Source organism: Oryctolagus cuniculus, chromosome X, assembly GCF_051225735.1.
Source record: "Oryctolagus cuniculus isolate XC-2025 breed Fujian yellow rabbit chromosome X, ASM5122573v1, whole genome shotgun sequence".
In the NCBI taxonomy this organism is placed as follows: domain Eukaryota; kingdom Metazoa; phylum Chordata; class Mammalia; order Lagomorpha; family Leporidae; genus Oryctolagus; species Oryctolagus cuniculus.
This window is the reverse complement of record NC_142888.1, coordinates 80,848,091-80,920,179: the sequence shown is the minus strand read 5'-3', so window position 1 is coordinate 80,920,179 and position 72,089 is coordinate 80,848,091. Positions and strand designations below refer to the sequence as shown.

The 72,089-nt window shown below is 39.1% G+C and overlaps 2 pseudogenes across 1 annotated transcript; one reads left to right on the top strand and one right to left on the bottom strand.

Moving 5' to 3' along the window:
- Positions 1 to 22,513: 22,513 nt before the first annotated feature.
- On the bottom strand, positions 22,514 to 23,535 carry LOC100352039 (ribosome biogenesis protein NSA2 homolog pseudogene; annotated as a pseudogene). The gene has a single exon (XR_016228244.1). The product of XR_016228244.1 is annotated as a ribosome biogenesis protein NSA2 homolog pseudogene (transcript).
- Positions 23,536 to 26,148: 2,613 nt separating this feature from the next.
- LOC100343249 (ATM interactor pseudogene) lies at positions 26,149 to 53,156 on the top strand (annotated as a pseudogene).
- Positions 53,157 to 72,089: the final 18,933 nt, after the last annotated feature.

Sequence of the window (72,089 nt, the reverse complement as noted above, 5' to 3'; positions counted from 1 at the left end):
ATGAGGAGTAGTAAGAACATTCTTAACTTGTTTTTGATCTTAGAGGAGAAGATTACAACTTTCCCTCATTCAGTATGATACTAGTTGTATATTTGTATTGTGGTAATTCCTTCTATTCCTTGTTGAGAGTTTTAATCTTAAAGGATAATGAATTTTGTTAGTTTTTCTCCATCTGTTGAAATGATTATACATTTTTGGCTTTTATTCTGTTAATATGGTATATCACTTTTGTATACTGTTTGAAGACAAGTTTTACAGTTAATTCTCATAGTACAACTCATTAAGGACAGAAGTCCCACATGGGGAGTAAGTGCACAGTGACTTCTGTTGTTCATTTAACAATCAACACTCTTATTTTTGACGTCAGTGATCACCTGAGACACTTGCCATGAACTGCCAAGGCTATAGAAGCCTTTTATGACCACAGACTCCATCAGTATTTGGACATGGCATAAACAAAGTGGAAGTGCCTAGGAAATCAAGTACTTGGGCCCCTGCCACACATGTGGGAGATCAGACATGCCACCCATGTGGGAGACCTGGATGGAGTTTCTGGCTCCTGGCTTCAGTCAGGCTCAGCTCTTGCTGTTGTGATCATTCAGGGAGTGAACCAGCAGATAGAAGGTCTCTCTGTCTCAGTCTCTCTCTTTTTTTTCTCTCTTTCTCTCAGCTTTCAAATAAATAAAGTAAATCTTAAAAAATAATGTTAAGGCAGAAAATTTGATGGAGTTAACACTTAGTGGTCCCCCTTTTGCCACTGATAATGGAAGAAATGTGTTCTGCTGATTTTAGTTGTTGTGGAGGAAATGGCTTAGAAAGGGTCCTGCAAGCTTAAAACATCTATTGTTGGAATTGGGAAAGAGCACCATCCAGGGAAAGGATTTTGTTAAAAACTTGGGAGCGCAGATGATAGTGTTTGTGGTCTCTTGGATCATCTTTAAACCGAAGGAACAGCATTACCAACTCTAATGTGTAATAAGGCTCATCTGTTGATCATTAAAATGCTTGCTGCCTTTCAAATTATTGGCAAACCTCTGGGGTGGCTTTATATCTCTTTAAAATGATGATGAGTTAATGCAAAAATGTTTTCACAATATTTCTTCTTACTGATTGCTAAATTGGCTTAAATTATTTTTATAGAAAATCCATGATGCAGCTAACTTCAGTTTTAGGATAGCAGTTATCAGTCCTCACTTGGGACTAAACCAAAAGCAAAATTTTGGCCTTTTTTCCAAATGGTCTTTGGTGAAGGATCTTTGCAAGGTTTTTATGCAATGTAAATTATTTTTATATAGAGAAGACTTTATTATGTTGGTAAATACTTTGTAGGTAGGCCCATGCAGCTTAGGGTTTTAGCACTCAGAAGCCATCAAACCCAGCAATTTCCCTTTTCTTGCCAAAAACACCAACAATCTAACCTTACCAGAGAACACAAAAAAGACTCCATATCTTAGCACAGCTGCTGAACAGCACATTACAAGGGCTTTTTAATAAGTTTAAACATAACTCATTTCCTCCTGCATAAAGTCAGGGAATTTGACATACACTACAAATTCTATATCCTTATTCTGGTCCATATGCAAAACGTATTGACTGATGCCTAGGGCACACTAAATATTTGAAGCTCATGTGTATTTTACTATTAAGCCAGGATATCAGTTGGGAGTCAAGAGACAGTTGGATTTGTCCCCAAATATATTTAAGTCTATTGAACTTGCTTTTGTAATTCTATAGGTTAATATTTGTGTTATGACATTCAATGAAATATCATTGTCAAAATAGAGTTGTTTCTTTGAAAACTAAGTTTAATGAACACTTTACAAAGAACAAAAAGGCTTAAATAAAGATACAGCAGAGATTAACAAGAGAATATTATGAAGCACAACATGCTAATACATTGAAAAATGAGCTGCAACGAATAATTTCCAGAAAAGTATAAATTGCCAAAAGAAATACTTTCATTAACTGTAACATTCAAGGAACTTTTTCACTAGTTGAAAATCTTCCCATAGGGAAAAGAGCAGACCCAAATAAGTTTATAGTCATATATATTTTAGATGAGGAAATGAAAAAGGCAACACCCCCTGATCATTTTATGAGGTGAGTATATAACCGAGATACCAAATCAGAGAATGATTATATATGGAAAAAGTATTACAGGTCAAATTCATTCATTAATATAGATACCATATTTTAAAATATTAATGAATTTATTCCAGCAATTTTTAAAAAGATGATTCATTGATATCTTGATGGTTATTTCAGACATATGAGAATTTGTTTCACAAATTCTAGGAAAAGAAATGTTAGGTTCCTATATGAAATAATTTTGTAAAGACTTATTTATTCATTTGAGAGGCAGAGATACAAATAGACAGCTTCCATGAATTGGTTCACTCTGCAACTACCTGCAATAGCCAGGGCTGGACCAGGCCAAAGCTGGGATCAGAGAACTCAGCCCAGGTCTCCTATGTTGGTGGCAGGGCCTGAACTACTTGAGACATTATCTTCTTTGTGCATTATCAGGATGCAAGAATTGGAATTGCAGCCAGAACTAGAATCCAGGCACTCTGATTAGAATGTGAGTATCTTAATTGGCATTTGAACCACTAGGCCAAATGTGCGCCTGTCTATTAAAATTCTTGACCTAGGTGTTTAATGTATTAGAAAATATGTTGATATAAATCACAAAATTAGCATATCATCTGCATAAGTACAATAAAAGCGTTTGATGAAATTTAACATATATTAACTAGGTGTATCTATGAGAACTTCAAAAAGTTCAAGGGAAATTGAATTAAAAGATCAGTTGGGGCCTGCTCCATGGCTCACTTCGTTAATCTGCCTGCGGCACCCGCATCCCATATGGGTGGCTCTCTGCTGTGGCCCGGGAGGGCAGTGGAGGATGGCCCAAGTGCTTGGGCCCTGCACCCGCATGGGAGACCAGGGTTGGGGGGAGCACCTGGCTCCTGGCTTTGGATCAGCGCAGCTCCGGCCGTAGTGGCCATTTGGGGGGTGAACCAAAGGAAGGAAGATCTTTCTCTCTGTCTCTGTCTCTCTCTCACTGTCTATAACACTACCTGTCAAGTTAAAAAAAAAAAGATCAGTTGATTTTGGTGTAAAAACATATTGTATACCAAACTAAACCTTTTGCATGCAAAATTTTTGAAGTGCTGTCATATATTACAAGGCCAAAATCTAAGATGACACTGGAAAGGGGAGCTATAAGTTTAGTTCCAAAATCATTTTGAAGTAGGCAGGCACACAGGCTAAAATTGATTAGATCTGTGAACTGGAAGACCACGCCTTCGCCATGCCCCTGTGTGACTTCACGCCCCACCTGATACCTTCACCATGCCCCTGTGTGACCTCATGCCCCTACCTGGCCATATCTGGGTGCCCACCAGCCAATCAGGTTAATTAACCACTCCCCTTTGGAGGTGGGTTAAAAGCTGGGACACGGTGTAGCCTGGCCCTTCTCTTTTCCCTGGCTTCTTGCCTGGAGGAGGCTTGCTGCGGCCCTGCACCTCCAGGGTCCCCTTGGGCCACGCGCCCTAGGCTTCCTGGCCTAGATACTCTTCCACGTGGCTGGTTCCTGGTGCTCGGTATGAACCCAGATTTACCTCTCTCTTGGTCTCTGCATTGCTGCCGGTGATAAGCAGTGGATAGCAGCTCTAGGTGCTTGCTGCATGTGGCTTTGGCCTGCTCCCTGAGTGGTATGGATGCTCCCCTAGTTCCCAGACTTTCCCCTCTCTCTTACCTGAACTAAAGCCTTCACTTTCCTAGATACCTTTTGCACTAAATAAGAGCCTAAAACGTACCATGCTGCTTCGTTTATCTGTGCCGATATTTAGAATTCTTCTCTAAATATTAGGCAAGAACCCTCTCGGGCTAATTAATATTGGGGATTTAGTAATAAGCACATGGTGAAATCATATGGCACCCCAAATTCCAGTAGCACATGTGGCACCCCAGATAGCACTTCTGGGGAACTTTAAAGGGCCACATTTCAGTGTATATTTTAGGGGGTCTTGTCCAATTTCAGTTTTGTACCTAAAGGATTTGTCAAAACAGGTGACAGTAGCTTTTGTTTTTGATAGTCTCAAGATGGCAGGTGGGACAGAAGTTATTATCCAGGGCCAGCCTAAGGTTCGGAGTCCAAAAGGAGGCTTTTCAGGGGTTGCAACCTTGAGGAAGGATGAATCAGAACTAAATCCATCCCAGTAATTCCACTTCCTCTGAAGACCACATGAAAAATTGCTTTGGCACAGAATAAAATATGAGACAATGACTAGTCACTAATGAGCTGTTAACAGAAGCTGGTACTCATACATACTTGCAGTCAGAACTTCTTCAATAAATGAATTTTAAAATTAAAAGATAATTTTTTTCCCAGAAACCTTTTATTTAAAGTATACAAACTTCATGCATTTTATAACTACAAATTTAGGGACATAGTGATTCTTCCCACCCTTCCACTTACTCACACCCTTCTTCCTCCTCCCTCTCATATTCCCATTATTTTTTACTAAGATCTATTTTCAATTAATTTTATATGCATCAGATTAACCCTATACCAAACAAAGAGTACTACAAATAGTATGAAAAAAAACTATTCCTCAACAGTTGAGACAATAATGTAGTTTAAAGTGGTTCTTACTGGTATTTGGTACTGGTACTGGTACTTTTGTGCATAGTAGAACAAACACAAACATACTGTGGAGGAAAGTACCTTCATGCTAACACTCCAAAAATGCCTACAAAGAGAAAACAACACACTGAAACTTATGGGATGTAGAAAAAGAGTCCTCCGAGGAAAATTTATAGCTACAAATGTCTGCATTAGAATGAAGAAAGGACTCAAATACATAACCTGACTTTACACAGCAAAGAACTAAAAAAAGAAGAGCAAACTAAACCCAAGGATAGCAAAAAGAAAGAAATAAAATAGCTATTAGAGTAGAGATAAAAGAAATACAGAATGGAACAAAATTGACTTCAGTGAAGCCAAAAGTCAGTTGTTTGAAAGATCAATATTGAAAAACATTTAAGTAGCCTAGAAAAAGAGAAGATACAGATATCTAAAATCATAAATAAAAATGAAGGGAATACTACTGCTCTTAACGACATAAAAATTGCAAGATAACACTGCAAAAATTGTATACCAACAAATTAGTTAATATAGATGAGATGGACAATTCCTAGAAACATACAAACTGCCAATCCTGCCTTAAAAAAATGGAAATTCTGAATAGGCCTATAAAAAGTTTTTTTAAATCTATAAAAAGACTGAAACAGTAATCAAAAATATTCCCTCTAAAAAGAAAAGTCCAGGAACAGATGGCTTCACTGCTGAATTCTACAAAACATTTAAAGAAGAATTAACACCAATCCTTGTTAAGCTCACCCAAAAAATAGAAGAGGAGGAAACATTTTTAATTCATTCTGTGATACCAACATTACTGTTACTAAAGCCAAATATATAATGAGGAAAGAAAATTATAGAGCAATATACTCAGTAAAATAATAGCAAACTAAATCTAACAGCATATTTAAAAATTATATGTCACAACTAAATGGTGTTTATCCCAGGAATGTTAGGGTGATTCACTGTAGGAAAATCAACGTGTCTACAGCAAATTAATAGAATATGGAGGATAAAAAAATTTCGTGATCATCTCAATTGATGCAGGATAAGAATTTATAAAAATCCAATACCTATTCATGATTAAAAAAAAAAAAAACTGGTAAGAGAGGAGAATTTCCTCAACAGGATAAAGGGTGTGTGCGAAAACACATAACTCACTTCATATTCAGTGGTGAAAGAATGAAAGCTTTCTTCCTATGATCAGGAACAAGACAAGGATGTCTCCTTTCACCATTGTTATTTAACATTGTACTAGAACTTCTAGCTCTTGCCTAAAACAAATAGGCAAGATGAAGAAAGGCACCCAAATTAGAAAGGAAGAAGTTAAACTATCTCTATTTGCAGATTCCCAAGAGATCCCCAAAGATCCTCCATCCCCCTCACACATAACCTACTAGAGCTAATAAATAAATTCAACAAAGTTATAGTATACAAGGTGAAAACACAAAGAGCAGATTGTAAGCCTGTAATGTTTCTGTAAGTCTGCAATGAGCAACATGAAATGTAATGTAAGAACCTGATTCAATTTATGTCATCTACAAGGGTAAAATATGAATGAATAAATGTTAACCAAGGAACATGAAAAATACATACATTGAACACTAGAAAACATTGCTTAGGAAATTAATTCAATTGGTCTGTTATTGCAGAAACAGAAAAACTAACCTTCAACTTCTTAAGGACTTACAAGTGGCCTTGATTAGTGTAGACCTTCTTTGAAAATAAGAAAAATGTTAGAAGGTTCACACTTCAAAATTTCAAAATTTTCAACAGAGCTACTATAATCAAAACAGTGTGGTACTGGCCTACAGATAACTTTATAGATTAGTGTACTAGCACTGAGAGTCCAGAACTAAACCCATATATTTAGGGCCAATTAATTTTTTACAAGAGTGCCAAGGCCTTTCAATAGAAGAGAATATTCTATTTTATAAGTAATGCAGGCACAACTAGATAGATATCCACATGCAAATGAATGAAGTTGGACTCCTACCTCACAACATATACGAAATGTCTATTAATGGGTAATGTATAAATAAATTATGATACTTTCACACAGTTGAATGTCATTCAGCCATAAAAATGAAAGAAAAATTGCTGCAAGGTGAATGAACCTTGCAAGTATTACATAATATGAAAGAATCTAGACATAAAAATTCATATATCGTAAAAGTCCCTTTATACAAAGTATCCATAACAGGTCAATTCATAAGTATTGAAATCAGATTGGCTTTTGGCAGGGAATTAATTTTTTTTGACAGCGTGGACAGTGAGAGAGAGAGACAGAGAGAAAGGTCTTCCTTTTCCATTGGTTCACCCTCCAATGGCCGCTGCGGCTGGTGTGCTGAGGCCAGCCAACACGCTGATCTGAAGCCAGGGGCCAGGTGCTTCTCCTGGTCTCCCATGCGGGTGCAGGGCCCAAGGACTTGGGCCATTCTCCACTGCACTCCCGGGCCACAGCAGAGAGCTGGACTGGAAGAGGAACAATCAGGAGAGAATCTGGTGCCCCGACTGGGACTAGAACCCCGGGGTCCTGGAGCCGCAGGCAAAGGATTAGCCTATTGAGCTGTGGTGCCAGCCAGGGAATTAATTTCTTAATGGACATAGTATTTAATTTTGGGTTTATGAGCATTAGTTTAGGACCTATATAGATGTGATTATTGGATAACATTGTGAATGTGCTATCATGGAATTGTTCACTTTGAAATGGTTAAAATCTCTTTAGGGAACAGGAATTATACAAGATAGCAGATTTGAATTGCAATTAAATATAATTCCTAGAAATAAAATATCTGAAATTTGAAATTCAGTGGATGAAGACTGACTACAGAAGAAATAGAAAATCCAAGTATCTCTATATGTATTAAAGAAATTTAATAAATAATTTAAAAATTTGTACAAAGAAACCATGAATCACAAGTAGCTTGATGGGTAATTCTGCCAAAATTTTGAGAAAGAAATTATGTTAATCTTATACAAAATCATTCAGAAAATAGAGTAGAATGGGGTATTTCATAATACATTTTGTGATGCCAGAATTTCTCTGACATGAAGGCCAAACACACACACACACACACACACACACACACACAGAAACACACGACAAGGAAACTATAGCCCAATATCTTCATGAACACAGATAGAAAAATCCATAATATTCTGAGTCCATGGAACAGAGAAGGGCACCCAAATGAAGTCTTGTATATGCTGTAAGTTGAGAGGATGATGCTGAGAGAATCCAGGGAGGCAAGGGTATTTACAATTACAAGGCAGGGTATCAGAGTGGAGACAGCTAGATAGGGAGTGAACTCTGTATATTTGCAGAGGATCATCCCCCAGTACTCATACTCATGGAAATATTGGTAAAAACATGAATTTGAAGAAGTTACCTAAGGCAGAGTAAAGAAAAATTTGGTAGGATTAAACAGAATGATTCCTGAAACTCTCACAGGACAGAAATTGTTATTCCTACTATCAGGGTTGGAAACTTCATTATTAGTGAATATTTGGGTAGTCTCGGAAGGTTTTGCTTCAGAAGTGGAATAAACAGATCTGGCCCTACCTAAGAAAGCAAAAAAGAAAGACCCAAAAGGATCCATTTCTTTCCACTTAACTGTTAGAACAAAGTTCAAGACTATTTATAAGTGTTCAGAAATGCCCAGCACTCAAGAAGGTAAAATCCATTGTATCTGGCATCCAACCCAAAATTATCAATTTTATCTGCAAAAGGAGGGCTATGCAACTTGTAATAAGATGAAAAGCTAAGCAATTTAAATTATCCAGAAGTGACATAAATGATAGTAGAAAGATATATTAAAGCAGTTATCATGACTACATTCCATATGTTTTGGAAGCTAGAATGATAGAAGCTGGTAAGTAGAGATTAGGAAATATATTAATGTGTACATAGACACATACACCCAAGGTGCCCAAGTCAGACTTATACAGAAGAAAGCCAAAATGTCTAGCTTTAAAATAGACTATATGGAATTAATGTTAGATTAGATATTACTGAAGAAAATACTGTGAACTTGAAACCATACCAAAAGAAATTATCCACATGAAACATATAGAAGTAAAACACCAAAAGGAAAAATGAGGAGTGAGCTGTTGAAAGAAACTTATGTGTAATTGCAGTTCTCAAAAGAAATAAGGAGGGAGCAGAAAAATATTTGAAGAAATAATGGCTCAAAGTTTTCCAGATTTGAAGGAGCTTATAAAAGAAGCTCCACACAACTCAAGTACAACGAATATGAAGATAACTATAGCCCATCTCCTGGTTATCCGTGGCCTTCTGAGTGTGGGATGGACCTAATGAATAGAATACAGAAAAAGGGGTGGTATGTAATTTCTGGGATTTCTTTACAAAAGACTGTGCCTTCTGTCTTGCTGGTACTCTCTTTTTTTTTTTAACTTTTATTTAATGAATATAAATTTCCAAAGTACGATTTATGGATTACAATGGCTTCCCCCACATACCGTCCCTCCCATCCACTACCCTCCCCTTTCCCACTCCCTCTCCCCTTCCATTCACATCAAGATTCATTTTCGATTCTCTTAATATACAGAAGATCAGCTTAGTATACATTAAGTAAGGATTTCAACAGTTTGCTCCCACACAGAAACATAAAGTGAAAAATAATAGATGATTTTTTTTAAATGATGATGAAATCAGATCAGACCTATTGTCATGTTTAATCCCAGTGAGAGTCTCTCTTGATCTCATTGATGAAACCATCTGCAATGTTTTGAACTGCCCTATGGAGAAGCCCCCATGTCATAAAACTGAGGCGGTCCTTTAACTAGTAGCTAGTGAGGAACTGAAGCCATCAGCTCAACAACTCAAAAGTATGTTAACTCTGCCAAGGATTAATAAGTGATGTTGGAATCAGACCCTAGACCAATGGAACCTTGAGATGATTACAGTCTCAGTCAATAAATTGACTGCAACTTGGAGAGATACCCTGAACCACAGATGCAGGCAAGCTCCACGCAGACCTGAATACAAATATAGTGAAATAACAAATACTTCTTCATTAAGCCACTGAGTTTTGGGAATAATTTGTGTGGTAATAAAAAATCAATACACAAAGATGTATTATAATGAATTGTTTAAACCGATGATAAAGGGAAAATCTTAAAAGTAGCCACAGATGTTATAAATAAGAGTCTCAATTGTTAAATCAACAACAGGAGTCACTGTGCACTTACTCCCCATGTAGGACCTCTGTGTTGTACTATGAGAACTAACGGTCAAACTAGTCTTCAAACAGTACTTTATACTTCCTGTGTCTGTGTGGGTGCAAACTCTTCAAATCTTAGTATATACTAAGTTGATCTTCTATATATAAAGATAATTAAAAATGAATCTTTTTTTGACAGGCAGAGTTAGACAGTGAGAGAGAGAGAGAGAGACAGAGAGAAAGGTCTTCCTTTTCCGTTGGTTCACCCCTCAATGGCCACTGTGGCTGGCGCACTGCGACTGCGACCAGCACACTGCGCTGATCCGAAGCCAGGAGCCAGGTGCTTCTCCTGGTATCTCATGCGGGTGCAGGGCCCAAGGACATGGGCCATCCTCACTGCACTCCTAGGCCACAGCAGAGAGCTGGCCTGGAAAAGGGGCAACAGGGACAGAATCCGGAGCCCTGACCGGGACTAGAACTCAGGGTGCTGGCGCCGCAGGCAGAGGATTAGCCTAGTGAGCCACGGCGCCAGCCTTTAAAAATGAATCTTAATGAAGAATGGGATGGGAGAGGGAGTAGTAGATAGAATGGTTTGTGGGTGAGAGGGTGGTTATGGGAGGAAAAACCGCTATAATCCAAAAGTTGTACTTTTGAAATTTATATTTATTAAATAAAAGTTTTCTAAAAAACAGTTGCCACAGGAAAAAAAGACTCATTATTTACACAAGAAACAATCACTGTAAATTTCTGAAGACACAATACAAACTGTGAAATAGCACAGAAAAATTCTTAAAGCACAGAAAGTGAAAAGAAATGAAAAGATTAAGGACCTAGATTGGCCAACACAACTTCAAAAATGAACAAAGTTGGTGAAGTTGCACTAGCTGATTTTCAAATTTCATTTTAATTTCTCAGTAATCAAGACAATGTGTTATTTAGCATCAAGACAGAAAATTTAGATCGATATTTGCTAGCATCTGTACCATTGCAGCAGGCCAACTTGTCAGCTTGCAAGTGGCATAAAGTCTTAGTTTTTTTTTTTTTTTTTTTTTTTTTTTTACAGTTCCTGACACAAAGGCCCTCAAAGTTATTTGAAATTACATATTTCTTGAACTGGGTATGACTACACTGATGGTCATTTAACATTTATTCTTTATGACCAACATATAGATTTGGTTTATTATTATGTATCATATATTTAAAAATAAAAATAAAAATACTAAGTAAAATTATTTGGAAAAACTAGGTAAATTCATGTCACTTAGAAACATTACTCTTCAAGGTTCAGCATTGTGGTGTAGTAGGTTAAGCCACCACCTGCAATGCTAGCATCCCATATGGGTGCCAGTTCGTTTCCCAGCTGCTCCACTTCCATTCCAGCTCCATGCTAATATGCCTGGGAAAGCAATGGAAGATGGCCCAAGTACTTGCAGCCCTGTCCCCATGTGGCAGATCATAAAGAAACTCCTGGCTCCTGGCTCCTGAATTCAGCCGCCCTTGCCCCAGCCACTGGGGCAATTTGGAGCATGAACTAGCAGATGGAAGATTTTTCTCTCTCTCTGTAATTCTGCCTTTCAAATAAATAAATCTTAAAAAATAAATATCACTGTCCAATGAAATTGATGTATGAAAGATATAAATTTGAAACTAGATCATGCAATTCAGAAGCATTCTTCATTCAGCATGCTTCACAAGGGTCTACAGGTTCTTACCCCATGTTTAAAGAATCAAAACTAGAAATCGTTGATGACACTTTTGAGTGAGTTTTCTTGAAGGAAAATGCTGGTGTAGTCCTTGATTCTATGTTAAAATATTGTGAAATGAATGTACATTTATGTTTTAAATTAGAATAAAACATGTAAAATCTAAAATATGTAAACATCCCTTTTCTTCTGCTTTCTGCTTTAAAGTGTACTTAAATTAGTCAATCTATCTGTCTCATTTCCATTGATAATGGCACTTGTATTTCATTTTGACTAATGTAGCAAAAAAAAAAAAATCCTTCAGTAAATAATGCTTGAATGTTTGGCTTTTCATTTAAGTAAAAACTCCAGGGCTCTGAGGGAACGTCAAATCTCTGTGGCATCCAGGGATTCATTTTTCAGCTTTGAATACAACAGAAAATCTGACATGGATTTTGGCTGAAGTTGAGCCATTCAAGGGGACAGGATAAATTTTGAGGTAATTGCATATTTGTCTGTGAGATTTCAGGTAAAGATTCAGTGCTTCAGTAATGAGATTTGCTATTCTTAAAATATGACTTAACAAATGTTTTTTTCTTTTTCTGGACCATTCTTGGGGGAAGATTTATTTATTTATTTGAAAGTCAGAGTTACAGAGAGAGAGAGAGAGGCCTTCCATCTGGTGGTTCACTCCCCAGTTGGCTGCAATGGCTGGAGCTGTGCCGATCCGAAGCCAGGAGCCAGGAGCTTCTTCCAGGTCTCCCACAATGGTGCAGGGGCCCAAGGACATGGGCCATTTTCCACTGCTTTCCCAGGTCATAGCAGAGAGCGGGATCAGAAGTGGACCAGCCAGGTCTCGAACTGGCGTCCATATGGGATGGCATCACTTCAGGCCAGCCTGTTGTGCCACAGCACCGGCACTGCCTTAGAATATTTCAAGTTGCTTCATGTCTCCTTCTTTCCTGGCAGATGATAGTAGGGAGAGGTAGAGGGGATCGATTATGTGAGGGAAGGACAGAGATTAAAGACTAGAAAAGAAAGAGGGAGGAGTAAAGAAGAGGAAAGGAAGGGACCAAACAGTAAAATAAATAGAGATAGCAGGACAAAGAAAAATAAGCAGAGGGGGAAAAGGAAACCGGAACAGGAAAATTGTAACAATGATGATAATATTGAATTCTAATAAGAGTTTCTAGCATTTATTATGTTCCTCCTATTTACCAGGCAATATGAATGATTTTTATTAATGATAATTTATAAATTTATATAAATCAATATAATTTATAAATTTTATAAATGATATTTCAAAATATCATTTGTTCTGTACAGTATCACGAAGTAATACCTATTATTTTTATTTTATAAATAAAGAAATAAACCTGAATGTATTAAGTAACTTGCTCCTGGGTGACAGAGTCTGGATTTGAATCCAGGTCTGGTTGTCTCTAGAGCCCACACTTTTTCCATTGTATTAGGCTACCTCTATAAGGGACAAAAACGACAGATTGAAAGATGAAACCTTTAGTTAAATAGGTTATTTGGCATCATATAAACAGAATACACAACACAAAATAACTTATCATTATCCTTAGCTTTTCTTTCCCTTCATATCTCTCCTCATGCTCCCCACCACTTAAAATGATTCCATTTGGTTACAATGGTTTGTGAAGAAGATAAGCGGGCAGGCAGTTTTCATTTTTCTTGGAGTTTTCAGGTCAAGCAGACAACTTACATCCTCTGATTTCACAAAGGACTTAATGCCCAGTTAACTCATAAGAGCTATGTCAAAACCAACATTTTCTACACTTTTTTGAGGTTATGGATCCTTTTGAGATTCTGAAGAAAGCTAAAGATACTCTTTCCAGAAATAAGGACATGCATGCAAATTTTGCATAAAAATTCAGAAGTTTCATAGAGCACCTTTAAGATCCTAGGTTTTGCATCTGAGATGAAAGTTTTATTGCATCTGAGAAGTTTTAGAGTCCAGAGATACAAAGAAAGTGACAATGAATTCTGACAGTGAGGATGAGCGCCAAACCTGGCACCCTGGCTCTAACAGGACTTTCATGAATCCTTTTCAAATATAAGATTGGATATGTTTGTCTTCTCACCTATTTCAAGACACATCCTTATGAACAGTTGTATGCAAGAGGCTTAAGTTTAAATTGCTCCCTTGACTCAAATTTTATAATTGATTTGCACTAAGAAAGATAAGTTCCCTTACAGCATTAAATTTTGTGTACATTACAGTGTTCACTGGTGCTCAATGAAACATCTTTTGCTTTGACTTTTTTGATGTTAGAGATGGTTACTACTTCCTGGAGAGTGAATCTTCTATCTAGAAGTGGCTTGCATGCAATTTTTGTTTTTTAAATTCATATATTCCATGCAAATTTTGATGAGGCCCTGTTGGGGTTCAGGGTGAAAGAGTGGCATATAGGAAAAAATACTGAACAGAGTCAAGACTGCTTTTAATTTGATTTATTTTTAATGATGGTAAAAGACATAGCCTTTGTGCAGAAAGCATTGCCACCTGTAACATAAGGTAATGTAGTATTATTGTGATTTTCAAACCTCTTAAGCAGTGAAAACGTTTGTTCCAATGGAAATTTTGTGCATTCCATTATGTAAAGAAATTACAGAGCTTTTACAATGGAAAAAGTGATGCAGTGGTGGTAAGAATTCAGATTCTTTCCTTTGTTCTATCCCTCTTTCCCCTCCACTCGCTCAAGAAGAACATTCGTGGAGTATGGTTTGAAAAGAGTTGATCTAGAAAGCAACAGTGTGGAATGATCAAGAGCATGTGTTCTGGAGTCAAGCATATCTGGGTTCTAGTCTTGGCTTGAATATTCAATAGCTCTGTGCTCACAGCAAACTTCTTAATCTCTCTATGCCTCAGTTTCCAAGTCTGACAAGTAAGGATAGTAAACACCTCTTATCACATGAAGTGCTTATGGAGCTTTAATTAGTTAATAAAACATGTAAAGTGATTAATCAAGTGCCTGGCACATGGCAAGTGTTTAATCAATGTTTGCTTTATCATTGTTATTGATTATAGTTTCGGATAAGGGCTTAGCTCTCACATGCAAAAAAGATCATACAGTTTTTCCATTCTGCTCTCTTGCAAAGTAACTTCTTCAATCTTATTCCATGCTAGAGCAGATGTAACTGGGATACTAAGCAGGGCCTCCAAATCTCTCTACTGTTTTAGCTACACTATAATAAATGAATATAATAAAAAATTAGTCACATAGCAGATTGTTTCAGCTATACCTGTGATTTTCAAATCTTTCTTTTTAGTTATGGAGTTCTTTTATTTTCAAATAAAATATTGTCCAGAAATTAAGTGCATAAAGCAGATAAGAGTGGAGATGCTCGATCGATGCAGGATGGAAAGGGAGCATTACCTTCTCTACCTTTAGTACTCTTCTTGTCCCTGACCCACATGATACATTCTATAGAACAGAGGAACTCCTGTGCTCTGTGGAACAATGTTTGAAAGCTACTGGACCATTAAGTTCCTTCCCAATATTAGGGTTTTTGGGACAAGTACACTTTAGACTTGCTCATATCCCATGATTGAAAGCATCTCAAATCTATTTCCTATGAAATCCATCTGTATTTTTTTAAATAGCTTTATGGGATGTCTCCATCTCATATCAAAGTGCCTGGGTACATGTCCCAATTCTGCTTCTAATTCTGACTGTCTGCTAATGTGCACACTGGGAAGCAGCAGATAATGGCTCAGGTACATATGTCCCCGCCACATGTGGGGTTTTGGGGAGTGGACCTGATGATGGAAGATCTTTCTCTGTTTGTCTCTGTCTCTCAGCTTTTCAAAGACAATGAAAATAAATAATAAATTTAAAATATTTATTAGAATTGTATACATCTAAAATCTATAATTTAACAGGTTTTCACATACGTACACACACTGAAACAATTATACCAGACTATGGACATATGCCATTAATCGCTAAAGTTTCAACAGATCCCTTTGGAATCACCTCTCAGAATCAGGAAACTATTGAACTGCTTTTGATTATTATGCACTAGTGTTTACATTTCCTGGATTTTTGTATAAATGGACTCATATGATATGTACTGTTTTGGTCTGGCTTCTTTAACTCAATATAGTTAAAAATTTTTAAGATTTATTTGAAAGGCAGTGTCAGAGAAAGAGAGAGAGAGAAACAGATAGAGAGAAGCGGATGAGGGAAGGAGAGGGAAGAAGAGGAAAAGCAAGATGAGGAGGGGAAAGGCAAGATGAGGAAGGAGGGGAGGGGAGGAGGGGGAGGAGGGAGAGGAGAGGAGAGGAGAGGAGAGGAGAGGAGAGGAGAGGAGAGGAGATATGTTTTTCATTGAAATGAGGGCAATAGCCAAATACTGGGCCAGGCTGGAGCCAGGAGCTAAGAATTCCATCTGAATCTCCTATATGGGGGCAGGGGCCCAAGTATTTTGGCCATCATCACTGTCTTCTTATGCGCATTAGCCTGAAACTGGATCAGAAGCAGAGCAGCTAAGTGTTCATCCCTCATAAGGGATGCTGCTGTCATAAGTGGCAGATAAACCCACTGTGCCACAATGCCAGCCCCTCAATGTAATTGTTTTTAAGTACGTCCATGCTGTACTGTATATAAACAATTCATTCATTTATATTGATGAGCAAAATTTCATTATATGAGCATACTGCAATTAGTTCATCTATTAGCATAAGAATAGACAGTAAGTTGTTTCCAGCATTTAACTCTTACAGATAAAGTTACTAGGAACGTTTGTATGCAAGTGTTTGTAAGGACACATGCTCTTGTTCCTCTTGTATAGATACCTAGGAGTAGAATGACTGAATTATTTCACATGTGTAAGTTTAACTTTTACATTTTAAGAAATTGTCAAACTATTTTCCAAAGTGGTTGCACTGCTTTAAATTTCCAACAACATTGTATGAGAGTTCCAATTGCTTTACATCTTTCCAACACTTAATAAGATAAATCTGTTTTGAATTTACGCAATATAATAGGCGTATAATGGTGTTTAATTACAGTTTTAATCTACATTTCCCTAATGACCAAAGATACTGAACATTTTTTCATCTGCTTGTTGGTTATCTCCATGTTTTTGTTGTTGTTGAAATGTGTATTCACATTTGTTCATCTAAAAATTGGGCCAATGTTTTTATTACTGTGTTGTAAGGTTATTTAGCACATGTGTTTTGTAATTTTTTTATTTCCAGTCTGTAGCTTGTCATTTCATTCTGTTACTAGTGTGTTTTAATAGTACAAAGTTATACTTTTGATGAAGTGCAATTTGTTAGTTGTTTTATTTGAAATATGCTATTTATGCAGTTTCCAAGAAATCTTTGTCTAACAATATTCTCCTATGTTTTCTTTTAATGGTTTTTAAGTTTTAGGTTTCACATTTAAGATATAGTTCATTTTGAGATAATTTTTATATGGTGTGAGAGATAGATTGAAATTCACTTTATTTTTGCATGTGGATATCCAATTTTTCAAGCAAAAAACTATTATTACTCCACTATTTTTTTGACAGGCAGAGTTAGACAGTGAGAGAGAGAGAGAGAGAGAGAGAGACAGAGAAAGGTCTTTCTTTTTCCGTTGTTTCACCCCCCAAGTGGCCACTATGGCTGGCGCGCTGCGGCCAGCGCACTACACTGATCTGAAGCCAGGAGCCAGGTGCTTCCTCCTGGTCTCCCATGTGGGTGCAGGGCCCAAGCACTTGGGCCATCTTCCACTGCACTCCCGGGCCACAGCAGAGAGCTGGACTGGAAGAGGAGCAACTGAGACAGAATCCGGCGCCCAGACCAGGACTAGAACCCGGGGTGCCAGCTCCGCAGGCCGAAGATTAGCCTAGTGAGCCGCGGCGCTGGCCCACAAAATTTCTTTTGAATATTTGTCTAAAATCAATGGATTATATATATGTCAATCTATTTATTGGTGCTCTTTTTTGCTATATTGACCCATGTTTCCATTCTTACATGAATACTGAATTTTCTTGATTATTTTAGCTTTATAAACGCTAAAATTTGTGTGTTCTATAATTTTCAGTGTACAACACTTTCCTCTCCTTTGTTAAGTCTGTTCCTAAGTATTTATTTTCTTTTGATGCTACTGAAATGTCCTTTGTGAACAACTTGTTTTTAGTGTATAGAAACACAATGGATTTTTGTTGATTTTACATTCTTCAGTATTAATGAATTTCCTTGTTATAAATATTTCTTGGTGGGATCCTTCGGCTTTTCTACATATAAGATCATATTATCTACAAACAGATAAGTGTACTTATTCCTTTGCAATTTGTATGCCTTTCACTTCTCTTCTTGTCTAAAGGACTTCTGTTACTATGTTCAATGGCAGTTGCGAATGGTGGGTATCTTTGCCTTGTTCCATATCTTACAGGAAAAGCTTTCAATTTTTCACCATTAATTATGATGTTAGCAATGGAATTTTCAGGAAGTTGACCAAGGATGTTGTCTTGATTTGCTTTTTGTTGCTAATAATACAATATCACAATATCACAGACTGGGAAAGTTAAAAAGAAAAGGTGTTCATTTCACTCATGGTTCTGGTCTACGGTTGAGGGGCATATCTGGTGATGACTTTTGCTGGCAAAGTTCCAAGGGGGCTCAGGGCATTACATGACAACATACCGCAATAACATACATATATGTATATCTTCTGGCATCTTTTCTCTCCTTCTAAAGCCACCTGTATTCAATCATGGAAATGGGAACGTAACGACTTTATCTTATCCCAATCACTTCCAAAGGTCCCATCTCTAAACAACACAGTTGGATTAAGTTTCCCCCACAGTGGGGACTAAACTCCCACACATGAATCCTTGGGGGACACATTCAAATGATATCCAAACCATAGCAGAAGTGAAAGGCTTGTACATTGGAAATTATAAAACACTGAAAAAAAAAACAAAAGCGCACAAATTCATGGATTGGAAAATTAATACAGATTGAATATTTCTAATCCAGAAATTCAATATCCAAAATCATCAAAATCCATAACTTCTTGAGTTACAATATGATTTCATAAGTGGAAAACTCCACACCTGATCTCATGTGATGTAAAATTCCATATCTGAATTTATGTGATACATAACAGTCAAAATGCAGGGACACTCAAACTATTGTATAAAATTATCTTCAGGCTGGAGTATACGAAATATAAATGAATTTCATGTTTAGACTTAGATTCTGTCCCCCAGGATATCCCAATATCTATATGAAAATATTCCAAAATCTCTGAAATATTAAATACTTCTTTTTTAAAAAATTATTGATTGATTTTGATGGTCAGAGTTACAAAGAGAGAGAGAGGGAGGGAGGGAAAGAGAGAGATTGAGATTGAGATTGAGATTTCTGTCTGCTGGTTCACTTCCCAGATAGCTGCAATGGCCAGCGCTGGGCAAAGCCAAAACCAGGAGCCAAGAGCTTCTTCCGGGTCTCCTACATCGGTGGTAGGGACCCAAACATTTGGGCCATCTGCTGCTTTTCCCTGGACATTAGCAGCGAGCTGGATTGGAAGTGGAGCAGCCGGGATACAAACCTGGCACCCATATGGGATGCTGGCATAAACAAATAAATTTCTGCGAAATAAATAATCTTAGAGATCAACTGTACAATATTTAATCTATATTTAACATCACTGTACTGCAGTGACATACTTAAATTTTTGCAAAGATGTGTTCTTATCAATAATGATGATGATGATGATGGAGGAAATTTTTGGATGTGATAGATGTGGTTATGGTACAGACTGTGGTGATGGTTTCACGGGTGTACTTATGCCCAAACTCAAGTTGCATACATTAAACATATACAGTTTTTTTGTATTTCAATAATAATAAAGTGGTTTTTAAAAGGAGTCTTAAAATTGCATAGTGTCTTTAGTCCAACTATGTTCTCTTCCAAAGTTGCTTTGTTTGTTCTAGGTCATTTGCGTTTGCGAATCAGCTTGTCAAATTTTAGAATTGGCTTTGTCGAGGCCAGCACTGGGGCATAGCAGGTAAAGCCACTGCCAACAGTTCCGGCATCCCATATGGGCACTGGTTCAAGTCCTGGCGCTCCACTTCCAATCCAGCTCTCTGTTATGTCCCGAGAAAGCAGTGGAAGATGACCCAAGTCCTTAGGCCCCTTCACCTGTGTGGGACGCCCAGAAGAAGCTCATGGCTCCTGGCTTTGGATCAGTGCAGCTTTCGGATTGATGCATCTCTGGCCATTGCGACCATCTGGGGAGTGAACCAGTGGATGGAAGACCTCTCTCTCTCTCTCTCTCTGCTTCTGCCTCTTTGTAGCTCTGCCTTTCAAATAAATAAATCTTAAAAAAAATTGGTTTTGTCTACACCAAATCTTGTAAGATTTTCAATTTTTAAAAAAAAAATAAGTTTAGAGTTACTGAAGAGTTGCAAATATAGTATATACTATTCCTAGCTATATTTTGCTCAGGTTCTCATAATGTTAATATCCTATATCACCATAGCACAAAAATCAAAACTAAGAAATAAACATACAATACTGTTATTTTAAGAATTTATTCAGATTTTACCTATTTTCTACTATTGTCTATTTACAATTTGAAGGTTCAAAAAGTAGTTCACATTATTCTTAGTGGTCATTTCAGTCTGTGGGATTTCCTCAGTTTTTCATGTCCCTAGAACCTTGAAACTTTTGAAGCATACTGGTCAAGTATTTTGTAGACTTTCTTCAATTTGAATTAGTCTGATACTTTCTCATTATTAGATTGACACTATGGATTTGGGGAAAGAATACTATAGAAGTAAAGTGTCCTTCTCCTCTCATAATATGACAGATTGCGTGATATAAAAATGATTAATCACAGATGATATTAACCTTGGCCATTTAGTTAATATATTGGATTTCTCTGATGTAAAGTTGCTGTTTTTCTGTTTCCATACTCTGTTTTTAAAGAAGAAAGTCACTAAATCCAGCCAATAACCTGGGGAAGAGGGATTTTATTCTTTCCATCTCCAGGAGGGAAGAGTACTTAAAAATACTGTAGGCATATGTTAAAATCACCACAGTAATTAATAAATATTTTGGAAAATACACTTGGAGGCTTTGTAAATATACTGTTTCTCCATAAAATTTAACACACTGTTTTTAGCGTTTACCAATCCATTCTGCTTGCAGAAAATGTCATTTTGATGTTGTAAGAGTTGCTTTCTATTTTCCCCATTCTTTCTGCATTTATTAATTGAATTATTCACTAAGAAGAGTTCTCTCCCACTTATTTATTCATTGAATCATTTTTTATCTTAGTATGGACTCACAGGTATTTCACTCTTTGGATTTTAATTCTGTAATATTAACTATATTAATGCTCAGATTGTTCAAGTTTTGTCCATTAGGAGCTCTCTCAGGTTGGCTTATTTATCCCTATGAAATATCCTAATTTTTTTAAATACTTTACTTTTTGGCTCTACAAGCTGTTCCATTTCCATCTTGTGTTGTCTCTGTTCCTGGCCTAAAACCAGACACTTGTCCAAGTAGCCCTTGTTCCTTTGATTGGAGGAATAGTATTGGAAATAGGTATCTGAGTTCTAAGTGTACTCATTGCTCCTTGGTTGCAATTGCTTTTAGTTACTCACATTATACATAGCTAGGAAATGTGTGTACTTAGTACATTTGGGGCTGCTATAACAAAATATTTTAATTTGGGTAATTTATAAATAACAGAAATGGATTACTTATTATTATGGAAGCTGAGAAGTCCAAGTTCAAGTTGTCAGCAGGATCAATGTCTGGCAGGCACTTGTTTCTGGCTTCAAAGATGGTGCTTTCTTGCTTTTTCTTCATATGCTGGAAAAGGCAGAAAGGAACCCTCAAGCTTCTCTTATAAAAGTATGGTTCTACTTGTGAAGGCTTTGCCCTCATGACCTAATCACCTCTTAATGCTCCACTTTTTAATACTATTAATTTGGGGATTGATTTCCAGCATATGAATTTGAGAGGAACACCAACATGCAGACAACAGAAGTATATCTCTGTACTAACCCATTTTGAAAAAATTCATGTGACAAAATCCACTGTTTGTGATACTACTCTATGACTTTTGACAATGCATAGACATGTATCCACTGCCACAGTACAATACAGAACAATTATAGCACAGTGCTGTACCTTTGCAATAAGATAATTCTCTACAACTGCAATTTCATGCTGGAATTGTTATTGTGATCAATTTGGGAAGATCTGATGTTTTTTTTTTTAACAATATTGACTCTTCTATTCCACAAACATAGTGTATGTTTCTATTTATTTAAGTCTTTAATGTCTCTCAGAAATGTTTGTAGTTTTCAGTACAGAGTTCTTGTACATCTTTAGTTCAGATCTATCCCTAAATATTTGATGAATTTTATGCTTATATAAATGGTTTTCTATTTTTATTTCAACTTATGACTGTCCATTGTTAATCTATATAATTATAATTAATTTTTATCTTCAATCTAACTAAACCCACTCATTAATTCTCAATTCCTTTCTTAGATTACATTGAATTTTCTACATAGATATTTTCTACATGTCATCCATAAGTAAAAGATAGTTTAACATCTTTCTTTCTAATATCAATATTGAATTTCCAATATCCTTATCAATTTGGGTCCCTGACACCCACTTCAGAGATCCAGATTGAGTTCCAAGCTCCTAGCTTTGGCCTGTCTCAGCCCTACCTATTGCAGGTATTTGGGGAGTGACTCAGTGGATGGGAGATCTCTCTCTCTGTCTTTCTCTATTTCTGCCTTTCAAATAAAATTAAAATAAATGAGAAAAAATAAATTTTCCTTTTTCTAGTTGTTTTTCATTGGTCATGTGCATTCTTTGTTCTTTTTCTTGTCTTTTTCTTTCTTTTAATTGAATTTTCATTACGTTTAATCTCCTTTATTGGCTTACTAAGCTTTATTTTTTTTCTTTTTGCTTTAATTATTCACATTTTATTAACGTGTAAACCTTAAGCAGACTCCAATAAAGAACAGTCAGTAAAAGTGCATCTTTTTAATGTTTTTTACACCTTAAAATAATTATCTTGCTGACTGCTGACATGAAGGCTGTTTGGCATTATTCAGAAAAATCGTAGTACAGACAGTTTTCCCACTTAGTTTGTAGTCTTCAATAATGATTAGAAGTTACTGTTATCAAACAAGTAAGACTGCATTTATGCATCCATCATTTTCAGGATTGTTGGTAACCTGGGCATATTTCCCCCAAATAACCTTGCCTCCTTGCGTCACAAGGCCCAGCTCACTCACATTCACCTCAATGACAGTACCTTTAGTAATTACACCCAAAGTTGTGTATAATGGGGATGATGGATTCTTTTTTACACCAAGTATTGGCAGACAGAAGGTGGCTTTCAGTTCTGGATGTGTTACATGGGCCTTCTTAAAACGTAAGCCCATTGGTCTAATGAATCTTTCATATTTAGGTGGTTTTCTTGTAAAGCCGTCTCCAACAAAGCAGACTTTGGTAACCATCCTCTTCCATGCCTTCTTTTTTCTTTTCCCTGTCCGAATAACTTTTAATACTTCTGTTTCTCCCTGGGCATTAATTTTAGGCAGAGGGACTTCCCATTTTCCCGCCTTCTCTTTTCGTTTTTGTTTAATCATGTTGGAAAGTACTTTAGCTCGGGACTGTCCTTCTCTGTCTAGCAGATAGGCAGGCACTGCTCCCTTGGGAGTCTTTTCATCATTCTTTTGTTTGGTGTTTCTCTTCTCATGCATCTTGATAGTCTTTTTCATCTGTATTTTCTCAGCATGGCGCTGCTTATGGTAGAGCTTGGCCTTCAGACCAATCATCTTTTTTGCTTTCTTTGAACATTCATGAGCCTCCCGACTTTCCTTTTTTCTCTTTTTCTCATGGTAATCCAAACTGCACCCATAGCGTTTACGGTGTAATTCAATATATTCATTTTGTGGCATGGTGACGGCCTTAGAACCGCCAGGTGCAGCCTCCTGGGTGCGAAGAAGTTCCCAACTTTTTCCAGCTTTATTTATTTTTAAATATTTTATTTATTTGAAAGGCAAAATGAGAAAGCTGGAGATACAGAATGAGGTCTTTTATCTGCTGGTTTACTCCCCTAAATGGCCACAATGCCTAGGACTAAGCCAGACTGAAGCCAGGAACCAAGGTCTCCAACCAGATCACCCCATGGATGGCAAGGACCTGAGCACTTGAGCCATCTTCTGCTGCCTTTCCAATCAAGGGATTGGATAGGCAGTAAAGTATCTGGGACTTGGACTGGCACATGGATATGGGATAGGGGCATCACAAGTGCTGGCTTAACCTGCTGTGCTACAATGCCAGCCCCAGCTCATTAACTTTAACTGTTTGTTTTTTTATTTTATTAGTTCCTTTGGAGTTTATAAGATACATTTTTAATTAATTATAGTCTCACTTCAAATAATATTCTAGTACTTCCCATATAAGAGCCTATCAGCAGTATACTTCTACTTCTCCAAGCCTTTGTGCTATTGTCAGACATTTTACTTTTACACATCTATCAAATCTCACAATAACATTTTATTATTTTTTGTTTAAATAATCAATTACTTTTTAAAATATTTAATAAAATATTTATTTTATATTCATGTATATACCATTTAAATTTTAAAATTTATTTATTTGAAAGGCAGAGAGAGAGAGAGAGAGAAGCAGACAGAAACAGACAGAAGAAAGCTCCCATCCACTGGGTTCATCCCCCAAATGCCTGCAGTAGTCAAGGCTGAAACAGGCTGTAGCCAGGAACAGGGAACTCAATCTGGGCCTCCCAACATAGTTGACAAGGACCCAAATACTTTAACTATCACCACTGTCTCCCAGGGTCTCAATTAGCAGGAAGCTGGAATTGGTAGCCAGAGCTGGGACTCAAACCCAGGCATTCAAATAAGGGATGTGGGTGTGCCAAGTGGCAGTTTAGCCACTGCACCAAATGCCAGCCATTACACCATTTTCTTGGTATTCTTAACTCTTTTGTGTAGATTCAAATATCCATCTGGTATGATTTCTCATCTGCCTAACAGACTTTAACATTTCTTGCAAGATGGATCTGCTGGTGATGAGTTTTGTCAGCTTTTGTGTGTTTGAAAATGTCTTTATGTCCCCTTCGACTTTTACAGATTTTAAAAATTATTGTAAATATATTTATTTTATTTTATTTATTTATTTTTTTGACAGGCAGAGTGGACAGTGAGAGAGAGAGAGAGACAGAGAGAAAGGTCTTCCTTTTGCCGTTGGTTCACCCTCCAATGGCCTCTGCGGCCAGTGCACCGCGCTGATCCGATGGCAGGAGCCAGGTGCTTATCCTAGTCTCCCATGTGGTGCAGGGCCCAAGCACTTGGGCCATCCTCCACTGCCTTCCCGGGCCACAGCAGAGAGCTGGCCTGGAAGAAGGGCAACCGGGACAGAATCTGGTGCCCCAACCGGGACTAGAACTCGGTGTGCCGGCGCCGCAAGGCGGAGGATTAGCCTAGTGAGCCACGGCGCCGGCCGTAAATATATTTATAAACATAAAATTTAACAACTTAATCATTTGCTGGCACTGAGTACATTCCTTTTGTGTAACAATAACTATCACCCATTTTCAGAAATTGCTCATCTTCAACTGAAACTCTGTGTCCATTAAACCCTAAATTCCTATTCTGTTTTCCCTGTAACACCTGAAGATCACAATTTTACTTTGTCTTTATGATTTTGATGGCTTTAGATACTTTTTTTAAAGATTTATTTATTTATTTATTTGAAAGTCAGAGTTACACAGCGAGGAGAGACAGAGAAAGAGAGATCTTCCATCCGCTGGTTCACTCCCCAATTGGCCACAATGGCCGGAGCCGCGCCGATCTGAAGCCAGGAGCCAGGAGTTTCTTCCGGGTCTTCCAGGTGGATGCAGAGGCCCAAGGACCTGGGCCATCTTGTACTGCTATCCCAGGCCATAACATAGAGCTGAATCGAAAGTGGAGCAGCCAGGTCTCGAACCTGCGCCCAAATGGGATGCCAGCACTGCAGGCGGCGGCCTTACCCACTATGCCACAGCACCGGCCCCACCTCTAGATACTTAAAGTAAGTAGAATCATAAAGTATTTGTGTTTTTTGTTGGATTATTTCATGTAGCATAGTGACCTCAAGGTTCTTCCATGTTGGAACATGTGTCAGAATTGTATTCCTTTCAAAGAAAGAATGATATTCTGTTGTATAGCACATTTTGTATAACCATTTGTTAATAAATAGATATTTGGGTTGTTTCCACTTTTTGATTATGAATACTGCTGCTATGAAAGTGAGTATATAAATACCCGTTTGAGCCCTTGCTCTAAATTAAGTACTGACTTACCTAGTTATTTTACTGTGTCCTATATGTCTTCTCTTGCTACTCAGACTGCAACTTTTCCTATATAATAGGGGCCCGTTTTCCTACTTTTCATATATCCACCCCTCAGCTGGGCAAATACTAATTGGTTTGTCCATTGGGATGTAACACCTTACTTTGTAGAATACCACAAGCACAAGATATCTATATCTATATATATATAGATATAGATATAGATATATGCCTATGTGATATATATATATATATATCACATAGGCATCAAGAATATGGGGATCTGTTTCTATGTGAATTTTGCATGGTTTCATTTCATCCATGAAACATTGGAGCATTGGTGAGTATCCTATTAGGTGTGCTGCACACACAGGTGACCTTACAGGTAGGCAAAGTAGGCCACACTTACAGTATGAGTAAGCTGCCAGTCCTTTGCTCCCAAACATGTACTCTTTCTCCTGTCACTGCATTGTTAGAGCCCCATTTCTGATTGAAGGCTGTTTTTGGCCCAGAGAATTCTTTCTTAAATACTACTGTGTTTCAGAGGGTTCATTTTTTATTTGAAGATTTATTTGGTTTTTGAAAGGCAGAGTTGCAGAGAGAAAAGAAGAGATGGGACAGAGAGAAAGAGATAGAGAGAATCATTTTTCAAATAAAGATTTATTTGAAAGTCAGAGTTACACAGATAGGGAAACGTCTTCTATCCATTACTTCACTCCCCAGGTGGCTGCAAGGGCTGGAGCTGTGCTGGGACTTGAACCATATGGGATTCCGGCACTGCCAGTGGTGGCTTTACCCGCTACGCCACAGCACCGTCCCTGAGAGAGAGAATCTTCCATCCACTGGTTCACTCCTCAAATGGCTGCAATGGCTAGGTTCATCCAGGCTGAAGCCTAGAGCCTGGAACTCCATCGGGGTCTCACACGTGGGTAGCAGGTACTCAAACACTTTGGCTATCTTCCACTGCTTTCCCAGGCACATTAACAGGGAACTGGGATAGGAAGTAGAACATCAAGGACTCAATGAAGGTTCATGTTTAAATATCTTATGAAGTAATACCTTATCAAGTAATACCTTATCTAGGACACTATGAGGGTGCCTTGGAGAGTTGGGGGAAAGAACTGGGAGAAAAAAATGTTGCTGGAAATGTGAGGAGAATCACATTAATAAATTTCATAACTTTGGAGTTTGGTAATTGATGTATAATAACTTTAAAGTTCAGTACCTAAGGGCTTTGGAATATTTATTCCCAGTGATGTTTAGAAAGAAAAGTGATACTATTTATTTCTGAGGGTCTCTATACTTATACCTTTTAAGAAATCTGCAACTGGGAATATGACCTCTTGCTTTCTCTTCTGGTATAACAGTGTTGTTATTTGTACTTGCCAACACTAAACAAGGAAGCCGAAAGAAGCTAATGATCAGGTAGCCAAATTAGGGAAGATAGCAACTTTATCTTTTGTACAAAGTAATAAAATCACCACTGAGAACAAATTCACAACACCTTTGAAGTCAAGAAAACAGCACCACTATTACTAGCTTCTCTACTATAGCTGTCTCTGGGTTGTCTCTGTAGGGTGATGGATGCAAGCAAGATAGGGAAAATTACATTACTTGACAGATTTCTGCTTTTGATGTGTCTGTCTCTGTGAACTCAAAATCTCAAGTTCTACTACAAGAGGGGGAGAAGTCGCAAAAAATAATCCAAGGGAATGGTAGTCTCTCTATCCTGAGAGGTGGAAGACCTTAATGGGTTCACTGCTTTACTCTATCACAGATCTCTTATTAGTATGAATCTCTAGAACCATCTCCTGCCTTTCCAGTAATTTTTCTCTGATTCACTGTACCAGATGAAGTAAAGATCAGCATCTTGGTGATCGCCTGAACTGGTGATATACCCAAGGCAGGATTCTGAGAGACAAAGCAATGGTCCTAGTCTAAGGCAATAACTGAGATAGTTGTCCTTTTTCTGATAAGTTCTACCAGACTTTAGAATAAGAGAAAACAAAGCTACATGGAGTTTGAAAATCCTATAATTTGTGCCTTTTTAAAAAAGATTTATTTATTTGAAAACCAGAGTTACTGAGAGAGACAGAGGGAGAGACAGAGAGAAAGAGAAAAATCTTCCATCCACTAGTTCACTCCCCAAATGGCCACAGCAGCCAAAGCTGGGCTAATCCGAAGCTGGGAGCCAGGAGCTTTTTTCGGGTCTCCCACGTGAGTGGAGGGGCCAAAGGACTTGGGCCATCTTCCACTGCTTTCCCAGATGCATTAGCAGGGAGCTGGATCAGAAGTGGTGCAACTGGGACTTGAACTGGTGCCCATATGGAATGCTGGCACTGCAGACAACGGCTTTACCTGCTGTGCCACGGAGCAGGCCCCAGTGCCTATTTATATGTGTATGGGCCTATGTAATTGGCATGTAAGCGGTATGTCTTAAGCTGAATGTCAGACTATGTCATCTTCTATTTATGGCTTATGTTAACATATACAAAGACATATTTTGATAACAGAGAAGAAAGTTTTTGATATCATTACCATTATTGAATATGTATTTAGTGATTATATATGGTATAGAATAAATCAGTCAGAAAGCTCTCTATGTCTTTACCTGCCAAGATGACTATTCAAAATCATCTCATAATTACTCCTTGAGGAACTTAGCCAATTTGTCCATAGTTTTTTCAGATAAGTAAGTCTCAAATAAGAATTAAGTAGAAAATATAAAGCAAGCTGTAGATAGCTTCCACATATTCACTTTGTGGAACCTACTTTTGACATTGTTGTAACACTATAATTCTGAGTATGTGGATTTAGCATTCATGAGGCTGTTGTTTTCTTTCAATTTGATTGTTCCCAACTAGGATGCAGCCACACAAAAGATGCCAGCAATGTCTTTATTTGTGAAGTCACATGATTAAATGTACAATGCACATATCTCATCTGTGATCTAGATCGCAGACATTAGGTTTTTTTTTTTAAAGATTTACTTTATTTATTTGAAAGACAAAGTTACATGGAGAGGTAGAGACAGAGAGAGAGGTATTCCATCCGCTGGTTCACTCTCCAGATGGCTGCAACGGCCAGAGCTGCGCGGATCTGAAGCCAGGAGCCAGGAGCTTCTTCTGGGTCTCCCACGTGGGTGCAGGGGTCCAAGGACCTGGGCCATCTTCCATTGCTTTCCCAGGCCATAGCAGAGAGCTGGATCAGAAGAGGAGCAGCCAGGACTAGAACCGGCCCCCATATGGGATGCTGGCACTGTAGGCCAGGGCTTTAACCCGTTGCACCACAATGCCATCCCCAGACATTAGGTTTTAATTAGAATGTTTTTGATAAGTCCATACATATTACAGATAAACTTCATATAGAACAGTATTTATTGGTAAGAGGATCGCCTACCGCAGAATCACCAAAAAAAAAAAAAAAAAAAGCTTACTTTCCAAGATTCCCCATTGGACTGTGTTGTACATTAATATTTTTTAAAATTTTCACTGCCTGCACCATGGCATAGTAGGTTAAGCCTCTGCCTGTGGCACTGGCACTTCATATGGGTGCCGGTTGAGTCTAGGCTGCTCCACTTTTGATCCAGCTCCCTGCCAATGGCCTGGAAAAATAGCAGAGGATGGTTCAAGTGCTTGGGCCTCTGCCCCTACATGGGAGGCCTGGAAGAAGCTCCTGGCTCCCAGCTTCAGATCTGCTCAGCTCTGGCTGTTACAGCCATTTGTGGAGTGGACCAGAAGGTGGATGACCTTTCTCTCTCTGTCTTCCTCTCTCTATCTGTAACTCTGCCTCTCAAATAAATAAATCAATCTTAAGAAAATATTTTCCCCAGCTTTTTTAAAGCACAATTGATAAATAAAAACCATATATATATATTTACAGTTTATAACACATTTTGATCCACACGTTTTGAAATGACTAAATCAAGTTAATTAACATATCTGATCACCTCATATAGAACTACTTTTTCTTTAAAGGAAAGAATCCTCTGTACAAATCAGTCCCTTCTTAAATATTTCCAAATATAATATCTTCTACCATTTTATTTAATCTTACAGTGATATTTCAGCAGCTATCCTTTTTTAAATGTTTATTTATTTTCATTTATTTGAAAGGCAGAGAGACAGAGACAAATCTTTCATCTGCTGATTCACCCCCTAAATGTCTGCTTTAGCCTGGGCTGGGCCAGGACAAACCCAGGAGCCTGACTCTCCATGCAGGTCTCCCATGTGGGTGACAGGGTCCCAAACAATTGGGCCATCATCTGCTGCCTCCAAGGATATACTAGCAGGAAGCTGAATCAGAACGGAAGTGCTGGGACCCGAACTGGCACCCTGATATGAGATGCAGGTGTCCCAAGTGGCAGCTAACCCCTTGTGCCACAATGCCCACCTCTCAATGTTCATTCTTAACTCATTAACAATATTTTCTCTTTGGGTGAGTTCCATTTGTGGTGTTTAGGCTATGTTTGGGTCAAGAGGCCTCTAGTGGCTTCTCTTAGCTCCAGCTGTTTAACTCCATTACAAAGTGGATATATTCAAGTAATTCATTATGTGGTTTAAGCATGATTCGACTCCTCAACTTATATAGACATTTAATGGTACAAAGAGAGTGAAAACAATTCAATTATGAGGCTTAGAAGGTGGGTTTAGAGGGAGGTGCTTAGGTCATCTGAGGTCATTGGAGGCATGCCTTGGAAGGTAGTTCCTGCAAGAAGATTGTTATAAAAACGTGAGTTTGCGCCCAGCTACTCTCTCTGCTTCTTGGCTCACCATGTGATTGTCTGCATTCACTCTGCCACTGTCACCTCTGTCCTCCCCTGACAGCTGAACCAATAGGGTCTGCCGCATCTTATCCTGTGAATCTGCAAAACTGTGAGCTAAACTATCCAGTTTTTTTCCTCTATGAACTTAGTTGCTTCAGTCATTTAGTTATGGCACTGAAAAAGTTGACTAATACAATGTTACTGTTGCTTAAAGCAGTGGTTTTCTCTCTTTAGGGTGCATCATTATGACTTGGAGGGCTTGCTAAACCCATGGATTCCTGAGCCCCATTCCTGGAGTTTCTGAATCAGTAGATATGAGTGAGACTGAACCCATAATCTGCATTTCTAACAATTTCCTGGGTGATGTTGCTGCAGGCTTCCAGGCCATACTTTGAAACCCATTGATTTAAAAGAACAAATGTCAGCTGCTGCTCTCCTGTGATTTGAATCAGGTACACATGGTTCTTATGTCTGAGTACATGTTGGAATCACATGGGAAGCCTAAACAACATACTACTGCCTGAGACTTGTTCAAAATGGATTAGGTCAGAATCCCTGGTAGTGAAGCCTAGGCATGCATATCCTTTAGTATTTCCAGGTGATTCTAATGCGAATTCAAGGGTACAAACCACTTTGTTACAAGCTGAAGGACAAAATTCTCACTATTATCCCATATCTTCTCTCCTGCGTAACTTAATATTAAATGGAAAAGGGGAAATCTCCCTGCCCTTATTTCTCCACTGAACAAATTATCTCAGTGTACTATGTTGTATAGAGCTAATCTTGTTTTTTTGATCCCAACTTTAACTTATTATCCTGATGCTGGCTTGGAGAGATTTTGAAAGTCAACTTGCTCTTTCCTTCCTCTCCTGTTATCTATGGTTCTACAAGTCAATTTTTGTCCATAGCAATAAGCCATTAGTCATCATAACTAATATCTTGAATGATTCTGTACAGGATATCTTTTCCTATATAATGTAACAGATGATTTTTAAACCTCTTTATTTATAGAATCATCCTAAATTGAAGTGTGCCAACCAAGTGATGCTGGTTGGAATACCTTAATTGCTGCACATTCATCATGATGATAATTCAAAACAATACTTTTGATCACAACAGATCCTTTTTCATTATCATCTTTTGTGCATGGGGAAATCATAGTTTTGCCATTAAAAGAATGCTTTAAGAAATCTCTATTGATGCTTACTTCCCTTGTCAGGGTGTTGAACAAAGTCCCATTGAAACTCTAGTAAAATTTATTTCTCATTCATGTATACAAATATTTGCTGAGGACCGGGTACTGTTCTAGGTCTTAGGGATATAGCAGTGAGCTAGGTAAAATTCCTGCCTTCAGGGCAATGACATTCTACTGGCTAGTGTGTGTTAGGGGAGGCATTAAAAATATGAATAAGTAAAATATTATGTATATGTACATACAATTTAAAATTGTAATAAGTGTTGGAATAAAATTAGAGTTGGATACAGGGTGCATTGGCAGTGGGGCAGAGTTATGCTGCTTTACCTAGGTTGTTAAAAGAGTCTTTTAGGAAGTGAAATCTGAATGGGGACCTGAATGATGATAAAGTAGAACTGCAAGGAAAGTTTGTGAGAAGCACATCTCTAGTAAGAGAAACAAGTGTAAATTCAAGTGGCTGATGAAGAAAAGCCAGTGAATAAATGGGGGATAGACTCAGGCCAAATCATGTGTTGGTTTGTAGGCTATGGTAAGGAGTTTGAATTTTATTTCAAATCCAATGAGAAGTAAGTGCAGGGATTTTTTAGCAGAGAAATCGCATTACCTGATTAATGATTTTTAAAATCATCACTATGGATGCTGACTGGATGATGGTCCATAAGAAGTGTGAAAAAAGTGAATGCAGGAATATCTGGCTGTATATTGCTGAAGTAATCCAGGTCAAAGATAATGATGGCTTAGCTTGAGATTTTAGCAATGCAAGGGAGTTGCAAATGGGTGAATTTATGAATATCATGAATTTTAGAGGCATAGCCAATAAGACTTGCTCATGGATTGGAAATGGGTTAGGGAAAAAGAAAGAGGAGGTACCTGGTTTTTTGGTTTGAAGAACTGGGAGGATGATTGGGGCATATAGTGAAATGGGATACAGCAGAGGGAAGAGCCACATTTTGGAGGAAAATCAGGAATTCTGTTATGTTTGTTTACTCTGAGATGTCTTTGTCAAAGAGGTTGGCATCATGAATCTACAACGCTGAAGAGATAGATATGGGCTGAAGATAGACATTTATGAGACATCAATATGTTAATGGAACTTAGATGGTGAATGTAAAAAAGAGAGCTGAATATTAAGCCCTGAGGAAATCTGAAGGCTAATGGTCAAAGAAATGAGGAGGGAGCATCAGAGGAGACTAAGGAGAAGCCAGTGAAGTGGAAAGACAAGCCCAGCTAGTGTTTACCCAAAACCCAAATGAATCAAGTGCATCTAGGAGGAGGGATGTTTAACTGTGTTAAGTCACACTGACTAGTTCTGCTGAACAGTTGATGCTGAGCCAGTACCATGTAGGGAGCAGTATACTGATTTGTAAAGCAGGAAACTTGAGCTTAAAGGACCAATTGGAACTAAATGCATCACCACCACCATTATAGTAGTAGAAATCAATGTTTTTGGATCTAGTCTATTTAAGGCACTGTGCTAAGTATTCGTATGGTTTATTCCAACGAATCCTCACAACAACCATACATTAGTATTCCACTTAACAGGTAGAGAAATTGAGGCCCATAGGGGTAAATTCACTTGTTCAACTGTCACACAGTGTAATCTGGAGCAAGTGATTTCCCTTCCTTGAGTCGAAGTTTCTCTCATCTCTAAAATGAATGAGGGGATTACATGCTTTTAAGCAACAGGACCTTCTCATATCATACAAAAGCAGGTACATACTGTATGTAACATCAGAGTTGCACTGTTTCAAGCCTCAGTGTAGGCTCTGTAGTCTCATATACTGAACTGCCCACCCCCAAACTCTGTGGTTTGCAAACCACTCAGTTGAATGGGTAGACAGATGCATTTTGACTTTGAGGATTTATATCTCACTTGCCCCTGCTCCTTGTGAACAAATGCTGGATAACAGGGATATTGGCCAAATTTAGAAGATTCTGTGGCTCTGGAACATATGCCACAGAGCTACCAGTGCATGTGGGACAGAGTCATAGTCACTACTCTTCATGACTAGGAAGATACAAGGTCCTCACTGCCTCTGTTTTGAAAGAAGCATCTGGATGATTAAAACCCAACACCATATCTTAAAAACACTGGGTGATCAATAAGTATTGGATTGCTTTAAAAAGAATTAACTGAGTGGCTCTGTGTCATGTCTTTAGGAAAATCTTTGAGTAAATCCTGCAGCTACAGTAAAAGTTAAGCCTTCCTTTCTCTCTCTCTGTCCCTTCCAACTCCCACCATAGTCTTTGTCACTTTGGGTAGTCACTTGCCATTTTATTACATGTCTCTTTCCTCTGCTACATGAAATTACACTCACATTCTTGTCATATTCACACAGCACAGGGCCTGGCCACTCTGCTCAACTATAAATCAAATGAACAACAGACTCTCCTTTTGGAGAAAAGGTAGAGGAAAGAAGGGAAAGAAAATTGTTTGACAGGTCTCAGTGGAGCCTGATTATTGCCACTCCATTAGTGTTCAGTGGAATATTTTGTCTCTGGGAACCTGTTCCATATGGTGATATAAGCTTGGGTTTTGTTAGAACCTATTAGCATGCCATAACCAAGAAGGCATGCTTATATTCTTCTAGTTCCACTGTGATTCAACGTCTATGTGATAGAGTGCAAAATTCTTGTTTTGGTCTTCCAGCCTTAGCAATGCCAATGGAATGAAACACAGTCCGTAGCCCACAAAAGGTTGATATTTGCTATGATGTGCTGCAGGGGGCGGGGCAAGACAATGATTTAATTACTGACAGTCCAGAGACCTTTTCTAGCTGGAAACTGAAAATACTGCACATGCCAAGTGGTGCCAAGATTTAGGGTTCTTACCTATCAGAGTGCAAACCTCAGGTGAAGATACCTTCCCTCCTTTCACCTAGAGTAGGATGGTAGAGCAGAGAGAACAGCTTCTGTGTGCTGTGGACCTGAGTTTGAAAGCTGATTCTATATACATATAGTCATGGGACTTCTGGATGTTACTTAATTTCTCTGAGTTTTACTTTCCTCTTATATAAAAAGAGTATAATGATATCTACCTTGATAAATTAATATGAGAATTTTATGCAATGATATAAAGCGCCTTGGACATAGTAAATTCTCAATTTATAATAGGAAAAAAATTAACTAATTTTGCTTGCACCAGAAACAGCCCCTACATCTCTTCCTGTTGATGTGTCTTTTGCAAAAAGCACCACAGGTGGTGAGCATGTGTTGGCATTGCCTCTGAGGGCAATTGGAGAAGACAGTCTTCTGGCTCTCAAGTAAGTATATCAATATCCCCTATACCTGTTTGCACATGGGAACATATATACCTTCACTGGATAAACCTATCATTCTTTTTCTGGGAAAGGAAAACCCTCAGCTGATGATTACTTCAGCATAGCTTACCCTGCAAGATGAATCCTTCATTCATTTTGTTTTTCATTAATCCCTTTAATAGGTGCCTGCTATGAGTGAGGCCTTTTCTAAGTGGCAGGCACGTAAGAGGGTCCACAGTTCTTACTTTCATAGAACTTACAATCTGTTTGAGGGAGACAATAAAAAAAGAGAAGTAAAATATATCATGATGGGTTAAATGGTGATAAATTCCAGGGGAAAAATGAAAGTAAACCAGAGGGGAAAAAGTATCAAAAGTATCTTTAAATGATGAAGTTGCATTTTGAGCCAGAGAAGAGAGAAGGGATCACTGAGAAGGTGATCTTTTACTAAAGGGCTGAAGGAAATGCAGATATCTGGGAACAGCATTCTAGGAAAGACAGGTGCCAAGGCCCTCAAGCAAGGGAATGTCTGGCGCACATGCAGGGTAGCAAAGGGACCAGAATTACAGAAAGTTGAGTGAACAAGAAGAATGGTAGTAGAAATTCAATGACAGATGTAACTGGAGAGTTGCAGGGCAGATTGTGAACACCTTGCAGGTAATTGTAAGGATCTTGTCACTTACTCTGTACAAGATGGGATGCTATGGAGAATTTAAAATTATCTCTCCAGTGATTTAATTCCTGTCAGTTCAGAAGCAAGAATAAGGGCAGAATTCCAATCTGTGTTACTCCTGCCATTTCACCCACAGTGTTAGCAAAGAAGGTGGTAGAAGGAGAAAGATTGTCTTGAAAGGAGGCACCTAGTTTATCAATCAATCTGAGATAATCACCAGTTGAAGGTGTAGCTGGAGAGAATAAAAAAAGAGGGTGGATATGTATCGATAACTGATTCAACATTTTTTTGTTATCAAGTTTTTCCTGTAGGTGGGTGGGTGGATTCAGCAACCTGATTGCTTTGCCTCAGCTCAGATGTCATGCTCACTGTGACAACAGCCTCATCATGGGTTTCACTCTGGCTCTGGAAAAAAATCCCAAACTCATGGTGAAATGCCAGATTGCAAATGCCTCCTCCCTGCCTTTTCATATTGCTATTCTTCTTCTTCATTTAAGCTTAGGTTTTTGTCACAAACTTGTCTCCAGAATCCTTAGTGTAAACAACTGAGTGTCTGAGAAATGAGTTAGTTACATATGTTACTGCTTTTCTGGATGAGGAATTTGTGGGTCAAAGCTATTTAATATTGTAGTTTTCTTAAGCTGTGTTGATTTTGAATATATAGAAATATGAGCTTGAGGCTATTTCTCCGAGTTTCCCATTATCTAAGAAGTAGTCTGGGTACTAATGGCAGGATGTCACATCTTGCTTATTGCTAATTGCAATCAGAGGCAGGGAACATATTTGGTAGATTTAGTAAATAAGTAAATAAGCTTCAAGAAGAATGAAAGTGTGCTAGAGTCTTAGCCATCAGGTGGTCAAAATGAAGGCAAAATCTTAGGTTGTATCAGTGCAGGCAGATGATATGATTGTGACAGAGCTAATCTGTTAATGTCCACTGTTTTAATGATTTGCTTTCCTCCCAAGGCAGTGCTGAGTGCTACAACAGCTGACATGAACAAGGTTGTTCTGCCATAGAGTACTCATAATACGAGGTTCATCACAGTTTTATACCTTTCTAGTACAATATTGCTAATGTATCCAGACCTTTCCAAGTTATTTGCACACATATCTCATTTCATCATTGTGAGAGTAGCAGGCCACAGTTTATTATGCCTTTATGCAGGTGAGGAAATTGAAAGGGTTTTGCTTGTAGCCAAAGAATACCAGACCACTACCTGAATCCAGTCTTCTAACTCCAAGTTCATTGCTTCTTTCTGGATGTAAATCTGTCACATAATTATGAAGTAGTCTTTACTAAGTGCCTAGTTGTACTGCAAGTTGTATTAAGATAAACAGACTGTACATATATTTATTTTCTCTTTGTTCTCTGAATATAGAGTGTATACATATGATAAATAGGAACACAGGGGTAAAACAAATATTGAAGTCAGTGTCAGCAAATTTAGGTGGAAAATATTTGTACTGTAATGTGGAAAGAGAGTTAGCGAGGTTTGTCTATATGGTCTGAGTGACATCTAGAGTGAGGAAGCATCCCAGTTTGCCTGGAACTGATAGGGTTCTTGAGACAGAATTTTCAGTGCTAAAACCAAGAAACACCTGACAAACTGGGACAAGTGGGTCACCTAAGACAAGCTGTCCTGGGGGAAAAATATAAAGGCAAAAAGATGTCATGGAAGAAGCATTGGCCTTCAAAGTAAAAATCTAGGATAAGTCCTGACTCTGTCATAAACCAACTGTGTAACCTGGGGAATGTCACTCTGTAGGTCACAGCTTTCTTATCTGGAAATGGTCATGTCAATAGCATGCATCTCCCAGAGCAATGAGTATTAAATGAAACAATCTGTATAGGTAAAAATGATAAATAATTGACTAAACAAATATAAGGCTTAATTTTACTTGATGGTGACTCCAAAGAAAACAGTGAGTACAAGTCTTATGCTAGTCCCATGGATCTGTTCTGTATATGAAACTACACAAAATTTCAATGAGCCTGCAGTGATATGACTCAAGTCAGTCAATAAAATATTCAAATTGAAAACAACATACTTGGGGTTGGACTGTCTGTTTCTTTCATATATATAGAGAATAAAACATTGGAATTATAGATGTAACTTATGTTTATCCTATACCAAAATAAATATGAAAAAGCTTTTTTCTTCCACTTCCTTTTGTTAGCCAATTTTCTCAAACATTGTAGTAATAAGACTTAACATGAATAGCATCTGCAAAACCCCAAAAGGGAAAGTAAAATATTTATGTCAGTTGGGGATTTACTTTCCTATATGTTTCCTACCTTCATTCCAAATCCTTCAATGGTGATTTTGAGGGAATTACACATGTTCACAAACTATAACCATTTCTATTGAAATTGGGACACTACAGGTAATTAAAATAAAGTATTATTATCTATAAAGTTCTTATTTATTCATTCAACTCATTTATTGAGCATTTGCCAGGTCACTATTAGCACACTTGTTACTGGCAGTACCATCAATGAACAAAGCAGTCCAAGTCCTTGCCCTCATGAGCTTACATTCTACTGGGAGGAATCAGATGTTAAACACCTTTTATACCAGGAAAAACATGATAATTGCACATGTTGAAAAATGCTATGAAAGAAAAGGGCCAGGGGCTTTGAAGAAGAATTGTGGAAATTTTAATTTAGATGTGGTTGCTTGGCAATGGAACTTTTATTTCAAGGTCTCATATGTCTTTGGAATAAGAAGTGAAGTACATAATTATAGAATTATTTTGCCTAAATTTCCAAAAATAAACTCAGTTTTTGGGTTTTGATATTGAAGTCTTTGGTCAGCCTTCTCTATTTATTGTTCATTCAAAATATTTGCTGAATATCCACTATGTGTTAAACCTTGTGCTAGGTGCTGTGATATGATGCAGTGAACAAAGTTTGGAGTTAATTTCCAATGGGGGCAGAAAAAATAAATATATGTCATATGGTGAGATATGCTATAAAGAAAAGTGAATCAAAGTAATGGGAAAAAGAAAAGTTGTGTGCATTTAGTCACTACTTTATATAATGTGATCAGGAAAGAGCTATCTGAGCAGGGTAATATTTCTAGAAAATTGAAGAACACAAGAGAGCCAGCTATGAGATTTCCAGTACAATTATTTCCAGAACAAACAATGCAAAGGCTATGAGGCTGTGGTGTGCTGGTGTGTCCAAGGACCAGTGAGGAGGCTGGGGTGGCTGGAGCAATGTGAGCAAGTGGGAGAATGGAAAAAGATAAAGTCAGAAAATTGGTGGGATATAGGAAGATGCAATTATAGGGAATTTGTTTTTTATTAATCTGCTTGAAAGAATTCGTAGTGATCCTTTAAGAAAATGCTATCTCTAAAACTTGGCAGGATAATTCTATGGTCCCTATCTAGCAAAGTATATATGTACCTTGTAGGAAGCTTGAATAATGCCAGATTGGCCCTGGTGAAGGCATCCATGTTTTAGTAGGAATTTATAGAGGCTGGATGACTTTTCTTAGAAATAGAAAGTTCAAGTTGGTACATTAGAAAGAATATGAAGACCATGAGATAGCATGATTTCCAAGTGTGGACCAAAATCTTGGTGTATAATTAAAGGAATCTTGGGACCAAGGATGTGGTTTACAGAATAGATTTGTTAACCAGGTAGTATTTTTCTGATTGGATTTGGATATTCCTTACATTGTGGAAGAAGCAAATGGAATGGAGAAGAATCTTGAAGAGAATAAAAAGCATGGTAGAGACCTAGACAGTGGATCTCATTTTAGCTGTCCCAACCAATTGCTCTTCACTGAGATGAATCATCTCCCTCCCCCACCTCACATTACCAGATATAGCTCTTCCTAAAAATGCTCACTTTTTTTTAACTTCTCCCTTTCCCTTAAATTTGCTGAAATTCAAGAGAGGAAACATATAGATTTTCAGTAGTGGCAACATCCAAGATTGTGATTTTTTAACCTTTTCAGAGTAAAAGATCCCATTGAAAAACCTCCAGTCAAAGATCTGAAATTTCTATTTAAGAAAGTGCTCATTCACAGATAAATGTGAACTGCTGTATAATATTTGCATAGATTTGTGGACTCTCAGCAACACACTGATGGGTGCTCTAGGAATACAGAATTCAAGCTAAATACCTCTGTCCTAAGAGATCAGTGATGATTTTCACTTTAAAAAAAGGTAACTGTAGGACCTAGAGGACTAGGGGAGGAAACAGGATACATTACACTGATGGCATCAATTGAGGAAGTTTTCCCATTTACTCATTTATTTCTTTCTGGACTCTGAAAAGCACTCTTTGTTTCTGGTCTCCGTGGTGCTGATCATTTGGCTTACATAGGGAACTTGAAGTCAGGCAGGTGCTACTGAGGACCCTCTACTTTCTCATCCTCCCATGGAAAATCTGGCCACATTCTGAAATAAAGTTAAGACAGAGAGGAGCAATCTAAATCTCCTTCTTAGGAATTTATAATTCTTCCCAAAGGAAGGATGCCTTTATCAGCAAGGTCCAGACATACTAGACTGCCCCAGGCTGGGTATGAATACTGTCACAGCATGGTTTCACATTGGGAATGTTGTCATTGTCTGGAAGTTTCCCTTTCCATGTGCATGATTTTTAAATCTTTCAGCAATTATTCAATAGAAAAAGCTCAGGGCTGAGCCAAAGGCAATTATGAAGCACTCACAGAATTGGAGACTGACAAGTGGTAATTATTTGGAGATGGCTTGCTTTCTTTGCCTTTTCACTGCTCTTCCCAACCCCATCCCACAACCAGATATAGGCTGGTGATTATTTTGGCTTATTTACCAAAGTTTGCCTTTATCACTTCACACTTATGTAGAGAAATATCAGTAATGAAGCGGTCTGTGCTACTTCTCTAGAACTGAGGTTTGCTAGACCTCTGATGACTGCATGTCAATACTGAATGCCTTTTCACAATTTCCTTTCATTAGCCCCTGGGAAAAGAAGAAACAGATTTTTTTAAAGGCGGTTTATTTATTTATTTAATTGGGAAGTCAGAGTTACACAGAGAGAGAAGGAGAGGGAGAGGGAGAGGGAGAGGGAAGGGGAGAGGGAGAGAGAGAGTGAGAGAAAGAGAGAGGCCCTCCACCTGCTGGTTCACTCCCCAATTGGCCGCAACCAGTGGAGCTGAGCCAACCCAAAGACAAGAACCAGAAGATTCCTCTGGGTCTCCCACATGGGTGCAGAGCCCAAGGACTTGGGCCATCCTCCACTGCTTTCCCAGGCCGTAGCAGAGAGCTGGATAGGAAGTGGAGCAGCCAGGATACGAACTGACACCCATATGGGATGCCAGCACTGCAGGCGGTGGCTTTATCGACTACGCCACAGGGCCGGCCCCAGAAACAGCTTTGATGGTGTTCAATATGTTCTATATGTTCTCCTGGAAGCAAAAGGAGTTTAAATCATTTGTACAATCTCACCTTTTGTCTCCTTCAGTGTGGCAGGTGTTCATGCTGCTTTAATCCATTCAAAGCAATGACGAAGCAAGCTATTTTGCAAGAATTCTGTTCCAAGCCCTGATCCCATAGCTCCTAGGCTCACAAAATCTCCATGTTGACAGCCATGTGTGTTTACAAATGGAAGCTATGGGGAAACAAAGAGGAGGAAGTAGCCCCTGAGGGCCAACACAGTTGTTAATGTGCTTGTGGGGTGTTTGACTAAATCCACAAAGCAAAACACCATCTGGGAGAGAGGTGTTTTTTCCTGTCAGATTTCTAGGCTTCCAAATACAAGTCAGACATAACAAGATAAGGTTATAGTATCTAGCTCAGGACACTGTTGCTGAAAACCACCTCAAACTGGTTGAGGAGATTGATGTAGAACACCTACAGTAAGTCCACTTGCCCAATGCACAGAAAGTCAATCAGGGTGTTAGAAGAAAGTAGGTATTTATTGCAAAGTACAGAGCAAGGAGCTAGGCGCTTATTGCTTAATTCTAGGACTTTCCAAGGAGTTAGGGATGAAGGTTCTAGTAGATTGAAATTGGGGCCGAGGTACATAAGCAGCTCATGTCCAAGTTCTTGGTTGATCAGTGGTGCTCATGACCTTCGTTTGATTGGTCAGCAATCCTGTGCTCTTTAGGGAATTTATGGTGGCCAGGTCTTGCTCCAGTTGTTCTGGGTATTATATGAAGGTGGCAGCTACATTCTGCCCAGACCAGGAATTCCCCTACACAAACCACCCCAGAACAATCCAGGCCATCAAGGTTCTTATCTTTTGGAAAAGCAAATGACTCCTTGAATCTCGAGATTTGAACCTTGCACCACCAGCCCTCAAGTCACTGAACTCCTTTGGATAAAGGACAGGCAAGGGCAATTTGGGCTATGGAGGACAGACAAGAAGCTGGGTCCTGCCTTTACATTATAGGGATTCGGTTTTCATACTTTCTTATTTTTTGAATGTTCATTCATTTTATTTATTTGACAGATAAAGGAAGGGAAAAATAAAGTTCTTCAGGTATGACCCACTGGCTTTCAAACCTGGGGAAGCATGCAGGAGTTTGGCTGGGGAACAATACAGGATATGAGATGGAACTGATCTCTTCATAAAAGGCAGGGTTAACAAGAAACCTAAAATGGCTGAGGTTGATGTCTTTGTTCCATTAATCCTTACTCTGAGTATAGATAAGGAGATGGGGCGTTGGTTTCTTTCTGGCTACTTCCTGCTGATACAGGATGTAGACATGAGGTGAGGGTCTATACTCAGGATCGGATTGAATGAAGAAGAGTAGTCTTGTGTTGTTCCTGTGTTATGGCTTGGGATGTAGCAGTCATTCGTTCTTGCAAGGACTTTTGGAATAAGTTAATTATACATGGCAGAACGAGGAACACGATGATTATGAGGACAAAAGGAGATATTAGTGACATTGTCCATGGTTGAAAAGATGGCTGAAATGAGGAGGACAAAGGGAAAAATAATAAAGCAAGAGTCCTGTCCGGTTAGTTGGAAGACAGGTGTATGCCTGGTTGCCGCAGGGAAAGAATGCTCCTGTTTTGTTTGGTGTGTACATGCTGGCAAGGAACCATGGGAGGGAGTTAGTTTTGCCTGCTTCTAGTCCTAGGCTCCCTCATTTTCCTCCCTCTGTTTAAGGAAACCCTGGCTGTTGTCAGGGGTCTGGGTAAGGACTGATACTGAGTTCTTCAAGCTGAGTAGTGGTGGAGTAGAGACCCATGGTCAAGACAGGGTTCCAGCAAATGACCTCTTGAGGGGGCTGTAGCACTAGCTCACAGAAACTGTCTCTATTTGAGGATTCATGTGCATGGCCATCTAGAATTTTATTGCCTGGAGCAATTAAATCTAACAAGCAGATTAAATACACAGGGTCCAAACCAGGAGGGAGTTTTCCCATTGAGAGGCAAACAGAAACCAACAGGAGGGGCTTGATAATAATTAGATGGGCATTAAGATCTGGCCAGGTATATATGAAATCCAGACCTATCTAACTCTTCACATGGGGTACTAGAATAGACATCATAAGGGAGGTGTGAATCTCCTTAGGGAAAGTACTCTATTGGCTTCCATTACCTAGTAGGCCTGGCAATAGGAAGTTAGTATCAAATAGGTGGCATCTCTAAAAGCAGATTTGCAGTTCTGCCTTCACTGTTACAGACCCTAGGCTGTCCTCTTGATGGCGGTGGTTACTTTGGAAGCTGGGCAGAGTGAAGGGCTTTATAGCATGGGACCAACAGGGTCTGAGGTCCTGACCCAGGAGTTTTTCAATTCTTAGGGCAGTTCCATTTCCAGTGGCTTGGCTCTTGGCAGAGCTGATGGGGCTCTTCAAGACAGCTACTTGTCCAATGCCCTGACTCCTTATATTGAAAACAGGTGCTATTTGAGGGTGGACTGGCCTTGTTGGGTTTCCTTGATAGGCAGATCATTAATTGGCAAGCCACCTATCCTCACATTGCTCCTGCTGCCTTACTCCTCTTTCTCCTGGTCTTGGTAAAAGTAGAACCCAGAGGAAGCCTTTAGGATGTCAGTCAAGGGGGACTCAATCCCATCCATAATTGGTAGCTTTGGGATCCACATGGAAGGAAAGCCTATATTTCTGGGAATGGAGAGGCCTACTTCTGGGGAAGAAAGTCCTTGTCAAGGTCCCTGTGGGTGCCTAAAGGTCAACCAATGAGGATCAGACCCACCTCAACCTTTAACTCCCATGCCCTGAATCTATAAAAGGAGCTCTCCCAATCTCTGACGCATGACTTCCCCGGCCCCTGCTCTGTTGCTGTGTTGGGACCAGTGAACCTTGCCCTGGAGCGGAACCCCAATAAAAGCCTGCGAAATAATTGATTCGTCTGCCTGGGAAGATCTGTTACGTTCTGGACACCTTGCAATAATCTTTGGTGGCCTGAGCTAGAAATCTGTGGTCACATGCATGTTGTGACAATATTCTTCCTGTGAGATAAGATGATGCACATGAGGAAAGATATGTCCTTCTAGGTAAGATCAAACATTAAGACCACCTTACCCAAACTGTCTTATATAAGGTCTAAAGATCAAGCTATGCATCCTTTTGGAGAGTCCTACAGAATAGAAAGTTTTTCATCTTGAAGAGAATAGAGGAGAAATGAAGAAATAAGTCAGGCTTTCCAGATTGCTTAATATCAAGTGAACACTTAATAAACATTTTTAGCTGTCGAATAACTTACAAAAACATTTACCAAAAGATCCAATGTCTTCCATAAATTTTAAGAGTATATGTAGTTGGAAATATTTCTTGGATATCTAACACAAGTGTAAGCCAATTAAAACAGAGATGTTAATAAATTTTCCATTATTGCATACAATATGTACACACATATAACTCATTACAGGAGAGAAAAACAAAATGGTTTCAATTATTAACAAATAAATTTTGGCTGCCACTAAATAAGGCAGGGGAAAAGACAGAAGAAGGCTAGGCATGGATCATTCTTTGGAGTGAAGTTGGTCAGGACTTACCACTGTTCTGGAGTTTTCTGTTGCTAGCCCTGACAAATATATTACTGGAGATGGCTGGAACAGAGGTTTTGTCTTTGTGTAGATTTGGCTCTATTATGTTAGGTTTTAGGATTTTAGTGTTCATAGAAGAAGAGGAGGTCGCTAGTTAAAAGAGGATTTATTTTAGGGAAGACAGAATGGGGGGTAAAGTGAGAGTAGGGGCTGAGCTCACCCAGAGAGACGGCAAGGGTCAAGGGTGGATGTGGGGGTGTTGAAGTCAGGCTTGCTTGCATTTGAACAGCAGGCAGAGTCCTGCCTGGAACTGCTTTGTTGGGGGAGGTGCAGAGCACCACATGGACTCTGATAAGGTGGGTAGAAGAAGTGAGAAAGGCTCCCAGTGCCTTGTCTTAGCAGTTTGGAATGTCCTAAGGTATAGGGTTTCCAGAGCAAAAAATATTCTGCTAGTCTTTTCATTATCTTTCTGTACCGAGGGGGTAAGTGGCAGAACAAAGTAGGGGGAGTCAGGAAGAGAGGTGAGTTTGCGCTGGGGAAGAGTGGGGGTGAGGGGTGGGGGAGAGCTGGGTGAGTAGAGGGTCAAGTTCCAGAGGTGGTAGCACCCCTGAGGGAAGAGCAAAAGTGGAAGGAGGGAAAGTTGAGGGTTTGAGAGTAGGCTCTAAGATTTTCTCTTGCCAGAGGGCTTAGAATGAGGGAAGTTGACCTAGGAGGAGGACAAAGGCTGGGATGTAGGGGAATCAGGTGGGTCTGCCAGAGAGGAAATACCAGATGGAGGTCTGGGAGGGCCTGCTGGGCCAGGATCTCAGAGAAGATGGGATGAGAGGGATGAAGGAGGGGTGGAGGCCATACAGGGAGGTTATTCAGGAGAGACGAGGGGGGAGGGGCAGCAACTGCCTCTGCTGCCACTGGTGAGAGGGAAGGGCAGGCGCTAGAGAGAGGAGGGAATGCAGTAAGTGGAGGGGTGTATGTTCCTGAGACACCATCTTCTCAAGTGGAGAGGAAGAAGGGAGAGGTAGGGAGGTAGAAGATTTGAGGAGAGGCTCCAGGCTTTCTTCCTCTATGAGAACTTGAAGTGAGAAAAATTGACCTTGAAGGAGGAAAAAATCCTGTACATAAGAGACCTCTGGCCATTTGCCATTTCTCTTTGTAAAACTATGAAGGTTGCAGAGAATTTAGAAATCAAAGGTGCTGAATTCTGGTCATTTGGAAACATTGTCTTCCTTTAGGCCCAGCTTGTGCAAGTTTTTTAAGAGGCAGGCTAATAGAAGTTTGGAAGCCATGGATTAAGCAAAATATGGTCTGAGGGAAGGGGATCCTTTCACAGGGCAACCCCCGCATAGACCAGCATCCCAGTTCTAACCTGTAGTGGATGGGCATTTCCTCTGAGTGAGGGAAACCAAAGGAACACCCCAGGCCCTATGAGGGGAGATGAACTATCCTGTTTGAACATGCCAGGCTGTAAAAGGGGGGATAAACCAGTCACAAGCATTGCCCCAGCACACTTGAGGTGACAGAGACCTCTCTTATCAATCTGATGGGTTGAGAATTAGGTCTCGTGTGGACATGTAGCAATGAGATCTGGCAAAGGCTCTGGCTATGAATTTCTTGGGAAATGAGAAGTGCAATGAGAGTGAGAAAGTGTTCTGGATAGGTGTCTCTCAGGTGTCTCTGTCATAAGGAAAAAGGAGATTATAGGAAAGTGAAGGTAGAGGTGGGCAGAGACAATAAGAAGGGGAAAGAATCTAGAAAGGAGAAGAAAGTTTGGAAGAAGGGTGGAGGATCACAGCTCTTATGCAGACACTGAATTCACTACTCTCCTCTTCACATGGGGCACCAAAATATTAGGAAAAGAGGTACAGACCAGAGAGGAGACAAAATACAAACTCACAGCCAGATCGAGTTTATTCAGAGAAAATAAACTCAGGGATTGACTAACTGCCATCTTGCTCACAGACTGAACACGTGGCAGAGGCCAAGACCACAGAAGGCTGGGCTCTTTTATATCTTAGGTGGGCTAGGGGTGGGGGTGGGGGCAGGAGGCCAAGGTGAGCAAGGCAGAGTGGACAGTGAGAGAGAGAGAGACAGAGAGAAAGGTCTTCCTTTTCCGTTGGTTCACCCTCCAATGGCTGCCATGGCCGGCGCACCGCGCTGATCCGAAGGCAGGAGCCAGGTGCTTATCCTGGTTTCCCATGCGGGTGCAAGGCCCAGGGACTTGGGCCATCCTCCACTGCCTTCCCGGGGCCACAGCAGAGAGCTGGCCTGGAAGAGTGGCAACCGGGACAGAATCCGGTGTGCTGGCGCTGCTAGGCGGAGGATTAGCCTATTGAGCCATACTGATTCTTCAGGTTTGGTCCATTGGCTTCCAAACCTGGGGAAGAATACAGCGTATGGGCTGGCGAACAATACAGGATATGAGATGGAACTACTCTCTTGAAAGAAGGCAGGGGTAACAAGAAACAAAATGGCTGAGGCTTATGTCCTTGTTCTATCAATAGTCTCCATGGGGACATTGAAGTTGTAAACAAAGTGTAATCATTGAAGACAAAAAAAATGGTCATTATCAGTAGATTTTTCTGTTTTCCATGTAATTACTATATCCTGTTTATTTGAAAAAATGGCAATTTTAGTAAGATAGAAAGCTATTAAGTTTCAATAGCTCAGAGTGATCTTTCATAGCTATCTAAAATATAACTGTTGAGGCCCGCGCCATGGCTCACTAGGCTAATCCTCCGCCTGCGGCGCTGGCACACAGGGCTCTAATCCGGTCGGGGCGCCGGATTCTGTCCCGGTTGCTCCTCTTCCTATCCAGCTCACTGCTGTGGCCCGGGAGTGCAGGGGAGGATAGCCCAGGTCCTTGGGCCCTGCACCCACATGGGAGACCAGGAGAAGCACCTGGCTCCTGGCTTCGGATCAGCGCGGTGCGCCGGCCACAGCACACAGGCCATGGCGGCCATTGGAGTGTGAACCAACAGAAAAAAGGAAGACCTTTCTCTGTCTCTCTCTCTCTCACTGTCCACTCTGCCTGTCAATAAATAAATAAATAAATAAATAAAACAAAATATAGCTGTTGAATGAGTGAATGAAAAGTAACTGTGGATAATGTTAAAATATTATACATTTCTCTATTTTAAAAAAATGACAGGATTTGAGAAGTTTTGACTATAAATTAATGTTAAATACTTGAAATGATAAACATATTTACCTGGTTTGGATATTATGTAATGTATACACGTAATGAAGCAGCACATGGTACCTCATAAATTTACCATTTTTAATGGAAAAAAAAGAACATGCTATTTTCTGAATAAATGAAAGTTGATTGTTGAGATATTTTTGTTATGGCTTTCATATTTTGATTTACTTGCTATCTTAGGATTTTTTCCCCTCTGAGATAATTTTCCAATTTTCTTGTAAGTATTTTGGCTACGATTCCAAAATTCAAACAATCAGGCCTTCTATAAGCTAAATATAATAATACAGAAATACAATTTCTCATATAAGCATTCCCTTGTACAAAAGTGAAACTGAAGCTTATGTTTGACTGTTATAGTATAGAATGACCTAGAGAATCCTGCAGAATATAATTTTGTATGTAGAGGCAAGTAGATACAATAATTTCAAGAGTTCTCTGTCTTTGTCTTTCAGACAGGTTTGGTTATGATATGTCTAGGTGTGGATATTGTTGACCTTCTTGAATATGCAAATTAAAACTTCATCAAATTAGGGAAGATTTTAATCATTATTTCTTCAAATTTTCTTTCTCTTCCTTTTTAAATCTCCTCTCTTCTGGAAATTTCTCTCTCTCACACACACTTTATATATATATATATATATATTATGTATAGTGGTGCTTTATGATTTCCACAGGTCTCTTAGACTGTTCAGTTTTGTTTATTGTTTTCCTCTTTTTGTTCTTCAGACTAGATAATTTCAACTGACCTATTTTCAAGTTTGCTGATTCTTTCTTCTGCTTTCTCAAATCTGATTCTTAACCGTTCTAGTGCGTTTCTCATTTCAATTATTATATTTTTCAATTCCAGAGTTTCTATTTACTTTCTCTTATGATTTCTATTTATCTCTCTTTACTACAACTGTGGAGCTGGGAGTGGGGTAATTGTTATGAACAAGGCATTTTAAAATGCCACAGTGCTCACTGGGCTTAACAAGATTCAACTGTGGTTAATTTCAAGGGACCTGGAAAAATGGATTTTTCCAGTTGTTACCAGTGCTTTTTTTTTTTTTTTGCAAGAGTAGTTTTTTGAACATCCTTACTCTATGTTTTTACTGATGCTATTCTGCTAACTACCAAAATTACTAATCCTGTTATTAATATTTATTGTAAAATTTATATAAAGGGAACAAATTTCATGTATTTCATATTTACAGTTTTAAGAACATAATGATACTGCCCACCATCTCTCCTCCTTCCTTTCTTATTTTTCATTTAATTTTTGCTATGACATACATTCTTTTCTCATTTTTATTAATATAAAGAAAACAGATTTCATGTATTTCATAGATACAACTCTAATAACCATACTTCCCTCCTTCAAGCCCCCTCCTTCTTTCCTTGCCTTTATTTTTAATTTTTGCCAAAACATAATCTCAATTTACTTTATAATCACAGGTTTAATGCACCACTAACCATAATATTCAACAAGTAAAATACCAGCAGAACACTTCCACAGGAATATAGATAAGGGCTAAAAATAATAATCAAATCATATCATGCACATTTCTCTTTTATACATTTTTCTATTCTATTCAATTTCCTTTTAATCACAAGCTTAATCCTCCAATGAATAAATAATTCAACAAGTAGTAAATAGAAAAAACCACTGTTCTCAAGAGCATAGGCAAGGGCTTTAAAAATAATCATATCTCAAGATGTCAATTTCACTCATACACATAACATTTTAAAAAATGTATCTATAGTATTAACTTCAGCCTTCAATAAAACGCTTATTTTGACCTATTGTGGATGATACTGGGAGTTTTAGGACAAGTTTTCAGTGTCTCATTATTACATTGTATATAAGATTTAGTAGTGATTAGCTATTGTATCTCGGTCCAAGAAATGATTCAGATTATTGTTCTCCTTCAAAGCCTATTCTGAAAAATTTCATGCATGACTTGTTTCCCCTTTACAAATTAATTAATTTTCATTTTATTAAACAGAGAGAGGTCTTCTATCTGCTTATTTCTTCTCCAAATACCTTCTATTCAACAGCCAGGGCTGGGCTAGGCTGCAGGCAGGAGTCAAGAATTGCATCCAGATTTCACATGTGGGAAGCAGGAAACCAAATACTTGAGCCATCACCTGCTGCCTTTCAGTATGTGCATTAGCAGGATGAACTTCTTTGTTTTAAGAGTTTATATTTTCAGGCTGGTGCTGTGGCATAGCAGGTGAAGCTGCCGCCTGCGGTGCGGGCATCCCATATGGGCGCTGGTTTGAGACTCGGCTGCTCCACTTCTGATCCAGCTCTCTGATATGGCCTGGGAAAGCAGTGGAGGATGGCCCAGGTGTTTGGCCCCCTGTGCTCATGTGGGAGACCCGGAAGAGGCTCCTGGCTCCTGGCTTCGGATTGGCGCAGCTCTGGCCATTGAGGCGGGCTGGGGAGTGAACCAGCAGATGGAGGACCTCTCTCTCCCTCTCTCTCTGCCTCTCCTTTTCTCTGTGTAACTCTGACTTTCAAACAAATAAATCAATCTTTAAAAAAAAATCCCACGATGTTAAAAGCAAAAATAAAGAGTTTATATTATCAATTTATTAAACTTTTACTGATGAGAGTGAAAGTAATGTCCCATTCTCAGATAAAAACTTTAGGAGGAATTGTTCATTGAGTTATTTAATGATTGAGGGCCAAACAGCTAAGTTTTCAGAAATTAAGTGACCTAAAGGTAAATGAAAGAGTTCAGGAGACATTTGGTCAAAATGACATTAGCTCATGCTTGGAGAATACTTTCTTTCCCAACACATATCAGTGATAGACAAAGTATAGAGGCAATGTAGAAGACATGTCTGGGGCGGCAGCAGCCGTGGGGTCCACGGCACTGGTGGCAGGTGCCCAGGCCGTCCCAGGAGTCATGAGGAGAGCCACTGCCATGCTAGGCCCGTTGGGGTTTCCGAGGCCCCAGCTAAGGGGGAAGCCCCCACGCTACTGGCCCCAGGAGCTGAACTAGCTGTCGGAGAGTGAGCTCTCCCAGGCCGTGCAGACCAATATCCTGTGCACTGTACATGGCTGCGGGAAGATCCTGCCCAGCAGCCCAATGTTCAACATGCACCTGGTCAAGAGCCACCTCCTGCAGGATGGCATAGTAAATCCAACAATAAAAGATTTGAAAATTGTACCGAAATTCTGTTGTCAAATTGAGGAATGCCCTAGAGGCCCTGACAGACCATTTTCTCAATTTTCCCTTGTAAAATAGCACTTTATGAAGATGCATACTGAGAAGAAGCATAAGTGCAATAAGTGCAGGAATTCGTAGGGTACTGAGTGGGACTTGGAAATATATACAGAAGACTGTGGGAAGACCTCCTAGTGCACGTGTGGCTGTTCCTATGCCAGTGGAATAGCACTGCAATCCCGCATCTGCTGAACTGGCCACAAGATCCCTTCAGAACATAGGGATCCATCTAGTAACAAAAGGAAAATGGAAAACTGCTTACAAAACCAGAAGTTGTTTAATAAGACCATTGAATCACTGGGCAGCCAACCAAGTCCCAGGCCAGCTTCTCAAGAACTAGAAACTTTAAAAACAAAGCTGGGAGCCTCTTTGGAAGACTCTTGTGGCTCTAATGCCATAAAGCAGACTCTGACAACACCTCCAAGATATCCTCAGAAGTTGCTTTTACCAAAGCCCAAAGTGGCTGTGGTTATTAAACTACCTGTGATGCAGTTTTCTTCTGTGCCTGTCTTTGTGCCTATGGATGACTCCATGGCCCAGCCTTTCGTGTTAGGTGTGGATCAGAGCTCTGTTGCAGTGGCTGTGCACTTACTGCTCTTGTCAGTAGGAACCCTGATCCTCGGCCTAGATTCAGAGGCCTACTCTCTTAAAGAGAGCCTCCCTCGCCCCAAAATTATAAATCCTGTTGCTGTTGAGCCAATTAGTATAGGTGCTCAAGTGAACTTGGGTAAAAGTCCATCCAGTCTTTTACAGGAACTGGGTAACACAGGTCAGAAGAATAGTCTGTCTTCAACCAATGTGCAGACAGACCTGTCTTATGCCTCGCAAAACATTATACCTTCTGCACAGGGGCTGGCCCCGACTCTGTTGTGTCCTTGTGTTCTCAGACTGACTTGTCATTTGATGCTCAAGTGTCCTTTTCCATTAGTGTTCACATGCAGACATTTGTGTTGCTAGATCCTTGCTTCCCGTTGGGTGGGGTCTCCAGAGAAACTCAGACCAGTGGGATGCTGGTTCCCACAGAGGACTGCATGCAGATGGACCACGCTGGGATGTGTGGGGGCATTTTTGAGAGTGTCCATTTATCATACAGTGTCCCTACAGACAATATGTTAAGCAGAAGCTTAATAACAGAGACAGTAACTCATGGTTTGCTGCTATGACTTTAAATCAAGATATTGAGAAATTGGCTCCTGTGTTAAACTTCAGCAAATAGGACAGTATGCTTCCTTCACAGAACATAATGGATAATCAGACCCAACCCATGGACTTATTAAGTGAGTTAGAAAATCTTGTCAAATAATCTTCCTGGTCAGACATTGGATAATCATATTCTTGCCTGACACAAATCCTGGGCCTGACACCCAGCTCCCACCTGGCCCAATTTAGAACCCTGGAATTGATTTTGATATTAGAGAGTTCTTTTCAGCCTCAAATACCCAGACACAAACTTAAGAGAGTGAACTCAACACCATGAACACTGAACCTGTCTTGGAATCACTTGTTCCTTGCTGCAACCTCTGCTGTGTCCTACAGGTACAGGGCAAGTTTTAACTTCCTAGGCTTTGAGATGTTTGACACACAGATACAGACAGACTTAAACTTCTTCTTAGGCAATGGCCCTCATCTCCCTCAGGGAAGCATTCTGAAATGCTCCAGCTTCTCCATGAATACCGACTCATCTGATACAGAGACCCACACTGAGGGAATCTGCAATGCTAAGAACATACCTGCCCTGGAGAGCAAGGCTGAGTTGAACAATATAGAAACACAGACCATGAGTTCTGGTTTTGAAGTCCTGGGGAGCTTGTTCTTCACCAGCAATGAAACTCAGACAGCAGTGGATGACTTACTTCTGGCCAACTTGGCCTGGAACATGATAGAGTTTCAGTTCAGCTCTGTAGAAACCCAGAGATGTACTGAACTGCACAGTCTTCAGCTTCTAATGGTGGAGTCTACGTGTGGGATGGTTGGCATTTACCATTTCCTTCTGGGGTTAGAAAATAGGGAACAGGGACAACAGTATTAACTAGATCAAGTGCAAGTGATGATGCAGTTGTTTTGATTCTGTGTGCGTGGTTCTTTGCCTTTTGTACTTATAAACATGAAAATTGTGTATAAATCTGAGTGTATTATATAAAGTAAGATGCTTAGCTAAAAAAAGAAGACAGTCTATACTAAAAAGAAGATGAACATCATAATGTTGAAAAATTGTACAGAAACACAAGAAAATGAAAGCAAGATTAATATTATTGGTCTATATTATTCCTTGTCCAGATGTAGGCAGAGGTAGTTGTGTGTATATGCTGGAATAGCAGGTACTAATTTTGATAAGAAAATGAAGAACTAGTTATAATTACTGCTCAGAAGTAGGGACTGGGATAGTGGTGGAGGTAAGTTTTTCCTGCATTAAAAAGAGGTTGAAAAGAGATTAACCATTGCTTGGAATTATGACTTGCATAAAATTGCATACAAAGGAAGTTAGAGGAAGCAGATAAGGCCTAGTTTATAGGACTTGAGCTAAATCCTTGAATGTCTTAATACTTGTATATGTACTATCACTAATGTTACATCAAGATAGGTGGCCTAAGCCATCTGATTATGCACTTCAGGGTTGGGTGTTTGTGAGTAGAGGCAACTAAAAATCTATGCAGAGAGGGTAGAAGAGAGATTGATGCAAACATTCAAAAAATTAAAGAAAGGAAAGTAATCAATAAAATCAACAATCAGGAAGTCAATCAATTGCAAACCAAATGAAAATAACAGAGCAATGAGAAAATGATATTAAAATAGTGTGTTAAAAATTCTGTTACAAATTCATCCACTTAAAAGTATATAGACCAGGCAGAAATTAAACAAAAACATTTGTAAGTAGAAATCCTAGAAATAAAATGTAGAGGCTAGAATTTGAATGAAAATCAAAATATATGGAACAAAAGTAGAATACAAGATTACAATATAAGATGGGTTTCATTCAAAAAGCTGAGGATAAGAATCAGTCTAGAGTTCCTTAACCAGAGAAACTATCATTCAAGAGTAAGGGGTGATTAAAGACACTTTGAAATCTATAACAAGCTAAAAACGTTGCCACTTACAAAGCCTCTGTAGAAATACTTGAGGCACTGTGGTGTAAGTAGGCTAAGCCTCTGCTTGTGGTGCTGACATTCCATTTGGGTGCTGATTTGTGTCCTGGATGCTCCTCTTCTGATCCAATTCTCTGCTGTGGCCTGGGAAAGCAGTAGAAGATGGCCCAAGTGTTTGGGCCCCTGTATCTGCATGGGAGACTCTGAAGAAGCTCCTGGCTCCTGGCTTTGTATCAGCCCGGCTCTGGCTGTTGTGGCCATTTAGGGAATGAACCATCTGATGGAAGACCTTTTTCTCAGTCTCTCACTCTCTCTGACTGTAACTCTACCTGTCAAACAAATAAACAAAATATTAAAAAGAAGTGCTTGAGGTTGTATTGAAGTTTTCATCTTAACAAAAAGGGGGGCTGGCACTGTGGCACAGCGGGCTAACACCCTGGCCTGAAGTGCCAGCATCCCATATGGACGCCGGTTCGAGACCTGGCTGCTCCACTTCCCATACAGCTCTCTGCTATAGCCTGGGAAAGCAGTAGAAGATGGCCCAAGTCCTTGGGCCCCTGTACCTGTGTGGAGAACCTGGAAGAAGCTCCTGGCTCCTGGATTCAGATTGGCGCAGCTCCGGCCGTTGCAGCCATCTGGGGAGTGAACCAGCAGATGAAAGACTTCTCTCTTTCTCTGCCTCTCTCTGTGTAATTCTGATTTTCAAATAAATAAAATAAATCTTTAAAAAATAGAACTGGAAATATATATAGACATATATATAGGCATATATATGTATAAAGACATATATATAGACATATATAGAGACATATATATGTATATAGACATATATATACATTTCTTATCAAAATTAGTACCTGCTATTCCAGCATATACACACAACTACCTCTGCCTACATCTGGACAAGGAATAATATAGACCAATAATATTAATCTTGCTTTCATTTTCTTGTGTTTTTGTACAATTTTTCAACATTATGATGTTCATCTTCTTTTTATATATGTCTATATATATGTCTATATATATGTATATATCTCCCTGTCTTAAAAAATACAACAAAAACAAAAAGGAAGTAATCCAAAGAAGTGGCACATTTATTTGTATTTGTTTATTTTTATTTTATTGAGAGACAGAGAGAGATTTTCCATATGCTGGTTCACTCCCAAAATGCCTCTAACAGCTAATGCTGGACCAGACTGAAGCCATGATGTTGGTTCTCTATATAGGTCTTCCACATGGGGATCAGGGACCCAAGTAATTGAGCCATCATCTGCTGCCTCCTTGAGCCTATATTAGATGGAAGCTGGAATCATAAGGAGAGCCTGGGCTTGAACCCTGGCTCTCTGATATGGGATGCAGGCATACCAAGTAGCATCTTAACTGTTGTATCAAATGTCTATTCTTGCATTTGTTAATTAGCTGTACTTAATAATTCTGAAATTTTATATCTTTAATATATTATGTTTTACATAAATAAAATTTTATTTGTCGATTAAAAATATAAAAAGAAATAGCCATAAAGATATGGATACAAGAAATAATGGTGAGTACAGAAACAATAACATATGATGAATATTTAATTGTAAATTATATAAAATAATAATGTCATCCATGCATTTATTACAATAGCTGAAAATAAAGTTCTACAAAACAATCCAAAAATATTTAGCTATCCAGTGTTAATGAACATACTAAATCTTTGTCTTGTTTGAAAGGAGATAGAGGTATTGGAAAACTTTGTACTAGTTCTAAAAATTCTGCAGTTAATATATATGTTAAAAATGTTAAGACAGTCACTAGAAATCTAAATAAAATTTGTGGTTTTTGAACAACAAGGGAAAAAGAGGGAAAATAAAAACCTTTGTCAAATCAACAAAACATAGTAATGCATAAAAACAAAAACATTTGACAAAATGAAGAAAATTATAAGGAATAGGTGAAAATAAATCATTAATCCTAATCAATGTAAATGAAATAAAACTTTTTAAACACACACTGGATTTAAAATATGAAATGCAGCTGTATATACTTTATGAGTTATATCTAAAATAAAAACAAAGAATGAAAATAAAGGAATATAAAAATATGAACCAAATTCAGTTGAGAAAAATGAGTAAAATCCATTCACAAAAGGCAACAAAAATTATATGTTTATAAAAAAGTTAGTGAAGTAGACCTGAGGAAAAGGAGGAACATATCATGTTCAGCAACCAGGAGACTTTGAACAATAAATACCTAAAAGTAAAAGACAAAACTTTGTAATTTCTCTGTAGATGAATATATGACCTAAGAACAAGCAAGGACTTTATAATAATGACATAAGAAGGACAAACAGCAAAGAAAATAATTGATAATGCGTTAAAATGAACATTTTGCAACAAAAAGATAGTTTGCAGAATGTGAAAGGTTTGCAGTACATTTAGCTAGCAAATGATCCAGAATATATTGTGAAGATAGACATAAATAAGAAAAAAAAACTAACAACATGATTAGAATATTTGGAAATGTATAAGTAGGCTTTTCTCAGAAGAGAAAACCTTAATGGTCAACAAACATGCCCAGCTTCATTAGTTAGGAGGGAAATGCAAATCAATGCCAAGTTTCATATACCAAGTTTCACTTATTACATTGGCAAAATTTTAAAATACTGACTATTCCAAATGTTGTTGTGAATGTACAAAAAGTCATAGTAAAGGAATACAAATTGGCACAGCCATTTTGGGTGAGCAATGTGTCAGTGCCTAGTCAAATCGAGGATGTTTACATTGCCTGATTTTGCTGTTGTTGAGAGCATACATGATCTTCATTTTTGACATTTTCTTCCACACTGAGGGAGTCCACCGGTATATACTTTTAGTCTGTCTCTGCCCCTTCAGTCATTCCTCCCAAGAGGGCAGAAGTTATGATTTTGACGGGTGAATTTGGAAGGAGGAACCACAATTGTAAAGCCACCTATCTTTCCTTCCACTTGGGAGGCTGGCATGAAGCTCAGCACATGTCTTCCTTTAGGCAATGTTTTAATATTTACTGTTCAGTATTGCTTGTGACTTAGTGGTTGAGATGGGTGGTAAATTTAGTTTTAGAATTATTCTTCAGCCTGGTTTTGGCCTGGCCTAGCCTTGGCCATTGTGGTTGTCTCAGGGTTAAGGGGGGGTAAACTGGCTGATGCAAGATCTCCCTCTGTCTTTCCCTCTTTTTCCATAATTCTGACTTTTAAATAAATAAATATGTGTTTTAAAAAAGAATTAGCGGCCGGCGCCATGGCTCAATAGGCTAATCCTCAGCCTGCGACGCCAGCACACCGGGTTCTAGTCCCGGTCGGGGCGCCAGATTCTGTCCCGGTTGCTCCTCTTCCAGGCCAGCTCTCTGCTGTGGCCCAGAGTACAGTGGAGGATGGCCCAAGTGCTTGGGCCCTGCACTCATGTGGGAGACCAAGAGAAGCACCTGGCTCCTGGCTTCGGATCAGCGCGGTGCGCCGGCCGCAGCTTGCTGACCACAGCGGCCATTGTGGGGTGAACCAATGGAAAAAAAGGAAGACCTTTCTCTCTGTCTCTCTCTCACTGTCCACTCTGCCTGTCCAAAAAAAAAAAAAAAAAAAAAAAAAAAAAAGAATTAGCATGGCTGAAGAAGTGAACATATTCTCTGCTGTCAGCTTTATTTATTAGTAATGATCATCCTTCTTCTTAAAGTGAAAGAAAAACAAAACAGTTTTCAATGGATTCAACCTGAGTGAGGAATAGAAATGCTGTTTATTGTAAACTCCTCAACAGCTGCTACCCATTTTTTCCTTTCATGCATACACATTGGAAAAACTCTCACAGTGTATACAAGGAGATATTTATAAGAATATCATGGCAACATTGTTTATAGGAGTGAAATTACAAACCACCTACATTTCTCTCAGTAGAATGGATAAGTACAATGAACTTTATATATATATATATATATATATATATATATATGTCAGGAAACATGTTGAGTGAAAACATTAAGTGGTAAGATGCTATATACTATGTGAGGTCATTTACATAATGTTTTAAAACACATAAAAATATCATATACTGTACAAACACACAGGAAGGGGGAAAGTATAAGGGAAATTTTTTGAATCTTTATGCCAATTTAGGAGCATGGTAACCTCTTTTAAAAATTATTTTTATTTGAAAGGCAGAGAGAGAGAGAGAGAGAATATGAGAATATTTGAATCTTCTATATACTATTTCACTCCCTAGATGTCCACAGCAACCAGAGCTGGGCCAGAAAAGCCTGGAGCCTAGGACTCCATCTGAGTTTCTCACATAGCTGACAGGGACCTGCCTTCCAGCGTGTGTTAGCAGGACACTAGAATTGGAAGCAGAGCTGGGACATGAACCCAGACACTGTGATATGGGATGCCAACATCCAAAGCAGTGTTGTAACCAGTGTGCCAAGCACTTGCACCACATTGTCTCTTATAGGGCCAGGCAGGAAAGGGAATAATGTTGATAAAGCATACAAAGAGAATTTCAAATCTATATATGAAGCTTGATTTATTAAATAGAACTAGAGCATAGCTGGTAGGGTATTAAAATTAGTTAGCTCTGAGCAGTAAGTACACAGCTATTTATAATATTGTTTTTTGTATTGATTATTTAATAACACATAATATATCCAAAGGATTAACTTTAATGTATCAACCCCAATTTCTTGCTGAAAATGCTTGAAAAGTATTTCATACCAAGCATATTCATTTTGTTCTCTGGACCAGAATTTTCTCTTATATAAATCAAAGAGCGTTGGGCTAACTGATTCTGAATTATAATTCTAGCTCTAGATGTCCCATGTTATTGGGATATTTTCCACAGGGCAAAAGTCGAGGGGAAAAACAAAAAGGTATACATAAGGAAAGTACAAAGTTTTGTTTGAAAAATGGAATTAACGGATAAGTTTATTTTTGTACAAATATATTTTTCAATCCATGCATAATTTTTCCATAATATACCTTGCCCATGAACTTTTTGAAGATCCTTCATATAGCAGCAACAGTCTCAGATCTACAATCTTTGAGAAAATCTGTAATCTTCTGCACCCTACCCTAAGCATCCTGGCTGTTCTTCTCTTGTTTCTTCTCTCCTCTGTCCCTTTAGTTGTTACCTTAGCTGATTTAGGACAGGTGGGTAATGGAAGAATGGTGCCATCCATTTTCCTTTGCAGCAGTTATCTCTCATATATATGTGCCCACCCATACACTACATTATCTGATCCCTTTGACACGTAATCCTATCTTTATACACAGCAGAATCATAGAATGGAAAATGCCCTAAACAGCACTCTGGCCTCAGAATGAGCCCTTAAGGCATTTGGATCTAGCTAAAAAGCCCATAAGAGTTTCTCAGGCATGGAAAGCCATGACACTGTGGCAAAAAATGACCTAAATGGACCTAAATGATAGATCTCTGTGAGTGAGATCCTAGTGGAAAGAATGGGCCATCAAGAAGGAGCTATCTTTCTCTGAAGGGAGGAGAGAACTTCTACTTTGACTATGGCCTTGTCTAAATAAGGTCTGAGTTTGTGGACTCAAGAGGCTTCCATAGCCTTGGCAGCTATGGAAGTATGATTACTGGGTCATAAATAAGAGTGTCAATTGTTAAATCAACAACAGGAGTCACTGTACACTTACTCCCCATGTAGGATCTCTGTCCTTAATGTGTTGTACTATGTGAATTAATGGTAAAACTAGTATTCAAACAGTACTTTATACTTTGTGTGTCTGTGTGGGTGCAATGTGTTGAAATCTTTAATTAGTATATACTGAATAGATCTTCTGTATATAAAGATAATTGAAAATGAATCTCGATGAAGAATGGGATGGGAGAGGGAGTGGGAGATGGGATGGTTGCAGGTGGGAGGGAGGTTATGGGGGGAAAACCGCTATAATACAAAAGTTATACTTTCAAAATTTATATTTATTAAATAAAAGTTTTCTAAAAAAAAATAAAAAAACTCTGACTTTTGAACGCTGCATCCTTCAGACCAGCAGTGCATATCTGGCAGCCTTTTTCTGTCTATGTGGCAGGCTGTGAGGCACAGGGGTCTGGCGCAGGGGTGGGGTTGTTGCTGTGTGCTGCTAGAACCTAGCATGGAAACCCTTCAAACTCACACCTTCTTGTGCCACTTCCTGAATGGTTGTCCCTCTTCTTTCTGATGGTCTCTGTTCTTTGGCTGTTTCTTCCTGTATGATGTGAAGCCTCAACCCTGGTCCTTCCCATAAATTCAGGGTCTGTTCCCGCCCATATACTTCTGTTCATTCTGTCTCATTAAACCTTGACTTTGCTAGACTCACATGCTGAGGTCTTGCCTTTGGCCTGTTCACTCTGGATATGTGGGCCCCTTTGTGGCACCTCTGGCCTTTACCACACTGGCCCAGCCCCACCTGTCCTTACCCACTGCTTCCTAGGGCGACTGCCTTGAAAGGCAATTTGAGTAACACTTGTCTCCAGCCTGCACTGCTGCTAGGAAATGGCCTGCCTTTGATAAAAACAGCGAGTTATATCATCTCTGCCTGAAACAGAAACTCTTCTAAAAAACTAATACCTTTTCAAAAGCAAGCTGCTTTTTATAAATATGTAATAGGTATCTAATATAATTTTTAAATTGCCTTCTAAAAATATAATGGTAATGTTTATTATGTAAAAGGTAGGATACAGACTAGAAAATAAAGAAGCTAATAAGAAACACTTGCAATCCTACTCCTGCGAGGGATAAGGGATACTAATGTGATCTATGTGCTTTTTGATCTTCTCGTCTCTTTATATACATATATATGAATCCGTGTAGGTATGCATATATAATGTATATTTGTTCATCTGCACACATGTACATAATTAGAACTTTTTAACAAAAAGGCAGGTCGGCACCATGGCTCACTTGGCTAATCTTCCACCTGTGGCATCGGTACCCCGGGTTCTAGTCCCGGTTGGGGTGCCGCATTCTGTCCCAGTTGCTCCTCTTACAGTCCAGCTCTCTGCTGTAGCCCCGGGAAGGCAGTGGAGGATGGCCCAAGTGCTTGGGCCCTGCACCGGCGTGGGAGACCAGGAGGAAGAACCTGGCTCCTGGCTTCAGATCGGTGCAGCACGCCAGCTATAGCGGCCATTTGGGGGGTTGAACCAATGGAAAAAAAAAGGAAGACCTCTCTCTCTCTCTCTCTCTATCTCTCCCTTTATCTAACTCTGCCTGTCAAAAAATAGAAAAAAAGGCAGAATATAATTTCTCATTTAATGATATAATTTCCATCATTCCATGTCATTGTGTCATTTTGTATTCAATGTTGGGCCAGGCTGAGTTAAGATCTGGGAACTCAGTTCAGGTCTCCTTCATGGGTGGCAAGGACCCAACCACCTGAGCCATCACCTGCTAATAGGTAATAGATTTGGGAGTGGTGCTGGGACTCAAACCTAACCATTATGGTATAAAACGCAGGCATCCCAAAGCAGCATCTTAACTACTATGACAAATGCCCACCCTTCTGCAACTTTTTTTTTTTGACAGGCAGAGTGGACAGTGAGAGAGAGAGACAGAGAGAAAGGTCTTCCTTTACCGTCGGTTCACCCTCCAATGGCCGCCGTGGCTGGCACGCTGCGCTGATCCAAAGGCAGGAGCCAGGTGCTTCTCCTGGTCTCCCATGGGGTGCAGGGCCCAAGCACTTGGGCCATCCTCCACTGCACTCCCGGGCCACAGCAGAGAGCTGGCCTGGAAGAGGGGCAACTGGGACAGAATCCGGCGCCCTGACTGGGACTAGAACCCGGTGTGCTGGCGCTGCAAGGCAGAGGATTAGCCTATTGAGCCTTGGCGCCAGCCTGCAACATTTTTAATGAGTTTATAGCATTCCATTATGGACATGCTGGGGTAAAATTTAATCATCATTTGATTGCTGGAGATACAAATTGCAGATATTTGCTATTATAAGTAATTATGTGATTAATCTCTCTATGGCTAAATCTCTGATAATTTCCTGAGGATCAATTTCTGGAAGCAAAAACACTAGGCTAAAGAATGTGCATATTTTGAAGGCCTTTGAAAGTGTGTAGCTAGGCTGACTTTCAAAAAGTTTACATTAATATGCACACTAGATTTGGCATATAGGAGAAGGCCTGTTGATATGAATTCTTATCATACTCTCTATTAATCTATATTTAAACTTTTTACCAACTTATTAGAAAAAAATGCCTTTCCATTTTTGCTTTAATTTGCACTGTTTGATTATCATTGTGGTTTTCAATTTACCATATGATTGGCCACTTGTACTTCTTTTTCTGTGAATTGCTTTTTTTGTATCTCTGCTCATTTTGCTATTAGTATGTTTGTCCCTGTCACATTGATTATAATATTGTTTTTTTAAGATTTATTTATTTATTTGAAAGTCAGAGTTACACAGAGAGAGAAGAAGAAGTAGAGAGAGAGAGATCTTTCATCCATTGGTTCACTCCCCAATTGGCCGCAACAGCCAGAGATGTGCTGATCCAAAGCCAGGGGCCAGCAGCTTCCTTCGGGTCTTCCCACACGGGTGCAGGGGCCTAGGGACTTGTGACATCTTCTACTATTTCCCAGGCCATAGCAGAGAGTTGGATCAGAAATGGAGCAGTCAGGACTTGAACTGGTGCCCATATGGGATGCCATCACTGCAGGTGGCAGCTTTACCCACTATGCCACAGTGCTGGCACCTGATTGTAATATCTTCCAATGAGATTTTAAACTGAGAGTAATAAATTAGCTTCCTTATAACGGTACTAGGCAATTTTAATCATAGGCTTTTTTTTTTTATTTTAGCAGCATTTTAGGTCAGGACTAGAGCCCAAAGGCAAGATAGATGAGTTTGAGAGCATTTAAAAATTTATTTATTTATTTGAGGTAGAGAAACAGAGAGAGACAGCGAGAGAGGTCTTCCATCTGCTGGTTCACTCCCCAAAATGGCAGCAACAGCCAGAGCTGGGCCCATCGAAGCCAGGAGCCAGGATCTTCTTCTGGGTATCCCACACAGGTTCAGGGACCCAAGCATTTGGGCCATCTTCCACTGCTTTCTCAGGCCATAGCAGAGAGCTGTGTCAGAAGAGGAGTGACTGGAACACAAACCGGTGCTAATATGGGATGATGGCATAGCAGGAAGAGGCTTAGCCTACTACACAGCAGGGCTGACCCTTGTTTGAGAGCATTAAAATGTATCCCAGAGAGGTTAAGTGCTTACCCAGCATCACTGTGAAGTTTATTGGCTGATCTGGGCTATGACACTTACCTACCCAAATATTGTCATGCTAAGGTACCTATCCTATGTCACAGAGAGGTCTGAAGTAGGGAGGAGAACATTTTCCATGGCAGTTCAGACACTGCTTGGTATGCCTGCACCCCACATTGAAGTGCATGGATTTTAGTCCCTACTCACCTCCTGATTCCAGCTTTCTGTTAATATGCCCCCTAGGAGGCAGCAGGAAATGCTTCAAGTATGAATCTCCCTTCGTGCCTCTCACATGGGAGACACTGATGAAGTTCCTGCCTTCTGCCTGGCCCATCCAGAGATGTATTTGAGGGCATGAGGGGAGTGAATATCCAAAGGAAGAGTGCTCTGTGTGTGTGTATGTGTGTGTGTGTGACAAGAAATAAAGAAAGAGAGAAAGAGTGAAAGAAAGAGAGCTTCAGAGGGAAAATGGTGAAAATACCTCTCATGGGCCGGTACTGTGGAGCAGCGGGTTAAAGCCCTGGCCTGAAGCACCGGCATCCCATATTGGTGCTGGTTCTAGTCCTGGCTGCTGCTCTTCTGATCCAGCTCTCTGCTATGGCCTGCGAAAGCAGTAGAAGATGGTCCCAGTCCTTGGGCCCCTGCACCCACGTGGGAGACCCAGAAGAAACCCCTGGCTCCGGGCTTCAGATCGGCGCAGCTCCAGCTGCTGCGGCCATCTGGAGAGTAAACCAGTGGATGTAATACCACTCTCTTTGTCTCTACCTCTCTCTGTAACTCTGACTTTCAAATAAATAAAATAAATCTTTAAAAAAAGAACATACTGGGCTGGCGCCGATGTTCAATAGTCTAATCCTCTGCCTTGTGGCGCTGGCACACCGGGTTCTAGTCCCAGTCGGGGCACCGGATTCTGTCCCGGTTGCCCCTCTTCCAGGCCAGCTCTCTGCTGTGGCCCGGGAGTGCAGTGGAGAATGGCCCAAGTACTTGGGTCCTGCACCCCATGGGAGACTAGGATAAGTACCTGGCTCCTGCCATCGGATCAGCGTGGTGTGCCGGCTGCAGCGCGCCTGCCGTGGCGGCCGTTGGAGGGTGAACCAACGGCAAAGGAAGACCTTTCTCTCTGTCTCTCTCTCTCACTGTCCACTCTGCCTGTCAAAAAAAAAAGAAATAAAATACCTCTTTTAGTGCCAATATATTTCAAATCAAATAAATCTAGAATTTAAGTAATACACAGGCTATTTAACAGTTGTCTAACCAAAGTAAGATAAACATTTTATCACTTCATTCACCTTATTTTATCACTTTATTCCTCTTAACAAAAGCATATGGCAGCTCTCCTTTCTCTCTAATCAAGTCCAGACTCCCCACCTTGGCAGTCAGGACTCTTAAATAATTTGCTTCCCCACTCCTCCAAATGTACACCATTCAGGATGATCGTCTCAGTGATTCTACACATGCCCCTGCCAGTAGCAATCCTCGTGCCTCTGTTGGTCTTCATGCCTGCAGTGCTTTTCTTCTCCTTCCTCTTTTTTTTTTTTTATTTCTATGCCTCTTGTAAATACAACATTAGGAACATGGTAATTCTTCCCATTGCCCTGGTCTTCCAACCCACTTCCCACCTTCCTCCCTGCTCTCCTGTTTGGTCCAAAAAATAAAAGGAAACAAAAACAAAAAAGAAGAAAAAATGGAATAAAAATTAAGAAAACTGTTCCTCAACAATCTAAACAAGGGCTTTCTTTGTTATTGCTTCTCGAAGGTGTTTCGGCTTTTTGCCTCCCTTCTTCTTTTTCCTTCCTTCCTCCCCCTTCTTTCCTTTTAGAAACTTAATTGTCTTTGAAGAAGAACCCAAGGATGATACATCTTTTGTGAGATCTTAGATATAACTTAAGAGACATAATAATATCCTTCATTTAATACACAAAAAATGATTCTTGAGAACAAGTTTTACTAAGTTTCATGGTACAGCTCTCTGGGGATAGAGGTCCTGCATAGGAAGTTAGTGTACAGTGACTCTTGTTGTTTATTGAAAAGATAACACTCTTATTATGACATCAGTGATAACCCAAGGCTCTTGACATGATCTGCCTCAGCTATGGAAACCTTTTGGATCCACTAGCTCAACAAGGCCATAAGCAAAGTGGGAGTTCTCTTCTCTCTTCAGAAAACAATACATCCTTTGGTGGCCCCTTCTTTCCACTGGGTTCTACCCACAGTGTTCCTTTATGTAAGAAATTTTTTGCTGGAGTGTCTTGGCTTTCCATGCCTGAAATGCTTCCCATGGGATTTCCGGCTAGACCAGAGTGCCTTAAGGGCTGATTCTGAGGTCAGAGTAATACATAAAGTGATTGTCATTCTATGGGTCTGCTGTATGGACTGCTTTCCATGTTGGAACCTTCCCTCCTTTTTTAATTCTGCTATTCTTGTTTCCCCAAACTTAGTCCTATTAATATGATCATTTTATCACTTTATCCTATCTATATGGCCCCTTTATCACTTAATCCTATCCATTTTTTTTAACAATTAGGCTATTTTAATCAGTCAGCTTAAGGGATTTTGGGGTCCTAAGGCAAGTTGTTTACCTTAGGACCCCTTAGAAGTGAGTTCATTCATAGGAAAGTATGTAGGACTATACTGCTTTGAAGTTACAAACTTCATACATTTCAAAATTACAGCTTTAGGAACTTGGTAATTCTTCCCACCTTACCTGCCCTCCTACCCCCCTTCCTCTTCCCTTTCTTATTCTCACTCTTTTTCTTTACTAAGATCTATTTTCAATTAACTTTATACATATATGATTAACTCTGTTAAGTAAATAGTTCAATGGTTCATATGAAAGATATAAAGATAAGGAAATATTATAAAGGAAAAGAAAACCAAAAATATAGAATAAAAAGCTGTTGTTCCTCAACAGTCAGGAGAAGGGCTGTTCAAAATCTTTGCTTCTTGTAGTGTCAATTTCATTTCTGTATGTCACCTTTTAGGTGCTCTGTTAGTTATCATGGGTCGGGGGAACATATAGAATTTGCCCCTTTGAGACTGGCTTATTTCACTAAGTATGATGATTTCCAGTTTCATCTGTTTTGTTGCAAATGACCGGTCTTTTTTTTTTTTCTGCTGTGCAATATTCCATGGTGTACATATCCCATAATTTCTTCATCCAATCTTCAGTTGATGGACATTTGGGTTGATTCCATGTCTTTGCTATTGTGAATTGAGCTATGATAAACATGGAAGTGCAGAAAATTATTTTATTTGCTGATTTCATTTCCCTTGGTCTATCTGCTTTCTTTGAATTATCTCATGTACCAACATGGCTTCATCTATCACAATGAATAGATGGCTTCTATGTATTTATTTTTCATATCAAAATTTCACCTGATCTACAGAACTTATATGCAATTGCTTATCAGACAAGTCTACCTGTTGTATATTGAATATAATGTTTTCCAACTTTTCCCCAAATAATATACTTTTAATATGTATTTTTTCTTGTTACCTACTACCATTCATCCATTTGTCAAAGACAGAAATCTGGGAGTTATTTCTAATTTTTCTCTCTTAAATATACTTAATATCTAAGTAGTCACCAAGTCCTGTTTCTTCTAATAACATATTTTCTTCTTCTTTACCTTCTGCTACTTCCTTGAGTCTTGTATCACTTTACTCTAAGGGATTTGGTGGTCTTATGGCTAGTTGGCTAGTTGGCTATTTGTAAGATTGTATCCTCAGAAGTAAGTCTGTGTGAATGTATATAGGACTATACCGCTTTGTGGTTGCATACTTCATACATTTCACAATTTCAACTTTATGATCTTGGTGATTATTCCCACTGTGCCCACGATCCCACACTCATTCCCACCTTATTCCTCCTCCCTTGCCTGTTTTCACTCTTATTCTTTACTAAGATCTATTTTTCAAATAATTTTATACATTTATGATTAACTCTAGGGTAAGTATAGTGTTCAATGAATCATAGGAAAGAGAAAAAGATAAGGAAAATATTATAAAGGAAAAGATAAACAAAGATATAGAATAAGAAGATGTTCCTTGACATTCAAGAAAAGGGTTGTTCATAATCATTGCTTTTCAAAGTGTCAATTTCATTTCTACATGTTGTCTTTTAGGTGCTCTATTAGTTATCACATATCAGGGAGAACATAATGAATTTGTCTTTTTGGGACTGGCTATTTCACTAACTATGATGTTTTCCAGTTTCACCCATTTTGTTGCAAATGACTGGACTTCATTTTTTTTACTGCTGTGTACTATTCCATGGTGTACATATCCCATAATTTCTTTATTCAGTCTTCAGTTAAAAGGAATTTGTGTGAATTTCATGTCTTTGCTATTGTGAATTGAGCTGTAATAAACATGGAGGTACAGATAGCTCTTTCATACGCTGATTTCATTTCTCTTGGGTAGATTCCTATGAGTGGGATGGCTGGGTCAGATGTTAGGTTTACGTTCAGACCTCTGAGGTATCTCCACACTGTCTTCCATAGTGGCTTTACCAGTTTACATTCTCACCAACAGTGGATTAGGGTACCTTTTTCCCCACATCCTCACCAGCATTTGTTGTTTACTGATTTCTATTTGAAAGCCATTCTAACTGGGGTGAGGTGAAACCTCATTGTGGCTTTGATCTGCATTTCTCTGATGGCTAGTTATCCTGCACATTTTTTCGTGTGTCTGTTGGCCATTTGGATTTCCTCTTTTGAAAAATATCTGTTTAAGTCCTTTGCCCATCTCTTAATTGGGCTGTTTCTTTTGTTGTAGAGTTCTTTATCTCTTTGTAGATTCTGGTTATTAATCCTTTATCAGTTGCATAGTTTGCAAATAATTTTGCCCATTCTGTCAGTTCCCTCTTCATTTTCCTGTTTCTTTTTCCATACAAAAGCTTCTCAATTTGATGTAATCCCATTTGTTAATTTTGGCTTTAACTACCTGTGCCTCTGGTGTCTTTTGCAAGAACTCTTTGCCTGTGCCAATATCTTGTAGGGTTTCCCCAATGCTCTCTAATAATTTGATGATGTCAGGTTGTAGATTTAGGTCTTTGATACAAATTGAGTGGATTTTGGTGAAAGGTGTCAGGTAAAGGTCTTGCTTTTGCTTCTGCATGTGGTAATCCAGTTTTCCCAGCAATATTTGTTGAATAGACTGTCCTTGCTCCAGGGTTGATTTTAGCACCTTTGTCAAAGATAAATTGGTTATAGATGCTTGGATTGATTGCAGGTATTTCTATTCTGCTCCATTGGTCTATCCATCTGTTTTTGTACCAGTATCAGGCTGTTTTGATTACAACTTCCCTGTAGTATGTCTTGAAATCTGGTATTGTGATGCCTCCAGCTTGATTTTGTTGTATAAGATTGCTTTTAGCTATTCAGGGGTCCGCTGTGTTTCCATATGAATTTCAACATAATTTTCTATATCTGAGAAGAATGTCTTTGATATTTTGATTGGTATTGCATTGAATCTGTAAATTGATTTTGGACGAATGGGCATTTTGATGATATTGATTCTTCCAATCCATGAACATGGAAGATTTTTCCATTTTTTGTCTTCCTCTAGTTTTTTCTTTAATGTTTTGTAAATTTCATCATAGAGATCTTTGACATCCTTGGTTACATTTATGCCAAGATATTTGAATTTTTTGGTAGCTATTGTGAATGGGATTGAGCTTCGAAGCTCTGTCTCAGCTGTGGCATTGTCTGCATATACAAAGGCTGTTGATTTTTCTTTGTTGATTTTGTATCCTGCTACCTTTCCAAACTCTTCTATGAATTCCAGTAGTCTCTTAGTGAAGTATTTTGGATCCCCTATGTATAGGATCATGTTACCTGCAAATAGATATAGTTTGACTTCTTCCTTTCTGATTTGTATCCTTTTTTTTTTTTCTTGTCTGATGTCTCTGGCTAGGATTTCCACACCAGTTTCCCGTTCATGTGCACCCTGGGAGGTAGCAGGTGGTGGCTCAGGTAGTTGGGTTCCTGCCACCCACTTGGGAGACCTATATTGATTTCCGGGGTCCCACCTTCAGCCTTGTTCAGCCTCTGTCATTGCAAGCATTTGGGGAATAAGCCAGTGGGTAGGCATTCTCTCTGTCTTATTAAAAATATAGAAACAACAGCAACCTGGAAGAGTAACCCTGGCAAGCACCAGGTCTGATGTTGTGTGGTTTATAAGAGATAACTATGCTTAGCACAGTTCCTGGAACATTATAGGTGATCAACAAATTGGAAATACTATAGTCTGTTACATATATTTGAGTTGTTATCCCTCCACTTCTAATACTATGACAGAGACAACTCTTTGTATTCTGCCCTCCAGGGTTCTCACCTCTCATGCTATTCTCTGTACCCCTCAAGGGAAAGGAGAACCAGAGTTGGGTATTTGGTCTAGTGGTTAAGACACCAGCATCCCATGTTGTAGTGCCTGGTTCAATACCTGGCTCTGCTCCTGACTCCAGCATTCTCCTAATACAGATTCTAGGTGGCAGTAGTGATGGCTTAAGTAATTGACTTCTTTCCATACACACAGAAAACCTAGAATGAGTTCCCAGCTCCCAGCTCCCAGCTCCCAGCTCCCAGCTTCAGCCTTGCCCAGGCTGTAGCAGGCATTTGGAGAGTGAACCAGAGGATGGGAGCTCTCTTGCTAGCTCCCTCTCTCTCTCGCAAATAAAAATAAATTTAAAAAGAAAAACTAAAACTCATTCACATTAAAAGATGAAGGGCTTAATGTGTTCTCATGGAGTTACTTGCATTTTGAAGAGAAGATGGCTAAGAAAGGAGAGGTATTTTCCCAAAGAAATGAATATTGTGTAGTGACAATGTTAAGAACTGGTGGATTTGACCATTAGGAAGAAATTTGTGATTTGGGGATACCGACAGTGTTTTCAACTTAAGCAACAATAGGGATAGTGCAACTGCAAGGATATATTACACAAAGCCACTTTCCATAAACATATCACATAGACACCCATAGGAGGCTTATGTTTACATTTCTTCAAAAGAATATTCTAATGTTATTTTTCACCATTTATATTGAATATTTTTCAGAAATCATAATCGTGTATGTGTATAGGGTACAATGTGATATTTTGATGTATTCTACAATGTTCCATCATTTAATCAAAGTAACATATCACCTTCCTTATGTATTTTTATGGTGAAATATTTGAAGTTACTTAAGTATTTTAATACATTTAATACTTTACTATCAACTATAGCCACTCTGTTGTTGGGGGTGGCATGATTTTTTTTCTTCACTCCTATTTGTCATTTCCTTTCTCTTTCCATACAGTTAATATTCTGGACATTTATATCTTGAAGTAGTCAAGGCCTTATGTAAGATGTTCCTACCCTAATTCTCAGAACTTCCCCTTCACTTTCTCACCACCTGTCTGAACACATATACATACACACACAAGATGCATAGACACATACTCTTCAGTGGCTGTAACATATTCAAAATAGTAATGCCATCTCTCCCACCACACTCTAATTCAGTAATCAACTTATCCAGTTCAAATGTCCAGCTTCCTCAAATCTTGACTCCATGTTCTGTTCCCACCCAAGCTAAAACCATCTTCAGAGTGCCTGCCACCTCATAAGCCCTCCAGGGTAGCTTTCCCACCACTACCTGTGGCACATCATACATACTTTAACTCTAACACTTATCACACTGTATCAGAAATCATGCTGCATATATGTGCTTTCTAAGAGTAGAGACTGGTTTCTCACTCATCTCTGTATCTCCACTGCCAAACATACTGCCTCTGCCTGACACACCTGTGTGGGTGGCAGGAACCCAACTACCTGAGCCACCACCTGCTACCTCCCAGGGTGCACATGAACAGGAAACTGGAATCAGGATCTAGAGTCAGGCCTCTAATCCAAGTACTCTGCTATGGGATGTGTATACTCCAACTGCTAAGTCAAATACCTGCCTCTTTCTTTTTTATTTGAAAGAAAATCCTATTCTAATGTCTGATGAGTACTTTTCCCCCCATGCAAAAAATGGCTTGACATAGTAATGTCTAAATAACCAGTAACTTATAATTTGCTTCAACAGGATAGATTTTTAGAAATAACATGTATTCCTTCCAATTATATACAATTAAATTTTCTATTTATTAAAAAAAGTTTTGGAGAGAAATTTGAGATATTTCTGTTACAGGGGAGTATTGATATATAGTCCAAGGGTAACCAGATCAACTTGGTTTAACTGGAATTACAACAAAAAATAAAACTATAGGAAACATTTGTTTTATTTTGAATCAATCTAGCCTGAAGAGAATTTTTCTGAGGCAACCAACTCTCCCCAAAGGAATCAGATTTTCTGCTCTTGACAGCTAGGAAAACTCATCATGTGTTTTCCCTCACTCTCACTGGTGGCTTTTTTATTGGTATGGATGTGGTAGGGACAGTATTTGCAAGATTGGTTATTAAACTGATAAACGCTGTCAGATATCCTTTTCCAGTTCAGAAGATGTTTGTCTTGCATGTGTTCCCATTAATGAAAGGAGAAATTATTTCCCTGACACAGTTACTATTAGGGTTTAGTTTAGAAACTCCTACCCATAATGCTTTCTACTACACTGTATTTCCTAGCAGGTGTGACCTTCCCCCAATTAAACTGAAATAGTTCTATTTATTTATTTATTTATTTGACA